A 65,539-nucleotide genomic window follows, 5' to 3' on the forward strand; every position below is an offset into this window, starting at 1 on the left:
ACAGGTCACGTTTTGCAGGTCACCCAGCAGGAGTACAGGTGTAGTCATTACTTACTGACACATTTTAAAAGATCCACAGATGGAACTAATTATTTCACTTGCAATTCTTTATGGAGACCTGGAAAACATGTACTGTTTGGGGTCCTGAGGACTGAGTTTGAGAACCTGTGCTCTAAGTAAATTGTACAGCTGATACACTTTATTACACTAAGAGACCCGGAAATGCTGATATATATATTCTAATACATAATAATTAAAAAAAAAACATTCTAAATCCATATTTTTAAATACTATAATTACATAGGTGTTATATATGCTTCTACTGTAATTAACATATAGCATGAAGCCAAGCATGCATGTGATAACATTATTATTATTATTATTATTATTATTATTATTATTATTATTATTATTATTATTATTATAATTATATGTATGGGAAATAATACCATCCTGACCTAAAGTTCACCCCAAACTATGAATACATAAAAAAATGTTAACAAATAGAACATTCCTTATATACATGCACTATTCTTCTTATCTTCTATGCCAGTTACAACTCATACTGTACTGCGGACTATGTGAGTAAATTCTATATTAGGACAATGATGGTCCATAGAATACAGCAGCCCATTTCTATACCATTTTGCATATACAGGTTGAATGAGCAATGGAAAATTGCATATAATGAACACTGAGGCATGCAGAGGAAACATGTTTTAGAGGGGAAATGCTAATACAGGGGGTCATGCTTTGAAAGTGTTTGGTAATTTGGCTCAAGGGAAATACAAGGAAGTGCTTCTTCAGGGAAAGGGTGTTGTATTCACGGAATACCAGACTAACAGTGGTGGTAAAAGGGAATTCTTACAGAGTTCAAAAGTTCTTGTTTTGTTAGGAATAAGGATTTCTCTAAGGCATATCTATGTAATGCTTTGTCATGGTGGTGGGAGATGGTCAAAGAAGAACTGCAGGTGACTCCATAGCAACATTAGAAGGGCCTCCTGCAACTCCTTATATCCATGGTAATGCTGTAAAGCTCAGATATGATCCTTGCCAAAACAATATATTACATGCATGAATAAATAATACTGACTGGCCGTAGCTCAAGCCTCAGACCAATTTATTGCTCCATCACAGGTGCTTGCAAGGAAAGGGCTAATCTAGCTAGGAAAAACACACAGTATCTCCCAGCACACTACAGAAGACCAGCAAATGAGGTTCTCATCCTACATAACAATATTAATGCAGAGATCTCGGTTACATATATTTGCAAACACATGGTAAGCCTACTTGCCACATGTTCAGTGCGCACTGCTGAGACCTATAGAAGTGAACTGCAAAGGTCTAGACCAGTGGTGGTGAACCCTGGCACTCCAGCTGCTGTGGGACTACATACTCCGGCATGCACTGCCAGAGTTTTGCTATTAGGGAATGCTAAAACTGTGGCAGGGCATGCTGGGATATGTAATCCCACAGAAGCTGGAGTGCCAGGATTTGCCACCACTGGTCTAGACCCTAACCCAGAAATCAGATCTATCCAAGGAGAGGTCCGTTCAGTTACATATAGCCAAAAAATGAACATAAATTATGTTTTATATTCTGTTTTACCATGAATGAACAGTGTGCAAACATAACTGTATTGGTTAGAATAAATATCAATGCTGCATGAGTAATCTATCACATTATCTGCCAATACTCTGGAGCTCCCTCAAAAATGTCAATGTTTCTGCTTTTTCTAAGTGCTATGACGTTGCTATGATGTTGTCTGGTAGAAAACATTGTATATGACAGTATCTTTTGAATATGTGTAGGTGTAGGAGCTGCTAAAATGCTGGTAACTACTTCCATACTGTACATAGTAGTTGGGTACAGTACAATAGTATCCGGATTCTGTAACATTTTGTTCACTTGTTTGATTTAAATAGACCATAATGTGAGGCACATTTTTGGATCTGTTCATTTATGTAGAAATATAAAACTTACCTAATGGAAATAGAGAGTTTATGTCATATCCCCAAACAGCCACAGTTTCTATGGGACAGAACACATTTGTGGCAAACATAGGCGATTGGTTTACCCATGAGTAAGTAAAATGGGGTTCAGCTCTGTGGATTGGGGCAGAGCTGGCCCTAAGCAATTTGATGCCCTAGGCAAGATTTTTGTTGATGCTCCCTATAAGATAATCCCACCACCCAGTTTAGGGCCAAATATAATAGGGTGAGAGTTTAGAAAATGTGAGATTTTAGCAGTAATCTCTCACAATGGTCGAGTTTTATCTTCAAAATAGGAAAACATCTGGATGAGATTTTACATCGTGAGAGTTTTTGTCTGAAAAACATACGTGTTTGCATGTTCTCGAAGTCTATTACATTGGCCAAGTTTAAAAAGTGCATTACTGCTAAACTCTCACCTATTATATTTGTCCATTAGTGTTTATACACGGACCTCAAAAATAACACATTGGTTTATGGCTTATTTTATATTGCTAAAGAAAAACATGCTAAAAATATACAACTATCCAGGCGTCCTCCCTTGTTACACCCTACGGCGCAGAGGTGAATGGTGTAAAATTAGTCAGTTAGGCTCATTATATTGCTGCCTGCTGTGGGCTCCTTCATTGCGGTGGGCCTAGGTCAGTGCAATGTATCGGCTGCACCGCTGCTAGTTCTGCCTCTGACCCAACACTCCTCTGCCTGTCTTACAGCACAGCACCCAGCACTCCTCTGCCTGTCTTACAGCACAGCACCCATCACCCAGCACTCCTCTGTCTGTGTTACAGCACAGCACCCATCACCCAGCAGCACAGATCAGAGGCAGCCAACAACGCATGATCGCTCTCACACACAGCAATCCGCATCCAGCACCCCTCACTTAGCAGTACAAATCACAGCCACACCCAACAACCATCACCCCTCACCCAGCCAGCACATAGCACCATCACTCCTCACTATGGACCTCATTCAGAGCCGGTCGCACAGAGCGTGCAGTCGGTCTGAATGAGGGGAGGACGTCTTGAATTTTCAAGATGTCCTCCTTTGCGGTGGTAAGGCTGTGGGTTAACACCCACAGCCTTACGACCGCCTAAGGTGATGGTCGCGATGGTCTTGACCATCGCGACCATCACCTTAGGCGGTAGTAAGGGTAGGGTCTCCCTTGTCGTAAGCCCCGGAGAGCTTTCGGCTCTGTCTGAGCCGGAAGCTCTCCACTGACATCACTAGTGATGTCAGTGGGGCCGCCCCAAACGGTAGGCATTCCCATGGGAACGCCCCCGTTTGGGCTGCCACCCCCCCGTCCCGCCTTCCAAACGGGGCGAGCTGTCAATCAACATCGACAGCTCGCCCCCTTTGGATCGAGACCCGCTACGACCGGTGCTGTCGGTCATAGCGGGTCTCACGCATGCGCACGACGGCACCGGCGCCGTCGTACGCATGCTCTGTGGGGGTTCATCGACCCGGTATGAGCGCATCGGCGCTAACGACCGGGTCTGAATGACCCCCTATGTGCTGAGCTGACTATAATCAAAATATTTTTATAACAGTTACTTACTTTGCTGAATCCTCCTCACTGCACTTTGTGGGGTGGCCTTGTTGGGTTGGCGCTGATAGGCTGCAGGGTCAGCCTGCTGGACTCCACAAAGGCCCATGGGAGATAGAGCTACTGTGGCTGGGTATGAACAGCAGCCTTCCTCCAGAGACCACTGTGCAGAGTCTGCTACTCTGCTCCAGCCTCCCAGAACCTGCTTACTCCCACAGTGGCAGACTGCTGTTGCTGGCTGTGAGCTGCTGCCTGATCGAAGCTGAGAGCCCAACCACTAACAGAGCCGTCCAGGTGCCCCGCCCCCGCAACTGCTGCCATCTGTTCCGCTGCTGCCTGCACACTGTTTTCTGCTGCCGGGCCCAATTGGAGCTCACCTGACAGCTACAATCAAGCGCGTCTGCAACAAACAGTGGATGCTGCGCAGCGGAACTAGCAGCTGCCCCAGCCAGTAGCAGGTGCCACGTGCCTCAGTGTCTGCCCCAAACGTCTGCCAGCTCTAGGCACGCTTGGATGCCCCTACGCATTCTAAATGCCTTAGGCATTTGCTTCGTTTGCCTATGCCTAGGGCTGGCTCTGGATTGGGGAATGGATGGGCAGTTTAAATCTGTTTCCAATGTTTGTAACAATATTTTTCATTGAAAGTTGGAATGTATAAAATGGAGCAAAATAATTTATTTGTAACATCCAACAGCCACAAATCATCTTCAATTACACTTCTCTGCATTCAAATGATCAAAGTAAATGTCTTATTGGTTAATATTTTTTTGACAGATCACAGTAATATTTGCACCATGTTTTTCACAACCACTTTCAGTGACTCCCTACTTATAAACAACATACTCCATTCACAATTGCAAGTAATTTTCATTTAAACCATTTAATGAGCAGGAGTGGGAGCTGTCCGTGTAAGCAGGTAATCAGCCAGCACAGTAGGGACATAAGAGAGTGGAATAAAGAAGAATGTTGCATCCCAGCCACCCGAGTAGCGTGTTTTGGGGTGTACAGCAGTTAGTGCATGTTCCATGCAGTTTGTAACTTGTGTAATATCTTTATTGCAAAACAACTGAAAGTTTTTCTCCAAGTCAGACATATCTGCAAGAAAATAAAACAAAACATAAATTTACTTTCTGGATTTATTTTCTGGATTTAGGTTAGCAATTTTTATTTTTAGTTATTATTAATACTACGGACAATTGTTCCATTAAGGACATTTATTTTTATAGAAGATGTTGGGGTGCTAATACATTTTTTTTCTTTACTGACATTTTTCTGGTTACTGTTTCCCAATACATTTATGTTAAATTTTTAATATTCTCTGACTTTGTTCATTTGTTCATATACATTTTTAAAACGTTCAATTTTTTATTGGCAAATCTGATTTTGCTGGTAGCTGCTATAACGATTTCTCTCCAAGTGATCTGTAATGAGCCGTTTATTCTAACAGCCAATTGTTTATGCCATTTGGCCCAGTTATAGCATGATGAATTTGTTAACAAGTTGCAGATATAAGTACAGTAGAGGGCAAATTGGTTGTCCTATTCAACAACCCTATAGAAAAAAGTATACCTTTTCTTTGTGATTTAGCAACCACCATTGTAGGCATGAATGTCATAAGTTACAATTGGCTGACTATATTGTCTGTTCTGTTTTATTAAATCCAATCTGATAGGATTTTGATTTTATAGGCTGATCATTTAGGCAGCTAATCGTATTTCAAGTTTCAGCCTATTGGGCCAACAATAATCAAATTGCCTACTTGTATCCAAATAAAATCTATAAAACTTTGTAACACAAGACTCAATTTTGTGGGGATCCATCTATTCTATAATGAACTTTGGATTTAACCAAATGGCTGTTACTCTTTAAATTAGTCTCCATTTTATTGTTAATACAGTTTAACTGCCCATATATTTCTTGGCAATCTACTAATAGATTGTGGCCAGTAGTTTTGTTGATCTCAATTGTGGAGCATTGAAAATAAGCTTCCCCTGAGAGCTCACATAGTGACACATCTGACACAACTTCCTGGGCCACCTAAAAGTTGATGTGTATTTCTATGTGTAACCGTGGTTAAGGGTCCAAATATGTATTGTACTCATAAATGTACAGTAGGTACTGTTTAAAAAATTTACAATTTGTGAGGTAAAATATCTGTATATATGTGGGGTTGGGTATGAAATACCGACGGCTTAAAATCCACTGGTTAAAATCCCAACCCTGGAAGCCCGACAGCAGAAAATCCCGATGCCAGCTGATAAGTATAGTTAACCCCACCCTCTCCCACCCCAACCATAACCCTCCCATGGAGGTGCCTAACCCTAAGACTCCGGGGCTGGTGCCTAACCCTAAGTCCCCCCCGTGGTGCCTAACCATAACTTCCCCTCCATGCTCCCTAAACTTAATCCTCCCAGGGGGGTTCCTAACCCTAAACTCACCCCGGTGGTGCCTAACCCTTAACCCCCCTTCCTCTAACCTAACTCCAACCCTCCCGAGGGGGTGCCTAACCCTCCCCCACCGCAGCTAACAGCTCCCGACGCCCGGCTTACCTAAGTTCGGTATGCCGGGCGTCAGGATTTTGGCATGGGGCTAACGATAGGTGGCGGTATATAGAGAGTCCCAGCATTACATGGAGGCGATAGTGAAAGCAGCTTGTGGCGAGTGGGTAAGAGCAGTAGTGCTGTACCCGCCATGAGTAGTATTATACAACAATACATTCAAACTGATGCCCCGTTTCCAGCCCTAAGCCATTCAACCAGCAGTATTTTATATGAGATGCCTTACAAAAAGGTTAGCGGTGGCATGGGGCAGCTAATTTAGAGATATAAATTTTGCTTAGTTCCCATTATAACTGTCTGGTCATAGAAAGTTGGGGGAGTTAGTATGGACAAAATAATCTAAACAAACAAAAAGGCTAATACCACAGGATTTCTTCTCCTGAGAAAGACATGTAATTAATAAAAGGAGAGCTGATTACTTCTAGAACTAATTTAGAGTATAGCTCTAGCCAATATAGTCTCAAAACAGGAATATACACACATTTTATCTCAAAGACTGTTATTCAGGATTCTCATAATAGCCATAAACAAAAGCTGTAGTATATATTCTAAATGTATACTGTTTCTTATACAGCAGGAGCAAAGAATAAGTAACTTTTTTTGTAGCCACTGTAACAACTTCAGAAACCATTTATAAGAGTACAATAACTCATAGCCTGGGCTTTTACCTAGGCCAGTGGTTCCCAAACTGTGCGCCGTGTCACCCTGGGGTGCCTCTAGACACTTGCAAGGGTGCCTCAGGTTGGTCGTCCAGCACCAAATCAAATTATTTATGGTCAATGTAATGTAAATAAGTGGACAAACAGAAGAGCAAACCTGTCCACCACTATATAACTGAACCTAACGGCAGGTATCCACTTTCCGACAATGAAGGACTGAACGATAACGATATTGTTATCGTTCAGTCGTTCATTACACTGTGCAGTGCCCACACTGCCGGCACCCTCCCTCATCCCCGAACATGCTCAACCTGACGATATCGTGTGGTTGACCGTCATGTTCGGGCGATGAGCGATGCCGACAACGACCAGCAGGAACGCGCATTGCTGGTCGTTGCTGACAGTTTTCTGCATGATTATTGCACGATTAATGAGCGATTGAACAATAACAATGTCATCATCATTCAATTGCTAATTTTTCTCGTCTAATGGATACACGCCTTAAGAATGACAGGTAAGCACAATTTGCTAAATTTTTTCCCAATTTCTGAATAACAAAATTTTGGCTTAGGGGTGCCGAGAAAACAATGCTGATGCACTAGGGCGCCCTGATTCAAAAACATTTGGGAACCACTGATTTAGGCTGAACTATCTTCATATGTACATTATTACTGTTACGTAAGCAGTTTAGTGTGACTAAACCCAAGTTGTTGGTACTTTTTGTAGATTTAAACAATAGTATACTCAGGAGAGTAGAGTTACATTTCAGTTATCTGTTGGAAGTGATTTAAAAGTTTACTGTATACTTCCCAAACTAATACTCTCTGAGTATTAAGTTCAATATTGTGGTCATTTCTGTATGTAGTTAGTCATTGTTCATATGAAACTGTATATGTGTGCTCATGATCTGAAATGATTATATTCATGTAAAGAAGAGTATTCATGTACTGTATGTTACTATTATTCTGAATGTATACCAAGATAAAGTTGTTATTTCTAACTTCAGCCTACAGGTACCTCCCTCTTTGTATCACAGTCCTGCCATCTCAATCTAACATATTTATATCCCCATACTGTTGGACTCTGACACTATGACAGAATCTACTGCACATGTTCAGGTCTCCAGGAGCACCCGCAATGTTCCCAATAAAGTTTCTACTGTGCATGCGCAAATCACCGGAAGAATGATTTGTGCAGCCACTGCCAATAAGGGACTCTGGAGAGGTAAGTAGTGAATGTGGGAGCAGGCTCTGCACTGGGGCCCCTGTGTACAACACACCTTGCACCCATTTAAATATGCCACTTTATCATACGTGATTTTCAGAGCCAAACCACAACATTTATTATCAGTCGATTTATAGCAAACCTACTAAACCTACGTATACTCTATACAATCAGCTTGTTCAACAGAGACTTTATTTGTTCTTTCAAAGGAGTTGTTTAGCTAGAATTAATTCTAAAATGAAATTGCTTTGCTATTAGAGGAAGTTATTTTTGTATAAACTATTGCCACTTACAGTCATTCAAATATTTTTCTCCATAGCTATATTGAATTTCCGGATGGACATTTCTCCAGATGTTCTTCAAAGTGTCCTTCATCCACTGCATATTATTCAGTCCAGTCTTAAAGTAACCAGGTGCTATAATAGAGACACTTACCCCAAAGGATCTTAATTCACGTCTACAAAAAATCATGAAACGTTATGTAATCTCACATTCATTAACATGCTGTATTTAAAGATGCATCATCATGAAAACGTCAACACTGGGAAACTTCTGTTATCCCAATAAAAGGTCATAGTAGCAGAAATATATCTGTTGTTATTCGCTCAGCAGTATGGGTTTTCTTTAAATAAACCCTTTAATAGCCTTTGTGTGCTTGCGTACAGAGTGACCTTTTGTTTACTGACGTGGTCAGCTATCAGATAAGCCTATTGCAATCTCATTTGATACTGGGTCCTGTGACAACTCTTATATTGAACTTTTGGAGGTACCAGAAGGGACATCCTTACAAGATTATCCATATTCCCTATTACATGCCTATGTACTAGGACAACATGGTACGCAGATTTTTATATGTGTGTTGCATCCTACCGTTATTGTAAACGATTGACACTATTGTACGCTTGTTACCATTCTTTTATTTTTATATTTATCGTGACAGGGACAGCATGACTTCACTGATTTAAATATGGAACAGCAGTTGAACAATGATCCAGTACAGGTTTTCTTTAAGGTCAGAGATGAACTGCAGCTAGGCTGAGCACCTGTAAGGGGGCCTATCCATTAGCAGATGTATTTCTGAGTGATGAAAGACAAAAGATATCCCTTGAAAATTCTGGTGGCTGTGCTGAACGATATATGTCATGTACATGACAGATTTTGGCAAGCGACGAACGATGAACGATATCACATGACATCATTCAGGGAGTGGATTTTTTTCTCTCCAGTGCTCTGTAGCTGCTGCAAATATCTTTCGTCGTTTACCGCATATAAACTGTACGATATTGCTAATATGGTACAGCTATATGCGATAATTGACCAACATGTTGGAGAGATGATAGATGCGATTTATCAGCCGCGGGAGTGCGCATCTGTCATCATTCGGGGCCTATCCATTTGCAGATATAATGAACGATCAAACGATATATTGTTCAATCGTTCATTTTATCTGCTAATGGATAGGCCCCTTTAGCTAGCTTTAAAAATGGTGTTTGAGCACAGGGATGATGATCCTGACGGTGAAGTAGTCACCCAGGTTATAGGCCCGGGGTGACTAGTGTTAGGGATCCTGGACCTGTGAGTCCACTAAAACAAATGTATTGCTGTTTGGAAGATTCTGTGTACCAGCCTGTAACATCTTGCCCGTGAACACTGCACTGTCCTGTATACCTGCCTGTGGTGAGAAAATAAACATCTGTTGGATTTTGCCCAGTCTATGTGAATCTTGTCACAATATATATATATATATATATATATATACTGTATATGGTATATATGCTTTTATAACTGTAATGCTTTTATAACTGTCACAAGATTATAAGGTTGGCGCTTGGCGGCGCTTCCCAGAGTCAATAACAAGTAATCAAAAAGGTTGATTTCTCCCAGATGCAGAAAGAAGATGATTCTCCTTTTTGGGGCACTCTTATGTATAATTAAATTTTACTTTTATTCATTTATATTTAAAAAGTTTTTTAGCAGCAAATAACAATGAAAATGATAATATTTATACGTGTTTATATTAGGGGTGAGCGGGTTCGGATTTCTGAAATCCGAACCCCCCCGAGCCCCCCCGATCCGAGTCCGATCCGAATCAGGCTCGACTTTTCCCGCCTGACTTGGATCTGAAATCGAGGCAAAACGTCATCATCCCGCCTTCCGAGTCTCGCGGGTTTTGGATCCTATATAAGGTACCCGCGTCGGCGCCATTTTCTCACTCGGCTGTGGACAGTGAAGAGGGAGGGTGGGAGTTAGGGCTGTGTAGTGTAGTGTAGTGCTGCTGTTGTCCACTACTTCAAAGTCCATAGGGGCTGGCTGTGTTAATAGGGGCTGTGTCCACTACTTCAAAGTCCATAGGGGCTGGCTGGACTGTGTTGTGCAGTCAGTTCTCCATAGGGGCTGTGTCCACTCCAAAGTCCTGTGCAGTGTCCCAGTCCTAAAGGGGTGCTGTAGTGTTGTCCAGGGGGTGCTCTGTCCATCAGGGGTGTTCCCCCAAGTGCTAAAAAAATAATATATTTTCTGTGTTTGTGAATTGTGTGCGCAGTAGCCGCACGTGCATCAACAAAGTAGTGCCAAGCGTGCGCCTGTGTCATAAGTAAAGGGCCGGCTGGCTTGACCGTTAAAGGGTGCTGTAACCCCCAAAGTACACTCCAGTCCAAACCAAAAAAAAATTATTTTCTGTGTTTGTGACTTGTGTGCGCAGTAGCCGCACGTGCATCAACAAAGTAGTGCCAAGCGTGCGCCTGTGTCATAAGTAAAGGGCCGGCTAGCTTGACCGTTAAGGGTGCTGTAACCCCCGAAAGTACACTCCAGTCCAAACCAAAAAAAAAATTATTTTCTGTGTTTGTGAATTGTGTGCGCAGTAGCCGCACGTGCATCAACAAAGTAGTGCCAAGCGTGCGCCTGTGTCATAAGTAAAGGGCCGGCTGGCTTGACCGTTAAGGGTGCTGTAACCCCCGAAAGTGCACTCCAGTCCAAACCAAAAAAAAAATTATTTTCTGTGTTTGTGAATTGTGTGCGCAGTAGCCGCACGTGCATCAACAAAGTAGTGCCAAGCGTGCGCCTGTGTCATAAGTAAAGGGCCGGCTGGCTTGACCGTTAAGGGTGCTGTAACCCCCGAAAGTACACTCCAGTCCAAACCAAAAAAAAAATTATTTTCTGTGTTTGTGAATTGTGTGCGCAGTAGCCGCACGTGCATCAACAAAGTAGTGCCAAGCGTGCGCCTGTGTCATAAGTAAAGGGCCGGCTGGCTTGACCGTTAAAGGGTGCTGTAACCCCCAAAGTACACTCCAGTCCAAACCAAAAAAAAAATTATTTTCTGTGTTTGTGAATTGTGTGCGCAGTAGCCGCACGTGCATCAACAAAGTAGTGCCAAGCGTGTGCCTGTGTCATAAGTAAAGGGCCGGCTGGCTTGACCGTTAAAGGGTGCTGTAACCCCCAAAGTACACTCCAGTCCAAACCAAAAAAAAAATTATTTTCTGTGTTTGTGAATTGTGTGCACAGTAGCCGCATGTGCATCTACAAAGTAGTGCCAAGCGTGCGCCTGTGTCATAAGTAAAGGGCCGGCTGGCTTGACCGTTAAAGGGTGCTGTAACCCCCAAAGTACACTCCAGTCCAAACCAAAAAAAAAATTATTTTCTGTGTTTGTGAATTGTGTGCGCAGTAGCCGCACGTGCATCAACAAAGTAGTGCCAAGCGTGCGCCTGTGTCATAAGTAAAGGGCCGGCTGGCTTGACCGTTAAGGGTGCTGTAACCCCCGAAAGTACACTCCAGTCCAAACCAAAAAAAAAATTATTTTCTGTGTTTGTGAATTGTGTGCGCAGTAGCCGCACGTGCATCAACAAAGTAGCGCCAAGCGTGCGCCTGTGTCATAAGTAAAGGGCCGGCTGGCTTGACCATTAAGGGTGCTGTAACCGCCGAAAGTACACTCCAGTCCAAACCAAAAAAAAAAATATTTTCTGTGTTTGTGAATTGTGTGCGCAGTAGCCGCACGTGCATCAACAAAGTAGTGCCAAGCGTGCGCCTGTGTCATAAGTAAAGGGCCGGCTGGCTTGACCGTTAATGGGTGCTGTAACCCCCAAAGTACACTCCAGTCCAAACCAAAAAAAAATTATTTTCTGTGTTTGTGAATTGTGTGCGCAGTAGCCGCACGTGCATCAACAAAGTAGTGCCAAGCGTGCGCCTGTGTCATAAGTAAAGGGCCGGCTGGCTTGACCGTTAAAGGGTGCTGTAACCCCCGAAAGTACACTCCAGTCCAAACCAAAAAAAAAATTATTTTCTGTGTTTGTGAATTGTGTGCGCAGTAGCCGCACGTGCATCAATAAAGTAGTGCCAAGCGTGCGCCTGTGTCATAAGTAAAGGGCCGGCTGGCTTGACCGTTAAAGGGTGCTGTAACCCCCGAAAGTACACTCCAGTCCAAACCAAAAAAAAAAATATTTTCTGTGTTTGTGAATTGTGTGCGCAGTAGCCGCACGTGCATCAACAAAGTAGTGCCAAGCGTGCGCCTGTGTCATAAGTGAAGGGCCGGCTGGCTAGACCATTAAAGGGTGCTGTAACCCCCGAAAGTACACTCCAGTCCAAACCCAAAAAAAAATTATTTTCTGTGTTTGTGAATTGTGTGCGCAGTAGCCGCACGTGCATCAACAAAGTAGTGCCAAGTGTACGCCTGTGTCATAAGTAAAGGGCCGGCTGGCTTGACCGTTAAAGGGTTCTGTAACCCCCAAAGTACACTCCAAACCAAAAAAATATATATTTTCTGTGTTTGTGACTTGTGTGCACTGTGGCTGCACGTGCATCAACAAAGGAGCAGCGCCAAGCGTGCGCCTGTGTCCCATAAGTAAAGAGCTGGCTGGCTCATTTCTTAAAGGGTGGTGTAACCCACAAAGTGCACTACTCTCCAGCAAAAATAAAAAAATATTTTCTGTGTTTGTGTGCGCTTTAGCCGCACGTATATATATCAATATAACATAAATGGAGGACCAAACTTTCTCCGATAAAAATAAAATAGGGAAAGATCAAGAACCACTTCCTCCTAGTGCTGTTGCTGCTGCTGGGAGTTGTTCATCATCCCAGAGAGGAAGTAGGAACATCACAACTTTTACTAAACAATTGACCCTCCAACAGTCCCTAGCGATGAGGATGAAGTACGACAGCAGTCATCCTGAAGCAAAACGTATAACTGAGGCCTTGACTGCTATGTTGGTGTTAGACGTGCGTCCGGTATCCGACATTAGTGCAGTGGGATTTAGACAATTGATGGAGGTAGTGTGTCCTCGGTTCCAAATCCCATCTAGATTCCACCTGCATCCTCAAAGCAGCAGCGACAAGCGTGCGTCTGTCTGTTAAAGGGTGGTGACACCCTCAAAGTGTGCTACACAAACAATTAAAATATTGTTCTTTTTTTTTCTGTCTTTGTGAATTGTGTGGGCTGTAGCCGCACTTGCATCCTCAAAGCAGCAGCGACAAGCGTGTGTCTGTCTGTTAAAGGGTGTTGTAACTCTCAAAGTGCTCCAAAAAATCAAAAAAAATTTTTTAATGTGTTTGTGACTTGTGTGCGATGTAGCCACACTTGCATCCTCAAAGCAGCAGCGACAAGCGTGCGTCTGTCTGTTAAAGGGTGGTGACACCCTCAAAGTGTGCTACACAAACAATAAAAATATTCTTCTTCTTTTTTCTGTCTTTGTGAATTGTGTGGGCTGTAGCCGCACCTGCATCCTTAAAGCAGCAGCGACAAGCGTGCGTCTGTCTGTTAAAGGGTGGTGACACCCTCACATTGTGCTACACAAACAATTAAAATATTGTTCTTTTTTTTTCGGTCTTTGTGAAATGTGTGGGCTGTAGCCGCACCTGCATCCTTAAAGCAGCAGCGACAAGCGTGCATCTGTCTGTTAAAGGGTGGTGACACCCTCAAAGTGTGCTACACAAACAATTAAAATATTGTTCTTTTTTCTGTCTTTGTGAATTGTGTGGGCTGTAGCCGCACCTGCATCCTCAAAGCAGCAGCGACAAGCGTGCGTCTGTCTGTTAAAGGGTGGTGACACCCTCAAAGTGTGCTACACAAACAATTAAAATATTGTTCTTTTTTTTTCGGTCTTTGTGAAATGTGTGGGCTGTAGCCGCACCTGCATCCTTAAAGCAGCAGCGACAAGCGTGCGTCTGTCTGTTAAAGGGTGGTGACACCCTCAAAGTGTGCTACACAAACAATAAAAATATTCTTCTTCTTTTTTCTGTCTTTGTGAATTGTGTGGGCTGTAGCCGCACTTGCATCCTCAAAGCAGCAGCTACAATAGTGCGTCTGTCTGTTAAAGGGTGGTGTAACTCTCAAAGTGCTCCAAAAAATAAAAAACTATTTTTTTAATGTGTTTGTGACTTGTGTGCGATGTAGCCGCACTTGCATCCTCAAAGCAGCAGCGACAAGCGTGCGTCTGTCTGTTAAAGGGTGGTGACACCCTCAAAGTGTGCTACACAAACAATAAAAATATTCTTCTTTTTTCTGTCTTTGTGAATTGTGTGGGCTGTAGCCGCACCTGCATCCTTAAAGCAGCAGCGACAAGCGTGCATCTGTCTGTTAAAGGGTGGTGACACCCTCAAAGTGTGCTACACAAACAATTAAAATATTGTTCTTTTTTTTTCGGTCTTTGTGAAATGTGTGGGCTGTAGCCGCACCTGCATCCTTAAAGCAGCAGCGACAAGCGTGCGTCTGTCTGTTAAAGGGTGGTGACACCCTCAAAGTGTGCTACACAAACAATAAAAATATTCTTCTTCTTTTTTCTGTCTTTGTGAATTGTGTGGGCTGTAGCCGCACTTGCATCCTCAAAGCAGCAGCGACAAGCGTGCGTCTGTCTGTTAAAGGGTGGTGTAACCCTCAAAGTGTGCTCCACAAACAATAAAAATATTCTTTTTTTTTTTCTGTCTTTGTGAATTGTGTGGGCTGTAGCCGCACTTGAATCCTCAAAGCAGCAGCGACAAGCGTGCGTCTGTCTGTTAAAGGATTACATCGGTGACAGCATCCAAGTAGGCATGTCAGACAGTCCGTACCTGTACTGGCAGGAAAAAGAAGCAATTTGGAGGTCCCTGTACAAACTGGCTCTATTTTACCTGAGTTGCCCCCCCTCCAGTGTGTACTCCGAAAGAGTGTTTAGTGCAGCCGGGAACCTTGTCAGCGAAAGGCGTAGGAGGTTGCTTCCACAAAATGTGGAGAAGATGATGTTCATAAAATGAATTATCAACTCTTCCAGGGAGACCAGCCTCCAGAACGTACAGAGGGACCTGTGGTTCCAGCAGGGACGAATTAATACTCTGTGAGGATGAGGATGTACACACTGAAGAGGGTGAGGAATCGGTGGATGAGGAGGATGAGGATGACATCTTGCCTCCGTAGAGCCAGTTTGTGCAGGGACAGATTAATTGCCAGCTTGTTTTGTGGGGGCCCAAACGAACCAATCATTTCAGCCACAGTTGTGTGGCAGACCCTGGCGCTGAAATGATTGGTTTGTTAAAGTGTGCATGTCCTGTTTATACAACATAAGGGTGGGTGGGAGGGCCCAAGGACAATTCCATCTTGCACCTCTTTTTTTTCTTTGCATTATGTGCAGTTTGGGGCCTAGTTTTTCAAACTGCCAACCTGTCTGCCACTGCAGTGCCACTCCTAGATGGGCCACGTGTTTGTGCCGCCCACTCGTGTCGCTTAGCATAGTCATCCAGCTACCTCGGTGCAACCTTTTGGCCATAAAAACAATATTGTGAGGTGTGAGGTGTTCAGAATAGACTGGAAATGAGTGGAAATTAAGGTTATTGAGGTTAATAATAGCATAGGAGCAGAAAAAATGACAAATTCTGTGATTTTAGCTGTTTTTATGCTTTTTTTCAAAAAAATACAGATCCAAAACACAAAACCCAGAACCCAAAACACGGAAGGGTGGTTTTGGCAAAACCAATCCAGATCCAAAACACGAAGAACGATCCAGATCCAAAACCAAAACACAAAACACGAAAAGTGGCCGGTGCACACCCCTAGTTTATATGTAAACATATAGGCCGGGATGTACTAAAGGGAAAAATGCAGCTGCCTGGCTCTAGAAAATTATCATGTTTGCCACTTTTATAGGGAGAATAATTTATCTGCAGCTACCCCAAACTGCATGCTTCCTGGCATTTTAATGTGAAGTTTGTAAACCATTCAATTTACTAAAGGCCCAACCACACATCAATCACATTATTTCAAGATCTGAAGCCTCATCTCAATTTCACACATGTAAAGAATATAAATGTGTTAAGATGCGGTATGCAATCAAACTTGTAGTGCCAGAAAAGCTTGGATTTTCTCTTATGCATCCATGACTGGTTTGAGGTACCAGTAGAATTGTGCAAATGGCAGCAAAATGTCACCGGTACAGGTGATGGTTGGGTAGGACTGCGCTCTGCTGTGTGGGCAGATATGATATGTTAGTGGGCTGAAAGGTGTGCTATATGAGTGAGTGGGGTGCTGCACTTCCTGATCACAGACGTACTGGGTCCTGCGTAAAATTGGATAGAGATGGTGGGGTACGGAAGGTGCGCTCACCCTGTGGGTGCAATGATGATTGGGGAGAGTTGGACTGTGTATGTGGTTGTTAGTGTGTGGTGTGAATGAGTGGGGAGGGGTTAACCAATGGAATGACAGATGTGGACACAAGGTTCGATCCAACGCATTTCGGCAGGGGTTCTGCCTTCTTCAAGGAGAACCCCTGCCGAAATGCGTTGGAGACCCCATACACCCACATTCCACACCCATGGCCTACTCCCACCGAAGCTCCTCATCACCATGGGGACCTCCGGTTGGCCTCAGCCATCCCATTTGCATCGCCCCCGCACTTGCGGCTGCAAGCGCCTCCACCCTAACCATACAGACCACAGATCATCACACATCAAGCCCATCCCGGGCAGTCCATCTACCTGCCAGAAGGGTGACCCACACCACACCCCCGGCTCTCACTGGGGGACCCACCCCCACCCCAGTAACCCAGCCCCAGTGGCAGCTCCCATCAGCAACTCAGCCCCACTGCTGCATTCACAACCACCAGCACCACCCGGTCGCTGACCACTGCAAAATAGAAGATCCTCTTGAACAGCAGCTACTCATCTTTACCACCGCAGCAGCTTCGATCAGTCAACAAGGAACTGCAGCAACGCAACACCCCTACTGCCTACCGACCTCAGTCCTTACCTACCGGTAGGTACAAGACTTTGAGACTTTTCATTCATACACGGGACACCGCCAGGTGTACTACAGCCACCCACCACACCATACCCCTCTCGCTTTGCCCCCTCACCCACCGAGACTCCAAAGACTGTCGACCATAGTGTCCAGCAGGGGTAATGTGCCGGTCTATTGAACCACATGAAAAGGAGCCCCCTGAAAGGGTCGACCCACCTCCCCAGTCTCTCCCCCCCACCTCTCTCACCCACCACCACACCCACCTTGTTGACCGGGACTATATAGGAGAAGCATTGTGACTACTCTAATAAAACCATTTACTCCCACCTTGTGTCCGCCTCTGTCATTCCATTGGTCCACCCCTCCCCACTCATTCACACCACACACACTAACAACTGCATACACAATCCAACACTCCCCCATCATCATTGCACCCACAGGGTGAGCGCACCTTCCGTACCCCACCGTCTCTGTCACCTGTACAGAAAAGTGTCAGGAAATGGAATGTATTTAGAAAAATATAGATTTTAACAGTTTCTTATAACATATTTAGTTTTTTGTTTTTTTGTCTTAAATATATTTATTAAGGCTTTGCATAATACAATATGTATATATAAATGTAATAGACAGTATTGTATAAACAAGAAAAAATTGTGACAGGGATAAATGAAGGGAAATAATCCCTATAGTAAAGCCAAAAATGTTTTCCTATTTTTGTAAAAAATAATATAGATCAATATATTTGTGAACCGAGAAATTATATGACAATCTTAAATGGGATATACACAGTGTTGGTTCAATATATTAAAGGAAGAAATTGAACATCGAATCTACAACATATCAACCAAAAAAAAATAGCAAAAATGGCAAATTGTCTTAATTGATAGAATATAATAATAAAAAAAGGTGGACATAAAACAAAAAACAAATAACTGGGACAACAGGTGCTTACCCGAGACCCACGAGTCATCGATCCATCCATGGGACAAATCAAAATAAAAGAAGAAAAAGGTAGTGAAGAGGATAGTCAAATGATATGTATAAAAAAAAGAGAAAAGACAAAACTACAATAAAGAAAAGTTGTATAAAGAAGGACTAAAGAGTAATGGGGTTTTGATCAGCCAATAGCTGATAAAAGAACCAGGAGGTATGCTGGAAGCAACTCCGGATAGCTAGTTTAGTAGACAATGGGAGTGTCTGGATAGAAGAGTTGTCTTTCAAGAATTGTTGAATATATTGGCAGTCCCAAAAGAAATGTTTAAGATCTGCCTCAAGAGTTAAGCATTTGGGGCAATTGGCATATTCAGATAAACCAATCAGATGTCATCTTTTAGGTGATATATATGCTCTATGTAATATTTTATATGTCATTTCCTGATAGGAACTGACTGTAATGAGCTTTAAGTTCAAATAAAAAGTATTGAGAATATCAGTGGGAGAGAGAGATGGTAATTGAGTAGCCCATTTGCTAATCCCTGGCAGCTCACTTTCTGGATCAAGTTCGATTCTCATTCGAGCATATATAATGGAGATAGAGTATGAGCCAAATTGGACAAGAGCATCAAAACAATTTATAAGTCTTGTGGATTTAACCGTGGAAGAATGGATTTCAAGTATTATATAGCTTGAATGTAAGGAAACCTATGTTGAGGCCTAAGATTGTACTTTTCCATAGCTTCAGGAAAGCGTTGTGTTGTCGAGGAACCCAGTAATTGTCTAAAAGTGGAAATACCCAAAGAGGGCCAAGTTGTAAAAGGTAAGGATGTAGTGCCATCTTGAAATTCCATATTTCCTACCAAAGGAAGAAACAAGGAATGTGTGTACTTAAGATTGTGTTTTCCTAACCAATTTCCAGGCCTGGAGAGTGGAAGTTAATAATATATTACCTAAATGGAGTGACTTGAGTGTGGAGAGGCGTGCATGTAAGATGTACTTAAGCGAAAGAGGAGAGCATAGTTGTGATTCTAGTGCAACATTTGTATAAATATTACAGCCTCGAATACAGTCAATGGCAAAGTGGAGGAGACAGGCCAGATTGTATTGTTTAATGTCAGGTAACTTAAACCCTCCTCTCTGTGGCTGCTGAGTTAATTTACAGAAACTAATTCTGGGTTTTTTATTGTTCCACAAAAATCTGGAAATAAGTCCATTTAGGTGTAATAAATCCTGTCATGTGAGAAGAAGAGGGGTCATCTGTAATACATATAAAAGTTTTACGAAATTGCAACGTCCCAAAAAATTAAGATGAAGGTCTGCCAAAGACTGAGCTCCGATTGAATTTTATGAATAACGGGACATATAGTATATGTATAAAGATGAGAAGGTAATGCAATTCCCAAAAATTTAATATGTGCCCATTGAAAGGGAAAACTATTATTCCAACCCGATCTCACCCCACCGAACATAGCTAGGGCTTCATATTTGTCATAGTTAATAGAAAATCCAGCAAACGAAGAGAACCGCTGGATGGTTATGATTAGCAAGGGGACTGAACTCCTAGGGTTTGATGTGAGAAGAAGCATTTCATCAGCAAAGGCTATTACACGAAGTTCCCTATTCCCTATCTTTATACCCTGGTATCCATGGAGATTCATCAGGTATGGTAAAAAGAGGTTCGAGTGCTAAATTAAAAAGGAGGAGGGAGGGGGGCATCCCTGCCTGGTGCCTCATTCTAAGTAAAAGGTAGAAGAGTTAATACTATTAACCATAACCTGTGCCATAGGTGTAGTATAAAGAGTGTGTACAAGGGAGTGGAAAACGGGGCCAAAGTGTTAGGAATGAAGCACCCTAGAAAGATGGGGCCATGCGATCTTGTCAAATGCTTTTTCTGCATCTAGGTTAATAAGGATATTATCTCTCCCTTTATGTTGATGAGTATGTGAAATGGCTGCAATAGCCGCACGGAGTCCCTGTACAGACCTTCTATTCCGAACAAAATCAAGTTGAGCAGGCGAGATCAAGCGGGGCAGAAAAGTTTGCAATCTATATGCTATCAATTTAGTGAGAATTTTGAAATCCTGGTTAAGGAGTGAGATAGAGCGGTATGACCCGACCAGAGATGGATCTTGCCTTGTTTCACTAACACAATTATTTTAGCCTCATTAAATCGAAGTGGGATCTCTCCAGAAGTAAGAATGTGATTATAGAGTTTTGTTAAAGTCGGTGTTAATTCGGCTCCAAGTATTTTGTAAAACTCGGCACCTAAACCATCTGGGCTTTTACCATTAGGTAAGGATTTAATAACTTTAAGAACCTCTTCATCAGATATAGGTTCATCAAGAAATTCTCTTTCCTCCAGAGAGAGTGTTGGAAGACGAGCTTCTTCTAAAAATTTGTAACCTTCATCTGGGTTATCAGGGCGTGCAGTATATAAAGATTTATAGAAATGTATAAATTCTTCACAAATAGCGGTAGGGTCGGAGATAATTATGTATGAACCGTCCATCTGGATCTAAGAATTTACTACATATAGTGTATATCAGATTCCGGTGAAAAAGAATGGCAGACCCCATAGTTTTATTGGAGTATGTGGCAGAGATACATTCTCCGATCCAAGGTGCACGAAGAGTATTTCTAATATTGTCAGTTCAGTGAGTTTCTTGGAGAAATACAATATGCGGACAGAGGCGATGAAAATGTGAGATAACTTTTTATCGCTTTATTGGATGGTTAAGTCCCTCAACATTGAAGAATACAATCGTAAAAGAGGTCAATTGGGTTCTTCCCGAGGTGGATGAAGAAGAGGGAGGTGAAGGTGGTCGACTATCCAATTCCAGTAGAAGAAATTAGCAGTGTAGAGAGGTGAATGACAATGTAGGGCCTCTTCTCGTCCTAGTGAGCGAGGGTAGGGAAGCCTTTTCAGACCAAGTCTAGGTGTCTGGGTATTTAACAGAAACAGAAACAAATAAAAAAACAGTCAATGGTAGGCAAAAACAAATAATGCTAAAGAGCCATCCTGTAAACATGTGGAGCGTCTTTAGCAATTTATCGTGGCTTGTACCTCATTCCAAAAAAAAGATTTTTAGAATATGAAAGGCAAAGAATTACTATTATGGTAAAAGTCAAGTATCTTGGCGTGAGAAATAATTCCTGGCAGCTGTAGGATCATAAAAAAAAACGGTTTTCCATCTTTAATGATTCTCAATCAAGCTGGAAATAATAGTGAAAATGTGATCTTGTTTTCAAAGAGCTGCTTGCAAACAGGAGCAAATTCTCTGCGCTTGTTGGCAACATGGCTGGAAAAATCTTGAAAGATGAGGAAACGGTCACCTTTATAAGTTAGATTAGCGGTTCTCCTGTAGTGGTCGAGAAGTTTAATTTTATCAGCATAATTCAAGATTTTCATGATGACCGGGCGAGGGTGGTCAGAATCTTTTCATTGATCCGGTCCTACTCTATGTGCCCTCTCAATAACCAAAGGTGTACCTTTCAGATCCATAGCTAGCTGTTCTGGTATCCAGGTAGAAAGAAGATCCAGCAACTCATGACCCTTTACTGTCTCAGGAATGCCCACCAGACGAAGGTTACGATTTTCTAAGTCATCAAGTTTGTCAGCAAAAACAGATAGTTCTTTAAGTTGATCCTCAATGAACTGATTAGCTGAACGCAAGTCATCTTCCAGGGAGGAGACCCGTTGTTCCACATCATCAACATGTTTGTAATGTTGGTTCAACTGGGTTAGGGTGGAATCAATGGCTTCCTTTAGACCCGCCAATTTTTCATCTAAGAGAGGGCTAAGCACTGCAGCAATATCAGCTGGTTTCATTTTTTTTGCTTTGGGGGTTGGGTTGTTTTACCTCTACGTTGAGAGGCAGAACGTGATGCGGAACAATCAGATTCCGAGGAATTATAATGTAAAGTGTCTTCTTCTTGTGCTGAATTAGAGCCGGTAGGGGTCATGGAGTAATTCACTAGAAACTTTTTCATAGAGAATGTAGGAGCTAGAGGTGAAAGGAGATGATGTTGCCGTGAGACAGATGAATGAGGAAAAGCCACATGTATAGGTTAATAAACCATGGTTTACATTATGCTCTCAAACCTATGAAAGGAACGAGATAAGTCGGTGATAGCTCCCATAGCAGCTGAGAAATAAAGGGAGAGTTCATGTAACAGTAGTGGGAATATGAGAAAAAAAAAAGGACAAAGTTATTCGTCTAGCCAAGAGGAATATAATATAGAGTCAGTTGCCTATCCGCACAGCATCTGCCAATAATGTAAAAGTAGAGCAAGATATATTAATTTGCTGGATGCAAATTATCTAAGCTGTAGTGAGGAGTCTGGTACATATAACAAGCTGTGCATGCATGGGGGGTGTTAAAGGGTGGTGTAACTCTCAAAGTGCTCCAAAAAATAAAAAACTATTTTTTTAATGTGTTTGTGACTTGTGTGCGATGTAGCCGCACTTGCATCCTCAAAGCAGCAGTGACAAGCGTGCGTCTGTCTGTTAAAGGGTGGTGACACCCTCAAAGTGTGCTACACAAACAATAAAAATATTCTTCTTTTTTCTGTCTTTGTGAATTGTGTGGGCTGTAGCCGCACCTGCATCCTTAAAGCAGCAGCGACAAGCGTGCATCTGTCTGTTAAAGGGTGGTGACACCCTCAAAGTGTGCTACACAAACAATTAAAATATTGTTCTTTTTTTTTCGGTCTTTGTGAAATGTGTGGGCTGTAGCCGCACCTGCATCCTTAAAGCAGCAGCGACAAGCGTGCGTCTGTCTGTTAAAGGGTGGTGACACCCTCAAAGTGTGCTACACAAACAATAAAAATATTCTTCTTCTTTTTTCTGTCTTTGTGAATTGTGTGGGCTGTAGCCGCACTTGCATCCTCAAAGCAGCAGCGACAAGCGTGCGTCTGTCTGTTAAAGGGTGGTGTAACCCTCAAAGTGTGCTCCACAAACAATAAAAATATTCTTTTTTTTTTTCTGTCTTTGTGAATTGTGTGGGCTGTAGCCGCACTTGAATCCTCAAAGCAGCAGCGACAAGCGTGCGTCTGTCTGTTAAAGGATTACATCGGTGACAGCATCCAAGTAGGCATGTCAGACAGTCCGTACCTGTACTGGCAGGAAAAAGAAGCAATTTGGAGGTCCCTGTACAAACTGGCTCTATTTTACCTGAGTTGCCCCCCCTCCAGTGTGTACTCCGAAAGAGTGTTTAGTGCAGCCGGGAACCTTGTCAGCGAAAGGCGTAGGAGGTTGCTTCCACAAAATGTGGAGAAGATGATGTTCATAAAATGAATTATCAACTCTTCCAGGGAGACCAGCCTCCAGAACGTACAGAGGGACCTGTGGTTCCAGCAGGGACGAATTAATACTCTGTGAGGATGAGGATGTACACACTGAAGAGGGTGAGGAATCGGTGGATGAGGAGGATGAGGATGACATCTTGCCTCCGTAGAGCCAGTTTGTGCAGGGACAGATTAATTGCCAGCTTGTTTTGTGGGGGCCCAAACGAACCAATCATTTCAGCCACAGTTGTGTGGCAGACCCTGGCGCTGAAATGATTGGTTTGTTAAAGTGTGCATGTCCTGTTTATACAACATAAGGGTGGGTGGGAGGGCCCAAGGACAATTCCATCTTGCACCTCTTTTTTTTCTTTGCATTATGTGCAGTTTGGGGCCTAGTTTTTCAAACTGCCAACCTGTCTGCCACTGCAGTGCCACTCCTAGATGGGCCACGTGTTTGTGCCGCCCACTCGTGTCGCTTAGCATAGTCATCCAGCTACCTCGGTGCAACCTTTTGGCCATAAAAACAATATTGTGAGGTGTGAGGTGTTCAGAATAGACTGGAAATGAGTGGAAATTAAGGTTATTGAGGTTAATAATAGCATAGGAGCAGAAAAAATGACAAATTCTGTGATTTTAGCTGTTTTTATGCTTTTTTTCAAAAAAATACAGATCCAAAACACAAAACCCAGAACCCAAAACACGGAAGGGTGGTTTTGGCAAAACCAATCCAGATCCAAAACACGAAGAACGATCCAGATCCAAAACCAAAACACAAAACACGAAAAGTGGCCGGTGCACACCCCTAGTTTATATGTAAACATATAGGCCGGGATGTACTAAAGGGAAAAATGCAGCTGCCTGGCTCTAGAAAATTATCATGTTTGCCACTTTTATAGGGAGAATAATTTATCTGCAGCTACCCCAAACTGCATGCTTCCTGGCATTTTAATGTGAGGTTTGTAAACCATTCAATTTACTAAAGGCCCAACCACACATCAATCACATTATTTCAAGATCTGAAGCCTCATCTCAATTTCACACATGTAAAGAATATAAATGTGTTAAGATGCGGTATGCAATCAAACTTGTAGTGCCAGAAAAGCTTGGATTTTCTCTTATGCATCCATGACTGGTTTGAGGTACCAGTAGAATTGTGCAAATGGCAGCAAAATGTCACCGGTACAGGTGATGGTTGGGTAGGACTGCGCTCTGCTGTGTGGGCAGATATGATATGTTAGTGGGCTGAAAGGTGTGCTATATGAGTGAGTGGGGTGCTGCACTTCCTGATCACAGACGTACTGGGTCCTGCGTAAAATTGGATAGAGATGGTGGGGTACGGAAGGTGCGCTCACCCTGTGGGTGCAATGATGATTGGGGAGAGTTGGACTGTGTATGTGGTTGTTAGTGTGTGGTGTGAATGAGTGGGGAGGGGTTAACCAATGGAATGACAGATGTGGACACAAGGTTCGATCCAACGCATTTCGGCAGGGGTTCTCCTTGAAGAAGGCAGAACCCCTGCCGAAATGCGTTGGAGACCCCATACACCCACATTCCACACCCATGGCCTACTCCCACCGAAGCTCCTCATCACCATGGGGACCTCCGGTTGGCCTCAGCCATCCCATTTGCATCGCCCCCGCACTTGCGGCTGCAAGCGCCTCCACCCTAACCATACAGACCACAGATCATCACACATCAAGCCCATCCCGGGCAGTCCATCTACCTGCCAGAAGGGTGACCCACACCACACCCCCGGCTCTCACTGGGGGACCCACCCCCACCCCAGTAACCCAGCCCCAGTGGCAGCTCCCATCAGCAACTCAGCCCCACTGCTGCATTCACAACCACCAGCACCACCCGGTCGCTGACCACTGCAAAATAGAAGATCCTCTTGAACAGCAGCTACTCATCTTTACCACCGCAGCAGCTTCGATCAGTCAACAAGGAACTGCAGCAACGCAACACCCCTACTGCCTACCGACCTCAGTCCTTACCTACCGGTAGGTACAAGACTTTGAGACTTTTCATTCATACACGGGACACCGCCAGGTGTACTACAGCCACCCACCACACCATACCCCTCTCGCTTTGCCCCCTCACCCACCGAGACTCCAAAGACTGTCGACCATAGTGTCCAGCAGGGGTAATGTGCCGGTCTATTGAACCACATGAAAAGGAGCCCCCTGAAAGGGTCGACCCACCTCCCCAGTCTCTCCCCCCCACCTCTCTCACCCACCACCACACCCACCTTGTTGACCGGGACTATATAGGAGAAGCATTGTGACTACTCTAATAAAACCATTTACTCCCACCTTGTGTCCGCCTCTGTCATTCCATTGGTCCACCCCTCCCCACTCATTCACACCACACACACTAACAACTGCATACACAATCCAACACTCCCCCATCATCATTGCACCCACAGGGTGAGCGCACCTTCCGTACCCCACCGTCTCTGTCACCTGTACAGAAAAGTGTCAGGAAATGGAATGTATTTAGAAAAATATAGATTTTAACAGTTTCTTATAACATATTTAGTTTTTTGTTTTTTTGTCTTAAATATATTTATTAAGGCTTTGCATAATACAATATGTATATATAAATGTAATAGACAGTATTGTATAAACAAGAAAAAATTGTGACAGGGATAAATGAAGGGAAATAATCCCTATAGTAAAGCCAAAAATGTTTTCCTATTTTTGTAAAAAATAATATAGATCAATATATTTGTGAACCGAGAAATTATATGACAATCTTAAATGGGATATACACAGTGTTGGTTCAATATATTAAAGGAAGAAATTGAACATCGAATCTACAACATATCAACCAAAAAAAAATAGCAAAAATGGCAAATTGTCTTAATTGATAGAATATAATAATAAAAAAAGGTGGACATAAAACAAAAAACAAATAACTGGGACAACAGGTGCTTACCCGAGACCCACGAGTCATCGATCCATCCATGGGACAAATCAAAATAAAAGAAGAAAAAGGTAGTGAAGAGGATAGTCAAATGATATGTATAAAAAAAAGAGAAAAGACAAAACTACAATAAAGAAAAGTTGTATAAAGAAGGACTAAAGAGTAATGGGGTTTTGATCAGCCAATAGCTGATAAAAGAACCAGGAGGTATGCTGGAAGCAACTCCGGATAGCTAGTTTAGTAGACAATGGGAGTGTCTGGATAGAAGAGTTGTCTTTCAAGAATTGTTGAATATATTGGCAGTCCCAAAAGAAATGTTTAAGATCTGCCTCAAGAGTTAAGCATTTGGGGCAATTGGCATATTCAGATAAACCAATCAGATGTCATCTTTTAGGTGATATATATGCTCTATGTAATATTTTATATGTCATTTCCTGATAGGAACTGACTGTAATGAGCTTTAAGTTCAAATAAAAAGTATTGAGAATATCAGTGGGAGAGAGAGATGGTAATTGAGTAGCCCATTTGCTAATCCCTGGCAGCTCACTTTCTGGATCAAGTTCGATTCTCATTCGAGCATATATAATGGAGATAGAGTATGAGCCAAATTGGACAAGAGCATCAAAACAATTTATAAGTCTTGTGGATTTAACCGTGGAAGAATGGATTTCAAGTATTATATAGCTTGAATGTAAGGAAACCTATGTTGAGGCCTAAGATTGTACTTTTCCATAGCTTCAGGAAAGCGTTGTGTTGTCGAGGAACCCAGTAATTGTCTAAAAGTGGAAATACCCAAAGAGGGCCAAGTTGTAAAAGGTAAGGATGTAGTGCCATCTTGAAATTCCATATTTCCTACCAAAGGAAGAAACAAGGAATGTGTGTACTTAAGATTGTGTTTTCCTAACCAATTTCCAGGCCTGGAGAGTGGAAGTTAATAATATATTACCTAAATGGAGTGACTTGAGTGTGGAGAGGCGTGCATGTAAGATGTACTTAAGCGAAAGAGGAGAGCATAGTTGTGATTCTAGTGCAACATTTGTATAAATATTACAGCCTCGAATACAGTCAATGGCAAAGTGGAGGAGACAGGCCAGATTGTATTGTTTAATGTCAGGTAACTTAAACCCTCCTCTCTGTGGCTGCTGAGTTAATTTACAGAAACTAATTCTGGGTTTTTTATTGTTCCACAAAAATCTGGAAATAAGTCCATTTAGGTGTAATAAATCCTGTCATGTGAGAAGAAGAGGGGTCATCTGTAATACATATAAAAGTTTTACGAAATTGCAACGTCCCAAAAAATTAAGATGAAGGTCTGCCAAAGACTGAGCTCCGATTGAATTTTATGAATAACGGGACATATAGTATATGTATAAAGATGAGAAGGTAATGCAATTCCCAAAAATTTAATATGTGCCCATTGAAAGGGAAAACTATTATTCCAACCCGATCTCACCCCACCGAACATAGCTAGGGCTTCATATTTGTCATAGTTAATAGAAAATCCAGCAAACGAAGAGAACCGCTGGATGGTTATGATTAGCAAGGGGACTGAACTCCTAGGGTTTGATGTGAGAAGAAGCATTTCATCAGCAAAGGCTATTACACGAAGTTCCCTATTCCCTATCTTTATACCCTGGTATCCATGGAGATTCATCAGGTATGGTAAAAAGAGGTTCGAGTGCTAAATTAAAAAGGAGGAGGGAGGGGGGCATCCCTGCCTGGTGCCTCATTCTAAGTAAAAGGTAGAAGAGTTAATACTATTAACCATAACCTGTGCCATAGGTGTAGTATAAAGAGTGTGTACAAGGGAGTGGAAAACGGGGCCAAAGTGTTAGGAATGAAGCACCCTAGAAAGATGGGGCCATGCGATCTTGTCAAATGCTTTTTCTGCATCTAGGTTAATAAGGATATTATCTCTCCCTTTATGTTGATGAGTATGTGAAATGGCTGCAATAGCCGCACGGAGTCCCTGTACAGACCTTCTATTCCGAACAAAATCAAGTTGAGCAGGCGAGATCAAGCGGGGCAGAAAAGTTTGCAATCTATATGCTATCAATTTAGTGAGAATTTTGAAATCCTGGTTAAGGAGTGAGATAGAGCGGTATGACCCGACCAGAGATGGATCTTGCCTTGTTTCACTAACACAATTATTTTAGCCTCATTAAATCGAAGTGGGATCTCTCCAGAAGTAAGAATGTGATTATAGAGTTTTGTTAAAGTCGGTGTTAATTCGGCTCCAAGTATTTTGTAAAACTCGGCACCTAACCATCTGGGCTTTTACCATTAGGTAAGGATTTAATAACTTTAAGAACCTCTTCATCAGATATAGGTTCATCAAGAAATTCTCTTTCCTCCAGAGAGAGTGTTGGAAGACGAGCTTCTTCTAAAAATTTGTAACCTTCATCTGGGTTATCAGGGCGTGCAGTATATAAAGATTTATAGAAATGTATAAATTCTTCACAAATAGCGGTAGGGTCGGAGATAATTATGTATGAACCGTCCATCTGGATCTAAGAATTTACTACATATAGTGTATATCAGATTCCGGTGAAAAAGAATGGCAGACCCCATAGTTTTATTGGAGTATGGGGCAGAGATACATTCTCCGATCCAAGGTGCACGAAGAGTATTTCTAATATTGTCAGTTCAGTGAGTTTCTTGGAGAAATACAATATGCGGACAGAGGCGATGAAAATGTGAGATAACTTTTTATCGCTTTATTGGATGGTTAAGTCCCTCAACATTGAAGAATACAATCGTAAAAGAGGTCAATTGGGTTCTTCCCGAGGTGGATGAAGAAGAGGGAGGTGAAGGTGGTCGACTATCCAATTCCAGTAGAAGAAATTAGCAGTGTAGAGAGGTGAATGACAATGTAGGGCCTCTTCTCGTCCTAGTGAGCGAGGGTAGGGAAGCCTTTTCAGACCAAGTCTAGGTGTCTGGGTATTTAACAGAAACAGAAACAAATAAAAAAACAGTCAATGGTAGGCAAAAACAAATAATGCTAAAGAGCCATCCTGTAAACATGTGGAGCGTCTTTAGCAATTTATCGTGGCTTGTACCTCATTCCAAAAAAAAGATTTTTAGAATATGAAAGGCAAAGAATTACTATTATGGTAAAAGTCAAGTATCTTGGCGTGAGAAATAATTCCTGGCAGCTGTAGGATCATAAAAAAAAACGGTTTTCCATCTTTAATGATTCTCAATCAAGCTGGAAATAATAGTGAAAATGTGATCTTGTTTTCAAAGAGCTGCTTGCAAACAGGAGCAAATTCTCTGCGCTTGTTGGCAACATGGCTGGAAAAATCTTGAAAGATGAGGAAACGGTCACCTTTATAAGTTAGATTAGCGGTTCTCCTGTAGTGGTCGAGAAGTTTAATTTTATCAGCATAATTCAAGATTTTCATGATGACCGGGCGAGGGTGGTCAGAATCTTTTCATTGATCCGGTCCTACTCTATGTGCCCTCTCAATAACCAAAGGTGTACCTTTCAGATCCATAGCTAGCTGTTCTGGTATCCAGGTAGAAAGAAGATCCAGCAACTCATGACCCTTTACTGTCTCAGGAATGCCCACCAGACGAAGGTTACGATTTTCTAAGTCATCAAGTTTGTCAGCAAAAACAGATAGTTCTTTAAGTTGATCCTCAATGAACTGATTAGCTGAACGCAAGTCATCTTCCAGGGAGGAGACCCGTTGTTCCACATCATCAACATGTTTGTAATGTTGGTTCAACTGGGTTAGGGTGGAATCAATGGCTTCCTTTAGACCCGCCAATTTTTCATCTAAGAGAGGGCTAAGCACTGCAGCAATATCAGCCGGTTTCATTTTTTTTGCTGTGGGGGTTGGGTTGTTTTACCTCTACGTTGAGAGGCAGAACGTGATGCGGAACAATCAGATTCCAAGGAATTATAATGTAAAGTGTCTTCTTCTTGTGCTGAATTAGAGCCGGTAGGGGTCATGGAGTAATTCACTAGAAACTTTTTCATAGAGAATGTAGGAGCTAGAGGTGAAAGGAGATGATGTTGCCGTGAGACAGATGAATGAGGAAAAGCCACATGTATAGGTTAATAAACCATGGTTTACATTATGCTCTCAAACCTATGAAAGGAACGAGATAAGTCGGTGATAGCTCCCATAGCAGCTGAGAAATAAAGGGAGAGTTCATGTAACAGTAGTGGGAATATGAGAAAAAAAAAAGGACAAAGTTATTCGTCTAGCCAAGAGGAATATAATATAGAGTCAGTTGCCTATCCGCACAGCATCTGCCAATAATGTAAAAGTAGAGCAAGATATATTAATTTGCTGGATGCAAATTATCTAAGCTGTAGTGAGGAGTCTGGTACATATAACAAGCTGTGCATGCATGGGGGGTAGGCAGCAGGCAATATGGAGCAGCAGGAGGATGGTGAAGCAGCAAGTGTGCAACGTCCTTTAAAGAATATAGCTGGATGTCTGGATCCTGATTTCCAAGATGGCGGCCAGATATGTGTGCAGTGTGTGCACTTACTGTATTTATTCCTTCACTCAGGCCCCGGGAGGTGTCAGCCATGGGTGGACATCAGCAGAGGGTCCAATGACACATGGGGAGACCACCTGAGGGGAGCGGCAGTGGTATCTAACGGCCGCGGTGCCGCCGGCAGAGTCGCGCTGGGGACAGGGCCGAAATCGAGGCCGCGGCTTCACCGTCGGAGTAGGCCGCAGCGGTGGTCGGGCGTCTGAGGATTCGCGAGCGGCTTAGCAGGGTCTCCGGGAGCTGGTAAGGTGTAGGAGCCCTCTGGGGAGCGTCAGCAGTGGGCAGGGGTTCCGGAATATGGCGCTTTTATTGCCGGCCAGACGGAGCCAGAGAAAGGCACGTCTGCTCCGGTGCTCAGTTAGGCCACGCCCCCACATATTTAGGTTTTAACAATAATTTTCTATTCTTACCTCAAACTATCTGAAAAAGCTTCAATTCCAAACTTAGAAATGCAGTATCCTCCCCCACAGATAGTCACTCTCCCCGCAATACTGGACACGTTGACAATGCGTCCTTTGGATTTTCTGATTAATGGCAAAAGATTGAGGGTCACGTCGATAGTCCCGAGCAGATTCACGTTCACCACTCTTGCAAAATCACCTTTTGACAGCCATTCGTTGGGTGTTCCAGGCATCCCAGTTCCAGCATTATTCACCAAGCCCCAAAGGCCTAAGAAAAAGAGTAATAAATATTTTTGTAATTCAAATCTGATTTCACAGTAGAGTAAATGTATAGATAAGTTATAATGTTTCACAATGGTGACTGTACTTTTTAGTACAATAATAAGTATGGGGGAGATGTACTAAGTCTTGAGGAGAGATAAAGTACCAATCAATCAGCTCCTAACAGTCATTTTACAGGCTATGGAGTCTATGTACCAAGCCTTGGAGAGAGATTAAGTGGATGGAGATAATGTACCAACAAATCAGCTCCTGTCATTTTCAAACACAGCCTGGAATCTGACAGTTAGGAGTTGATTGGTTGGTACTTTATATCTCTCCAAGGCTTAGTACATCTCCCCCTTTGTGTGTTATATACCGAATATTAACAGAACAATAAGAAATACTTCATGATAACTTACTAACAAAATGCAATATTGTACAGCAATAACAACAGTATTGGCTTTCATTGCCCACTATAAACATTTCAGGGAAAGGTAATTGGTGACTGCTTTGTGTACTTGCACATTTACACTTTGGTAAATATCCCCCCTTTGATGGATTCAATGGGCCTCGTATAAAGTTAAATGCATTTACTCTCACGAACGTGCACAGGAAAAATGCCTTTATGTGCATATGTTCAGCACATAAGAGGAGCCCAGCTGTATATATCTAGCCAGGGGTGCCGAGAGGGGGGGGAGTGGGTACAGATTACCCATACCCGGGCTTCCTGAGGGGCCCGGCGGGGGCCCGGGTCCGGCGCCGCTCCCCCCCAGACAGCAGCCCAGCACACAGCATGTGCTGAGCTGCAGTTGGAGACTGCTCGTGGCTGCTGAGCAGCCACAGCAGTCTCCTATGCCTGTGCGGGGGGGCGATCACACTGATCGTGCCCCCCCTGGCTTTGCGCTGGGCTGAGGGGGCTCAGAGCGCCCCCCCCTCCCCAGCGCACAGTGCCGCGGCAAATCTTTTTTTTGTCTCGGCAAGGGGGCGTGGCCACGCCTCCCACGATTAGGCCATGCCCCCTATTACCGGGGCCCGCCACGGCTCTTGGCGGGCCTGTCTCTAGCATAAGCTCCAGGTTTACATCAACGAGAGGCTATAGTTACATCCAGGGGTGTAACTATAGTTGGTGTCAGGCGTACTGTTGCTTTGGAGCCCAGAGGCTTAAGCTGGCCACACATCTAAAATTATCTGTCCAACCAGCCAACTAATCGATTGGTTGGAATGAAAATCTGGTAAGGTATGGGAGTAACTGATGATCAGCAATTTGCTCCTAAAAGCCAGAAAACAGATGAAAATGGTCATTGGACAAGTTTGGTAAATATTTGATCTAAAAAATTTGTTCAAACAACAGTTTTTGTCTATTTTCCGGCGTTTGGGAGCAAATTGCTGATTGTCATTTGCTTTCATACCTTACCAGATTTTTATTCCAACCAATCAACTAGTTGGCTGGTTGGACAGATAATCTTTAGATGTGTAGCCAGCTTTAGGAGGTCCTCCTCTCCTGCCCAGGCTCACATCGGCATCAGTGCTCCAGGACAGCAGGTGCTGTGATCAGTGCCAGAAAAGGGTAATATAATGAAGTGTCATAAACACAAGAGAGAATAGTGTTTGGACAGTTATTCATAAATACGCAAGTTGTATTTTCCATATAAAATATAATTAATTTCAAACCATAATTAATAAATTAATTTCAAATAAATACAGATAAATACAAACATCAATTCCATTCAAACCGGAATCTTCTTTCCACATGGAAATATCAAAATGGAATAAAAAAATCTTTAAGATCTAAGATTTTATGGTAGTTCTTTATATCTGGTTATAGCCTGACCTTTGTCACTGACAATATTAGAGACCCATTTAGCAACGGAGATGACACTCTGGTTGTTTGCAATATCAAGGATTACTGTCTGCAGTCTGCTGGAGGTCTCCTTCTTCAGATTCTCAGCCCCCTTCTCAGTGAAGCAAGTGGCCAGGACCCTCAGTCCACGTCTGTCCAGTTGCTTTGCCAGCTGATTCCCAAATCCTGAATCACATCCTGTTATCAACACATATTTATTTGATAGATTCTCCAGTGTCAGGCTGTACCTATACCATCTGTACAGGACTATGGGAATGAGGAGTACCAGCAGATGGAGCCACATGATGGTTACTGTAATATGAGCAGAATGAGAATTACACTTGTGGACAGCAGAATATATCTCTGCTATGTGTTTTTAGGCATGCTCAAATATAGTAATACATGTTATTAATAAAGTATCAAAGTATGGCTTACTTAAGGGAGATTACTAGGTGCATGACAACTATAAATAAACATACAGAGGTAATATATTGAGAGCGCATTCCAGACCTTTGTTTAAAAAATATATATTACTTTTAGAGGTGTGCAGTTCGGTTCTCCAGAAATCCCAATCCACCTGAATTTCATGAATCTGGACTGATCCTTGTCACCAGGGTCATAACTAGGTATTTGAAGGCCCAATAAGGGTCCCTATGTACCACCCAATGGTGAAAAATAAATAGAACACATACAACTTTGACAAAGTAGCACCTCTTGCGCCTACGGTAGTTACACCCATGTATGCTGCGGTTCTAATCTCCTGAGGGGATCCGGATAATCTGAGTCACGGTTTTGATCTTCCAGCAGTTTGGAATTCAGATTTTAAATTACTACACAGGTATGAGAAGGGAATGTGTTACTACACAGGTGAGGGAGGGGAATGTGTTACTATACAGGTGAGGGAGGGGAATGTGTTACTACATGGATGAGTGAGGGGAATGTGTACTATACAGGTGAGGGAGGGGAATGTATTACTACACAGGTGAGGAAGGGGAATGTCAAAATGTTTTACTACGAGGTGAAGGAAGGGAATGTGTTACAACACAGGCAAGGGAGGGAAATGTGTTGCTACAGGAGTGAGCAGGGGTAATGTGTTACTACAGAGGTGAGAGAGGGGAATGTGTTACTACAGGGGTGAGTGGGGGTAATGTCTTACTACAGAGGTAAGGGAGGGGAATGTGTTACTCCAGAGGTGAGGGAGGGGAATAAGGTATTACAGGTGTGAGTAAGGGTAATGTGTTACTACAGGTGTGAGGGAGGGATTGTATTTCTACAATGGTGAGGAATATCCTATATTTCCTGGGTTTCCCATTGAGAACAGTGCTGCCCAAGAACAGTGCTGACTTCCATGGGAGGTGCCTCCTGTTCACCGAGGGAGTGTGGCTGAGTGGGAACATCATGCTGGAGAGGATGCACTTCATGGCAAAGGAGTCCATCTGCAGGTTCAACTTAGGTATGGACATCGGAATATGATGGTTACTAACCATCAATGTTTTTGTTCTGATGGTAGTGTTATTATCATTTGATGGTGGCGGTCCATTGTTAGCCGCCATCAACTACAAAACACTTGATGGTGTTCCGATGGTTGTTTTTTCTAAAATTTGTAATAGCTATGCCTCCCTTGGCTCCTTCCTGGCTACTGTGTCTGCATTAGGGCATCTTCATGGGATTGTTGGAGGCTGTCTCTCGCTCTCTGTCTGCCTCAAATGTGACCGTGCTTAGTCTCTGACTCCCTCCCTTCTCTAGGCTGTTGCTAAGCAACAGGGCAAATTGCTATCTATGATTGGCTCTCACTGTCTCTTGCTGTTTCAGCACCCTGGCCAGCTCTTATACAGCAGCTTTGTGCAAGATTTTTTTTCTGTGACTTTGCTGGACTAAATCATCACTGCCCGGCTCCCTTTTTTTGCTACAGATGAATGGTTCATACACCTAAACTTTCCTTGACCTGCTGTATAGAATAGTGAAAACCTCAACAAAATCCGTCCAGTGGTTCAAGAGATTAGCCCGAATGACCAGGCAGACCTCTAAATTTTATATAGATATAGATATAGATATATAGATAGATTATACATATTTGCTCAGTGAAAAGCTTATGAAAACTAGTCAGTAAATTTCTAAAAACTCCCTGTCTCATCACTCGGACACTGCTATTTTGGAGCTAAACCATTCTTACCTTTTCTCCGGGTATGTCTATGAGACTCCTGAAATACGGGTGGCTCTCTGGTACTCCAGGGAAAGTAGGCCAACCTTCCGGATGCCGCCCACTTCTTTTGGTGCTTGATTATGCAAATTGTGGCTCTGTACAGTGGGTCAGAGCCAGGGACGGACTGGGGCTGTATATCAGCCCCGGCAGTCCGCCCTGCACTTCCGTGTAGAGGGGGGGCATGGTAAATGCAAGGGGGTATGCCACGATTTGGCCTCACAGCACGCCCCTGTCTCTTTTTGGCCAAGCACAGCCGTCGCCGGCCCATACATGCATCCACCACTTCCGTCTCCATGAAATCTTGATGATTTCAGAGCCGTTGGGTGGAGGGTGGGGGTCTTTTCCTTCACCCCTCCTCGAGCCGGTCCTTAGGCCATCGGCCCTTCTGGCATATGCCAGAAGTGCCCGATGGCCAGTCGGGCCCTGGTCAGAGCCATGATGATGCAATCGCGGAACCACACAGTTTCCCATACATATTTCCCATAGGATTGGATACTGAATCTCGACGGTCAGAATACGGACAGTGACATCCCGACAGTCAAAAACCTGATTAATTTTGATCAGTATTTTAACACAAATTTGCATTCATACAGGCAGCACATATACAGCTCTAACCAGTAACACCAGGGATACCCTCACCTGACATCACTGAGGATAGACAATAATGGCTGACAGGCTATGCACTCATACAGGCAGCACAGATACAGCTCTAACCAGTAACTACAGGGATACACTCACCTGACATCACTAAGGACAGACAGTAATGGCTGACAAGCTATGCATTCATACAGGCAGCACATATACAGCTCTAACTAGTAACACCAGGGATACACTCACCTGACATCACTGAGGATAGACAATAATGGCTGACAGGCTATGCACTCATACAGGCAGCACATATACAGCTCTAACTAGTAACTACAGGGATACACTCACCTGACATCACTAAGGACAGACAGTAATGGCTGACAGGCTATGCACTCATACAGGCAGCACAGATACAGCTCTAACCAGTAACTACAGGTATACGCTCACCTGACATCACTAAGGACAGACAGTAATGGCTGACAAGCTATGCATTCATACAGGCAGCACATATACAGCTCTAACCAGTAACTACAGGGATACACTCACCTGACATCACTAAGGACAGACAGTAATGGCTGACAAGCTATGCACTCATACAGGCAGCACATATACAGCTCTAACTAGTAACACCAGGGATACACTCACCTGACATCACTGAGGATAGACAATAATGGCTGACAGGCTATGCACTCATACAGGCAGCACATATACAGCTCTAACTAGTAACTACAGGGATACACTCACCTGACATCACTAAGGACAGACAGTAATGGCTGACAGGCTATGCACTCATACAGGAAGCACAGATACAGCTCTAACCAGTAACTACAGGGATTCCCTCACCTGACATCACTAAGGACAGACAGTAATGGCTGACAAGCTATGCACTCATACAGGCAGCACATAAACAGCTCTAACTAGTAACACCAGGGATACACTCACCTGACATCACTGAGGATAGACAATAATGGCTGACAGGCTATGCACTCATACAGGCAGCACATATACAGCTCTAACTAGTAACTACAGGGATACACTCACCTGACATCACTAAGGACAGACAGTAATGGCTGACAAGCTATGCATTCATACAGGCAGCACATATACAGCTCTAACTAGTAACTCCAGGGATTCCCTCACCTGACAACTAGTCACCTAATACTGAATTACTACCTACTGTAATAAGCTTACTGGATGCTACTATTCAATCACCTCCATAGTAATGAATAAGTGCACCATCGTAGCATGGCCATGCGCATAGAGACTCATAATGGGCAATTAGAATGTGTGGGAAAGTAAATGAACTCGTTGCTTCATGTAAATTGCAATGTCCTATACCCCTATTTAGGGCTGTGTAGTGTGAGCCATTAGGTGAAGCTTTTGGTGATAGTAATAATAATGAGAATACATATATTTACTGCTTAACTTTGTGATATTAAATTGTATTTACTGTTGTTTCTTGTGCATATTTTGATATCATCTAGAATGTGTGTTTTAATGTTTAACAAACCCATTACATTGGATGCTGGCCTAACTGTATTTAAAGCAAACAGGTTTTATTACTTGGGAAGTGATCCGGTCAAATAAAACAGAATTGTCCTTTATTAACCTGTGTGATTCTGGGGTTTGGGGTCAGGTTACCTTCACCTCTCTGCCAAGGAAGAAAGAACCTGTTACATTTGAAGGAACCTACCCGAAATACTGGATAACAAAGGTAGGTGTCACATCTGTATTTACATAGAAGGCCAGTGCAATTTATGGTTAATCCACTGCTCTTTTTTTATTACTATTACCAGTTATTTATATAGCGCACACATATTCTGCAGCGCTTTACAGAGAATATTTGGCCTTACAACCTATATTCCCTATCACATGCTCACACACATACACACTAAGATTAATTTTGTAGGGAGCCAATTAACCTACCTGTATATTTTTGGAATGTGGGAGGAAACCGGAGCACCCGGAGGAAACCCACGCAGCACAGGGAGAATATACTAACTCCACACAGTTAGAGCCGTGGCGGGAATCAAACCCACGACCTCAGTGCTGTGAGGCAGTAATGCTAACCATTACACCGTCTGTGCTGCCTTTTGGATTTAAAATAGCGACTTTTCATTATGCACTCAGTTTACACAGATATGTAGTTTTATATACTGTAGATACTGTATGTCATTTTACCCATATTTGTAGTTTTACTCATGAATTACATGACATTGTGTTATATAAAATTAAAAATACTTAGGATTCCATTTACAAACAAGTCAGTAGAACAGTGATATATATATCTATTTCCCTCTCTGCAGTGTTTTTCATTATACATTCATTATTTAACAATCTTTATGTTCTGTGCGAGCGCTAAAGAATAAAGGTCATGTAAGCGCTATTTTTCATATGTATCTAGCGCTGATGATACTTTTTATATTGTTAAAGTTAAGTCTGGCACATGCGCACTGAAGTGAATATATTGCACATGCGCAGTGTCAGTCCTTGGACACGGAGGAGCTTGTCACAGCCAGCCTCTACACATCAGGCTGATCACATGGTACACAGCAGCCGCTAGGAATTCTGGGTAAACCTCCAGAAGACGGAGCTTACTGCAGGGACCTCAGCGCCTGTGAGCGCTATTTAACAGATGCCAGCGCCTGGGGAAATCATTTTAAATAAACGAACGGTAAGATATCATTACCGTTTGTTATTAAATACAGGTTGCCATCTGTTTTCATGATAACACGCTAACAAATAGTACTATTATACACAAACCCTAAATGTGCATTAATATATAGGCTGAAGTGTTGTTTATCATATGTAACAAGTTTTAACAGCTGAAACTTGTTTGTAAATGGAGCCTTTAGATACATAATTCATAATGTTAGTAATGTTTGAAAGATCTTATTTTCCCCATATTGTCTCTCACACAGTACAGATACTTTATAAGCAACGTTCATGCTGACAATTACACACTGGTATGCTAGCGGACAGTCCCCTGAATAAATATACACAAACTGATTCATCCCTACCTCTTTGCTTTATATTGGTGTCAGTCTTATGACAAAAAGAAGAGTTCAGAACAAACCTTAATTCGTCTTCTTCATTTCCTATATTCAACCTGCAAATCATTAACTACAGTATCATAGGCCACATAATCTCACATTGGCATATCCCCAAAATTAGAATTATGTTAACCCTTTTGCATATAGCAGGTTTCTTATAACCTCTGTAAAAGGAGAAAAGTGTATTGAGAGTGGCTTGAAATTCTGAAACCTAATGTGCCGAATCCAGTTATTTCTCAAATGAACCAGCTAATGCTAAAATCTAATTTAACAAAACTTCCCTTAATGTTAGGGAAGTTTATCTGGGCATATGTCAAAGTATCTGCACACTGGCTTTTGGCAGTGGAGGTGACAGCCCACAAAATCATGGTGTGGTTAGTACCTATGAGTGCAAAGCTCTCACATTGCTTTTTGGGTCATTCATGACAAATGAGATCTTACGTAATCTCCTCACTTTATCTCTCTCCAAACTTTGATAAATCTCCCCCAAACTGTGCTACAGTCAGTAACCACTGAGGAGTAGAAGCAGCAGGTCTTTACAAATCATCTGAGGTAGTATTGCACTTACATTCACCAAAGTGCAGCCTGATGGTTTAGCCCACCTCTGAGTGCTATTAGAGACTGCAGTAATTCTATAGTACTTAGCAGAGCAGTCGCAAATGCAAATAATGTAACAAGTTCATAGTATATTCTGTATGCCCACTTAGGGGTAGATTTACTAAAGTGCGGGTTTTTACAAGTGGAGATGTTGACCATAGCAACCAATCAGATTCTACTTAACACTTATCTAGCACCTTCTAGAATATAATAGCTAAAATCTGATTTGTTGCAATGGGCAACATCTCCATTTCTAAAAACTTACACTTCAGTAAATATATCCCTTAGAGTTTACAAAAAAACCTGGAAAGAAATGTAAACTAGTCCATTAGGAAAGGATAGAGGACCTCATTCAGACCCACTCACAAGCACTGAGCGCTTGCAAGCGGGTCAATGTTAAGGCCCGGCACAAGCGCAGCGGCCACACTGCGCGTGCGCAAGCCCCGGAGTGAGAGAGAAATACTCTTGCTCCGGAGCTCACTACAAAAGGGACGGCTGTCGATGTTGATTGACAACTCGCCCCATTTTGTAGGCGTGGTGGGTTTTTTTTTTCACAAACGGAGGCGTTCCTTAAGGAACGCCTGCCATTTTGTGGGCGGCCGCACTGACATCAGCAGTGATGTCAGTGGGGAGCTTCCTGCTCGATCAGAGCAGGAAGCTCCCTGGGGCTTGCGGTTGCCGAGACCCAACCTTAGGGTCTCGTCGCAAGCCCCGATGATTGCGATGGTCTTGACCATCGCGACCATCGACCAGGTCAGTCGCTAAAGCTGTGGGTGGTGACCAGGAGGCCGCACTTGAAAACACAAGCGGCCGCCCACATTCAGAGAGACCGCTCGCATTTTGCGAGCGCCTCTGAATGAGGGCCAGAGAGTAATATGAGAGGTATAACCTGGATTGGAGGATATATTCTGCGCAATGTGGGTATTTCTATGCTGTATTTAGTTTGCAATATAGGTTGAGTCTCCCATATCCAAAATGCTTGGGACCAGAGGTACAGATATGCCCAGCTGCATCCTTGTCCGTAGCGCAGCGTCTCGCGCCATGAATGGCATGAGATGGACTCCCACGATCAGAGACGCGCATTTGTGTCTCCAAAGAAAGTAATGGGAGAGGCGCATTCGTGTCTCCATAGGACTGAATGGAGACACACTCCTGCGATCAGGGTCACAACATAGCATACCGTGGCGCGTAGTGCGATGCGTGCACATGTTTGTGGCGCGATCAGCCACAATGAACTTGAGCGCATCTGTATTTTAGATATCAGATTTTTCCGTATTTTGGAATCTTTGCATACCATGATGAAATATACAGCGATGTGAATAGGACACAAAAGCAGCTTCTGCTGATTAAAATGATATCCGCAGTGTCCGCACCCAGAATATAAGCATGCCGCATGATTTGGCCAAATCTATTTATGAGGATGTGAGAATCAATTGAATACAAAAATAGGTTATATTGTAATATTCCATGTAAAGTAAATATACTGTAATTTAAAATGGAACTGTCTCGAAAGAAACTGCTAGAAACCAGATTTACATTGATAAATTACACTGATGGCAAAGGGATGATTTGCTTCATTTTTATATACAGTATTTATTTCCATTTTAATGTAACTTGCTTTGATTTCAGCACCTTTTACTTGCATCATGCACTTACACTTGTTTAGGGGCAACAGCAATTCTGTGCAGTAAGTGCATGGAGATGAAAGTTATCCATATTCTTAAAATTTTTACTTACACATTTCTTTAAGGTACAGCGGTTAGTAGGCATATCTTTGCACATCCCATAGTCCTGGTGCATGTTTCCCAGTTTATATTTATCTCTACATCAGTCTCATACTGTTACTACTAGTATTAACCGTTACCAAATTCCTGCTGTTGTTTTGTGCTATCCTGGCTGTCTTTTGTCCAAAATGTTATTGAGTTATTCTTAGTAAAATGTTATCGAGGAAATAAATACAAAGCAAGCATACAGTAAAACTGGGTACACACTAGAAGACCCAGCATTCTTGCCAATGGTCAGGAAGATTTACCTTTGCCCCGGATCATGCACATTAGAAGATTTAATGAACGAAGGAATGATGTGTTGTTCCGCTCTTCATTAATATGCACTGCATGCAATATCTTCAGAACTGTGTGCACTGCAGGCAGATCTGAAAATGTGATGAACGACACACAGGAGTGTGCAATAATGCATACACACTTAACGATGTGGGCGATTTACAGTTCCGGTTCACCTCAAAATGACAAATCGCCCAATATATTGTCTAGTGTGTACCCAGCTTAATGGAAACATAACAAAAGTTTTACTTGGCTCTCAGAGCTCGATTCAGACCAACTCGCTAGATGCGTATGCAAATTTTGGCAAGGCAAGCGATCGCATGGCAAGGCATTAGCACGCCAAATATGTCTTAGTGTGCAATCGCATTGTGTATGCAGATGCCCACCAGCCTGTCTTAAGACGCCCACTTGCGCACGTCATCTCCAGGACGTGTATGCAACCATCGGGACATCAAGTACCATCGGAGGTGAACATAGCGCTTGTGGCTTACCATACTCTACCGCAAGAACTGCGAGTGCTTCAGTGTGAAATACAACCAAGAGACGAGCCCTCAGTTTAAAAATAACTTACAATTGAAGCAAAGTTACAGTCCATTTTCTGTTACACCAAGGGGTCTATTCATGTAGAACATGAAATGGCTACTAAAAGATATCACTATATATCACATCACATCAAGGCGATATATAGTAAATTTTAGTAGCCATTCATGTACACTTACCTGTCTAGCGTCTTCGGGCGCTATCCGGCCCCTCCGCCAGGCGCGTATCTATAATGGGTGCAGGGTGTGTGGGGAACACGGGCCCCTAGGTCCAGGGGGGGCCCGCACCGCACACCCTGCACCCATAGAATTACTTACCTCTACGGAGTCCCACATCGGTGCGGGGGTCCAGCGCTGTAAAAATGACTGGAAAATGGCCACCGCAGCCATTTACACATCGTTTGCGCATGCGCAGTACAGGGAAAATGGCCGCCGCAGCCATTTTCCCAGTGACCAGTGCATCCTCTATAGACTCTGAGCGCACTCTAGTGCCCAGAGTCTATAACTTCGGCGCTGGCTGTGCACAGCTCAGTGCACTGCCGGCCGCCTCCTCTCTAGAAACACCCCAGCCCTCCGCGATCCCTGGACACAGTGAGGCTACAGACATATCGGGAGCTTGCTTGCTCTTCACTGCATATGCCCCGGCATCCTATCAGACCTGCTGCAAATATACTCTGGGAAAAGGGGGCGGAGCCAGCACTGGGTGCAGGGCAGACAGCAGGGAAGTAGGCTACTGCCCTGCTCAGTTTGGCTTGCGGTACACGCCGGTAAACATCACCAAGATCATTGTGAATGGGTCTATTATATCCTTACCTGGGTATGTTTATGTCATGTTCACTGGCGGTCATCGTATCACATGACATGTATGTCATGTGATCAGGAGAACGTAGGTGAATAATAATAAAATCACCGTTGAATTTGGTATGTTATGTTTTAAAACTTTTTAAAAAATTTTTTGCACATATGCATTCTCTGTTAGTTGGGATTTGGCAAGATTGCCTCAAACATTAGTATGTTTGTTAAATATTCTCCGATGGACGGTTTTTATTTATTTCTATTTGATACATGTGTGTACGATTTTTCAGTTACTGCATGGGTATATCAAGGGGGTTCTTTTGACTCTGAACCATATACTCCTGAGGAAGCTGAGCGTCCATAGCTCAGCAAAACGCATTGAGTCCTTTTTGACACACTATCCGGACTCCTAGAATTCTTTGGACTTTATCTTCGGACTCTCTGGGCCTGATTCAGACCCGCTCGCTCTGTCAGAGCGCTCGCTCTGAATCAGGGCCGGGCTTTTTTTTTTTGGATCGGCCTCTTGGCCGCTCGCATAGCTGTGGGTGACCACCCACAGCTATTGCGAGCGGCCATGATGATGGTCGCGATGGTCAAGACCATCGCGACCATCGGGCTTGCGACGAGACCCTTGTGGTAGGGGCTCGTGGCCGCAAGCCCCAGAGAGATTTCGGCTCTAATAGAGCCGGAATCTCTCCACTGACATCACTCGTGATATCAGTGGGGCTGCCCCCAAATGGCAGGCGTTCTCATGGGAACGCCTCCATTTGGGCAGCCACCCCCCCGGCCCGCCCACCAAAAGGGGCAAGCTGTCACTCAACATCGACAGCTCGCCCCCTTTGGTGCAAGACGCGGAGCGACGGATTGCCCGTCGCTAGCCTGGTCTCGCGCACGGCGGAGCCGGCTCCGTCGTGCGCATGCGCTGTGGGCCACCATCGACCTGGTTGCAAGCGCTCAGCGCTTGCGACCAGGTCTGAATCAGGCCCTCTGTTCCCTCTTGTGGCCATCTTTTGCAGCATTGGATTACTCCTTGTGGATTGTGCTTCAGCTCTCCTTGTGGATTCACTGGATGCCAGAGATACCTCAGCCATCAATTTGGTAAAGTCTTTATTGCTGCTAAAAACTACCATTTGGGGACATAAAAGGAGAGAATTTCCATTTTCAATACATCAATTATTGCAGGAGCAGTTTTACATTGTGTCTTTTACTCATTTTTATTCATTTATTTGTATTTTTGATGTTTCTTATGATATGTGTTGTTTATGTCAGAATTTTCTATATATGACATGACAGATTCTAGATGATTTAATAAATATCTGTTTATTGATTTAACTGTCCATCATCTCTCAATTAAATTTTAGCGCTGGTTTTCTATTTTTCTTTATTCACCATCAATTTGTTGGGTGCAGCTGCCGTAACCCTCCAACAAATTGCAGCACAACAAGACCAAGATTTCTGGAAAGATCTTAAAGGCCAGGACTAGTTTAAAAGGAAATATTGAAAAAAAAGATCAAACTTTACAATGACTCATGGGAATGAATGTGAATTATTTCCTTATATTTATATTATGCAGATATAATGCAGTAGGGTTTGAGGGCTATGGAAGGCACATGTGAAGTGGAGATTGATTGTGCACAGTCAAAATTACCTGGGTAGGAATCAAAATTAAGGCCCTGATTCAGAGCCGGACGCTCTGACCAGAGCGCTCGCTCTGAATCAGGGCCCACCTCCATTAAAATGGAGCGTCCTCCTGGACGCTCGTATAGCTGTGGGTCACCACCCACAGCATATACGAGCGTCCAACAAGATGGTCGCGATGGTCTTGACCATCGCGACCATCGGACTTGCGAGTGAAACCCTGTGGTCGGGTTTCTCAACCGCAAGGCCAGGAGTGATTTTGGCTCTATCAGAGCCAAAATCACTCCCACTGACATCACTAGTGATGTCAGTGGGGCCGGCATCAGACGGTAGGCGTTCCCATAGTAACGCCTCCGTCTGGCAGGCACGCCCCCGGAATGCCCACCAAAGGGGGCGTGCTGTCAATCAACATCGACAGCACGCCCCCTTTGGTGCGAGACCCGGAGCGATGGAAAGTCCTTCGCTCACCGGGTCTCGCGCATGCGCACTACGGAGCTCCCTCCGTCGTGCGGAGCTCCGTAGTGCGCATGCGCAGTGGGGAACATCGACCCACTTGTGAGCGTACTGCCACTCGCGAGTGGGTCTGAATGACCCCCTAAATCCAAGCCTGGGCTCAGCAGCAGAACTGTCAGGGTGTAAAGTGATGTCACATCCACTGCTCCTAGATATTCTGAATGTTCTCATACATCACCTATTATTACTAACCTAAGGCAAGTATGGTTTAAAAACAGTTGAATAGATGACCCAGTATAGGGACTCTGACTATTAAGGGTTAAGACCAACTAATGAGCACAAACACTATGAAGTGAGTACATGATTTGAATTGCATTTCAGCGTTAAGGCCCCCATACATCAGCAATTGATTGCAGCAATCGTGCAATCGATTGTGTATAAAAATATTTCCCTTTTTCAATCGATTGTGGCAATTCTGCATTCTGCAATCGATTGAAAAAGGGAAAGATTTTTATACACAATCGATTGCAAATTGCACCATTGCTGCAATCAATTGCTGCTGTATGGGGGCCTTTAGTGTAGGAACTTGCAAATAGTGAGGAACAATACAGAGAAAATGTGATATCCCGCACAGGATCAAAAATCAATTAGTAAAATGAGGAACAGTCGTGAGGTTTGCAAGCTCAAATGTTTTAGTCAAAATAAGAATCAATGCCTCATTCTTTTGTTTTTTCTAGATTTATACAGATAGTGAGGATAAGAACTGACTTCAACTGTATCTTTTTGTTAATATGAGGAAGCTTTACTACAATATATATACATACACTATATAAATTACATAATAATGTATGCATGCATTAAATTGTGCCTCAGGAATGGGTTAAATATGTGGCATGGAGATTAAAAACTTGGAAATCCCCACCTCTCCTGTCCTGCCAAGAAACACTAGCAAAAAAAAGAAAAGAGAATTTCTGTCCAAAGTTCAAAAACAAGAGACAGTCTGTTTAGTTAGAGCAGAGGCTATGGTATTATTTTCTTTCCTGATCAACACGCGTACACAGTGTTTTACAATAGAATACAATGCAATGACAGTTTGGTACAGGAAAGCAAACCGTTAATATATTTCAATAAAATGTTAATGGAGGAGACATTCCTTAAGTTAAAAGGAAAAGGTGTAATTGATGAATGTCTTAAAGGTGATGTCCTAATGTACTTGTATAAATATTTTTCTTTCAGTTATTGCTTATCTTATTTTGTCTGATCATGGCTTTTTGTTTCCTGTAGTATTAATCAAAACATTGTCTCTATTTAGGGTTTATAAAGATAAAAAAAATGACAAACCAATGCTATGGTGTGTAATGCAAATGTATAATTAGGTAAATGCTTCCATTAACATGTCTCTTTCCACAATTCTGCGTTAAAAAATTACAATAGCAAAGTTACTTACCTTCATGCTGAGGCTGTGCGAATAGACAGTCATGAAGCTTGGCTCTCTCCCTCTTACACTTTTCAGCTGGACCACTAAGAGGAGGATTCAGAGTGTGTGGTCCTGTTTTTTCCGCTCCTAATCCTCGGGGGCCCTCTGACTCTCGTGCCCGGTACCTGTCGCAGTACCTGACTCTCGTGCCCAATACTTGTCGCCGTACCTGCTTGTAGTAAATAGGAGCATGTGAATGCTATCTTGGCATGCATTCTAAATAAAATCTTAATACAGTCTTCACTGCTCTCAGTATCCATGGAAGGTCCCTGGTTGTTCTTAAGGTGGCGATGCACCGTGTAGTGCGACTGCCGATCCATCAGCAGACTGATCGTGCTGTCACCGCCGGCAATCGCTCCCCCCTCCTCCATCTGAATGGGATCGTATATATCGCATCCCAGATCAGATGAACATGCGGGAAGATCTGGGGATGCGATATACGATCCCTTGGGAGCGCGCAGCACAATATCAAGTACAATATCAGGTACGATATCGTGCCCATACACGATATAGCACCTATATCGTGCTGATCCGTTGGATCGGCACGTATATATCATGACGTGTGTGGCCTCCTTAAGTGCCCTCAGGTGCTGTGACCCTAACTACTGATTCACAAGTATGAAGTGCATAAGTTAATTTACATAACTACTAGCCACCAACCACAACATTATCAGTTAGGGTTGGCCATCAGTGGGTTAAGCGTCAACAGTCATTTTCAATGGTACCATCAGTGGTTAACCTCGATGGTGTGAGACCATCTGCAGACAACCATAGATAGTTTTACCCACTGATGGTCAGTCCTGCTCAAGTAGACTCTCTGGGCATCAGGTCAATCAGATTTGGGGACAAGGCTATGCTCCGTGTCCCAGCATCGTGGCGGAGAACCATTGCATCTCTGCCATTGATGAAAAAAAACATTGCCCATCGGTGATTAACCATCAATGGCTTTAAATCAGCAGTTGTCGATGGCCATCCCTATTATCAATGTTACACTGTTCAGATAGGTCTCTGAGGATTGGGTAACTGTAATGAAGTTGGAGAAAAGAACACACAGGAATGGAGCCCATTCTTACAGTATCTCTGGTTTATTTTTAAATATTAAAACACATAGTAACATTGACAATGCAATCATTGACATCATGTGGCTAGATATTCATGAAATGTTTACAACATTTACAAACATATTTCCATTATTCACTAATAACAACATTGAAGGTTTACCATCTTTCAGATTTTCTGTATAGGTTTTTAACTTTTTGTCTGATACTGAGAACAGGCAGCAGTCAACAGGAGAATCCAGTAAACAGAGCAAAGTCATGGACAGACAGCAATCAGAAAAAGCAATCCATATCACAACAAGGAAGTATTCACAGAAACACAGCTTCAGCACACTGGGTCAGGATAAACTATCACCAGCACAGGTGTACAGAACAGAAACACAGCTTAAACAGATAAACTATCACCAGCACAGGTGTACAGAACAGAAACACAGCTTCAGCACACTGGGTCAGGATAAACTATCACCAGCACAGGTGTACAGAACAGAAACACACCTTAAACAGATAAACTATCACCAGCACAGGTGTACATAACAGAAACACAGCTTAAACAGATAAACTATCACCAGCACAGGTGTACAGAACAGAAACACAGCTTAAACAGATAAACTATCACCAGCACAGGTGTACAGAACAGAAAGCCTAATAAAGCCTAAGGAGCCAATAGGATGAGGTCTGAAGGTTTCCCAGTAACCATCCATGATGCTAGTAAAATAATTAACAAAAAATTACCAATATCATAATCAAAAAAAGGAATAGCTTTGATGAAATCAGAACTGCCGCAGAAATGTGTCAGTAAAAGGCCTGTTTGATTTGTTCAGATCCCGAGATTAGGATGATACATTGAGTCCAGGAATTTAGAACTCTACCAGTTATACTGTGGGATGCCCGTTATTGAGGAATGTGGTGAGAATGATGAGATTCCATCTGATAAATTGTATTGACTGTTTCCAACCATTTCCGTCTGAGATCTCTCTTGCATCTCTGTGTCAAGTCCTAGTGGTGTTTGTCTCTCTGGGTTAGAGAGTAAATTGGACTGTGCCACCTGCACTTCAGTTTCAACTTGCTCATATCTGTGGATTCTGTGTCACAAGTAATGCAAAGGCAACTCTGATCACCTGCTGCAAACAGAATGTGAACAGAGTGCTACTGCGACCATACTATCAATGTGATCGCACCTCCCCACTCTTCAGTCCGCGAGAGTATACATTACCATTGGCAATTACACCTACCCAATAATGTCTGAATACTGAGTCCTCTTTGCATATGCACGAGCAAGTAACTGGCTGCATGCCCATCACACACCCACAAAACTATTCTTTCACGTGTGTTTGCATTGTTGCTGTACAGTTGCCACCCAGGAACACACATTTATTAGCCACGAAAAAGAGACAGATATACCTACAACTCTGAATGAATTGTAAGTTTGCAAAGACGTGATTGCAGCCTGCAACGCATACACACAGTTTAATAAAAATCACTAGATGTGGCTGCATTTCCATCTACTACAGGTTTACCTATGGAGTCATTCTTGTATTGGCAGACTTCTGTGAAATGCCTATGAATATTGGCCTGATATCCGATGCCACTTAGCTAATTTGGATGTTCAAATTTATATAATATTTAGTTTATTACTAATATTCTGGTTGGGTGGATTAAATTAGGTGCAGGATTTCCCACACGGTGAAAAGCTCTGTGTTTCACGTACAGAGCTATTCAATTATTAATTATTTTCCCCGCATAGTAAACCCTGGCTTAATGCAAAGTGTCAGAATCTATGGGTTTCCCTGTGCGTTAGATACAGAAGTCTGCATTAACGCACATTTTTCTAAAGATTATCTGTCCAACCAGCCAACTAGATGATTGGTTGGAATGAAAATCTGGTAATGTATGAAAGTAAATGACAATCAGCAATTTGCTCCCAAATGCCAGAAAATGGACAAAAACTGTTGTTTGAACAAATTGTTTAGATCAAACATTTAACAAACTTGTCTGACGACCATTTTCATCTGTTTTCTGGCATTTAGGAGCAAATTGCTGATCATCAGTTACTCCCATACGTTACCAGATTTTCATTCCAACCAGCCAAATAGTTGGATGGTTGTATGAAAGTTGGTCTAGTGTGTGGCCAGCTTAAGCATGCAGGATTCCTGCATCTAATTTAATTAGTCAGAGCATTTAATTAGCTGCCGGGTAAACCTGTACCTGATTGAATTTTCCCCTACATGTCTGATTTTATGCTTTTAGGAGTTAGTAAAATCATTCAAAGATCCATTGGTTCATATAGCAGATCATTTTTATGGCACCTAATAAGAACTATTACTTCTTTTTATTTTGTAAACATACAGAATTTCAAGCACAATTTATTTTTTCCAAACCTATAAACGAAGGTGCAATCACCATAGTTTTTTTTAATTCCACTCACACCCAAATCCCAATATGCTCCCACCCTAGGGATAGTTGCAATATAGGCTACTCTGAAATTAGAAAAAACAAAAAGAAAACTGCTAAAAAAAAATAGACACTGGTAAAACAGAGATGTAAATTTTTGTCTCTGGTCCATATAACTGTGTCAGACCTAATACTGCGCAAAGTAATACTTGTCTACTTGTGAAAAAACATTTCAGGGAGATTGTGACAGCAACACCTATGAGCACGGCGGTAAAGTGGGCGTGTACTGCTACATCTGAGAGGCGTGTCATAGAATTGACCCCAAAGCTGTTAGTAAGATCTACTTGTTGATGAAATACACTGATACTCTTCAGAAAATGCATGTAGCCATAGGGATCATTGTGCCTTATACCCAATGCAGGGAAATTATACCAATAATCCCATTTGAATGTACATATCTCTTTTTTTTTTTTTCTTATGTAGCAGCTTCATGATGGGGATAAGGTGTAATCAGGGAGACTACTAGACTCTTCAGGGGGTCAGGGATATTGCTACTATTTCAGGGAGTCTCCCTGACAATCAGGGAGAGTTGTCAGGTATGGGTACAGTAATCATATTGACCACATGATACATGTATCCAGGGTAAGGACTGTTGCTGTCCATATTACTGGCAGAATTGTGAATAATATTGTAATGTCTGACCCCCCCCCCCCCCCCATCTTGCCAAAGGCATTCACATAATGAACTGTAGTATATTTCAACAGTTGTCATTGTTTTCATAAATTGCATAGTTTCAGTGTTAGGAATATGAGGCCTATTGAATAACATGTTGCAATTAGCATAGATATAAATATAAACCACAATAACCATATATTAATTGCTCTCAGTCTAGCACACAATTGCTGCAATGGTTTAAATAGGCCTCAAAGAATGAGGAGTGACTGGTCCCTGTATGTTCTTGATATTTAGTAATATGAACTTAAAACATATTTAATCTGCCTTACTCAGCAGATTTCAGCTTTAGGGTCAATGCTGAATGGTATCCTTTCTGGAAGTGCTGTATCTTTGCTGGCTGCTTCCTTGTCTCAATGATATTTCTTCTTCCTGTCTCCCTCCTTCCTAGCAATTTCTTAAATGTAAAGCTTCCAGGAATTGTTTGCTGATCTCTTAGCTTTACTCTCGCTCCCTGACCTCTTCTGATTGCAGTTTGTTGAAAAAAATCCCATGCGTACCCCAGACATACCATATAATGTTATATTGTATTATGTAGCATAATACCCCACCTTCCTGTGTTATAGTTCATCATGTGGCAGAATTCCACAACCATCCTTTGTTATATTTTATTATATAGCATAATAACATACACCAACTTATATTTCATTATGTACAGTAACATATCACACCACCCCAGCCTATGCTATAATTCATTATATAGCATAATACCAAACACCCTCCTGTGGACTTCAGTATATTAAGTTGTAATCATGACTACATTCATAATGTCAACATGTTCATCAGTCATGTTCTGTAGTATTGATAACCCTAAATTTAACGATATTGTCAAAATTTTCGCTATCCCCAAATGCCAACATTTTGTCCATGTCAACATTTTTCAGATGTTGACATAGATGATGTTGATTTTTTAACAATGACAATGTAACTGTCAACATTCTGCTGTCAGCATTATGATTGTCAACAATGTGACTGCATACCATCCTGTGTTATTTATTTATTTTATTTATTACAAGTTATTTATATAACGCACACATATTCTGCAGCGCTATACAGAGAATATCTTACTATTCACATCTGTCCCTGCCCCAGTGGAGCTTACAATCTATGTTCCCTATCACATGCTCACACACATACATACTATGGTTCATTTTGTGGGGAGCCAAATAACCTACCAGTATATTTTTGGATATCTCATATGTAGCATAGTACCATACACGACCCTGTGTTATATTTCATTATGTAGCATAGTACCACACACCATCCTATATTATACTATATTATGTAGCATAGTACCACACACCATCCTATATTATATTGTATTATGTAGCATAGTACCATGCACCATCCTATATTATACTGTATTATGTAGTATAGTACCACACACTATTCTGTGTTATATTATATTATGTAGTATAGTACCACACACCATCCTATATTATACTGTATTATGTAGCATAATACCACGCACCATCCTGTGTTATATTTCTTTATGTAGCATAGTACCACACACCATCCTATATTATATTGTATTATGTAGCATAGTACCACACACCATCCTGTGTTATATTTCATTCTGTAGCATAGTACCACACACCATCTTATATTATACTGTATTATGCAGCATAGTACCACACACCATCCTGTGTTATACTGTATTATGTAGTAGAGTACCACACACCATCCTATATTATACTGTATTATGAAGCATAGTACCACACACCATCCTATATTATACTGTATTATGAAACATAGTACCACACACCATCCTATATTATACTGTATTATGTAGCAGAGTACCATGCACCATCCTGTGTTATATTTCATTATGTAGCATAGTACCACACACCATCCTATATTATACTGTATTATGCAGCATAGTACCACACACCATCCTGTGTTATACTGTATTATGTAGTAGAGTACCACACACCATCCTATATTATACTGTATTATGAAGCATAGTACCACACACCATCCTATATTATACTGTATTATGAAGCATAGTACCACACACCATCCTATATTATTCTGTATTATGTAGCCAGAGTACCATGCACCATCCTGTGTTATATTTCATTATGTAGCATAGTACCACACACCATCCTATATTATACTGTATTATGCAGCATAGTACCACACACCATCCTGTGTTATACTGTATTATGTAGCAGAGTACCATGCACCATCCTGTGTTATATTTCATTATGTAGCATAGTACCACACACCATCCTATATTATACTGTATTATGCAGCATAGTACCACACACCATCCTGTGTTATACTGTATTATGTAGCAGAGTACCACACACTATCCTATATTATACTGTATTATGCAGCATAGTACCACACACCATCCTGTGTTATACTGTATTATGTAGCAGAGTACCACACACCATCCTATACTATACTGTATTAAGAAGCATAGTACCACACACCATCCTATATTATACTGTATTATGTAGCAGAGTACCATGCACCACCCTGTGTTATATTTCATTATGTAGCATAGTATCACACACCATCCTATATTATACTGTATTATGTAGCATAGTACCACACACAATCCTGTTTTATCATTCATTACGTAGCATAGTACCACACACCATCATACATTATATTGTATTATGTAGCATAGTACCACACACTATTCTGTGTTATATTATATTATGTAGTATAGTACCACACACCATCCTATATTATACTGTATTATGTAGCATAATACCACGCACCATCCTGTGTTATATTTCTTTATGTAGCATAGTACCACACACCATCCTATATTATATTGTATTATGTAGCATAGTACCACACACCATCCTGTGTTATATTTCATTCTGTAGCATAGTACCACACACCATCCTATATTATACTGTATTATGCAGCATAGTACCACACACCATCCTGTGTTATACTGTATTATGTAGCAGAGTACCACACACCATCCTATATTATACTGTATTATGAAGCATAGTACCACACACCATCCTATATTATACTGTATTATGTAGCAGAGTACCATGCACCATCCTGTGTTATATTTCATTATGTAGCATCGTACCACACACCATCCTGTGTTATATTTCAATAAGTAGCATAGTACCACACACCATCCTATATTATACTGTATTATGTAGCATAGTACCACACACCATCCTATATTATACTATATTATGTAGCATAGTACCACGCACCATCCTGTGTTATATTTCATTCTGTAGCATAGTACCACACACCATCCTATATTATACTGTATTATGAAGCATAGTACCACACACCATCCTGTGTTATACTGTATTATGTAGCAGAGTACCACACACCATCCTATATTATACTGTATTATGAAGCATAGTACCACACACCATCCTATATTATACTGTATTATGTAGCAGAGTACCATGGACCATCCTGTGTTATATTTCATTATGTAGCATAGTACCACACACCATCCTATATTATACTGTATTATGTAGCATTGTACCACACACCATCCTATATTATACTGTATTATGCAGCATAGTACCACACACCATCCTGTGTTATACTGTATTATGTAGCAGAGTACCACACACCATCCTATATTATACTGTATTATGAAGCATAGTACCACACACCATCCTGTGTTATACTGTATTATGTAGCAGAGTACCACACACCATCCTATATTATACTATATTATGAAGCATAGTACCACACACCATCCTATATTATACTGTATTATGTAGCAGAGTACCATGCACCATCCTGTGTTATATTTCATTATGTAGCATAGTACCACACACCATCCTATATTATACTGTATTATGCAGCATAGTACCACACACCATCCTGTGTTATACTGTATTATGTAGCAGAGTACCATGCACCATCCTGTGTTATATTTCATTATGTAGCATAGTACCACACACCATCCTATATTATACTGTATTATGCAGCATAGTACCACACACCATCCTGTGTTAAACTGTATTATGTAGCATACTACCACACACCATCCTATATTATACTGTATTATGTAGCATAGTACCACACACAATCCTGTTTTATCATTCATTACGTAGCATAGTACCACACACCATCATACATTATATTGTATTATGTAGCATAGTACCACACACCATCCTGTGTTATATTTCATTATGTAGCATAGTACCACACACCATCCTGTGTTATATTTCATTCTGTAGCATAGTACCACACACCATCCTATATTATACTGTATTATGCAGCATAGTACCACACACCTTCCTGTGTTATACTGTATTATGTAGCAGAGTACCATGCACCATCCTGTGTTATATTTCATTATGTAGCATAGTACCACACACCATCCTATATTATACTGTATTATGCAGCATAGTACCACACACCATCCTGTGTTATACTGTATTATGTAGCTGAGTACCACACACCATCCTATATTATACTGTATTATGAAGCATAGTACCACACACCATCCTATATTATACTGTATTATGTAGCAGAGTACCATGCACTATCCTGTGTTATATTTCATTATGTAGCATAGTACCACACACCATCCTATATTATACTGTATTATGCAGCATAGTACCACACACCATCCTGTGTTATACTGTATTATGTAGCAGAGTACCATGCACCATCCTGTGTTATATTTCATTATGTAGCATAGTACCACACACCATCCTATATTATACTGTATTATGCAGCATAGTACCACACACCATCCTGTGTTATACTGTATTATGTAGCAGAGTACCACACACCATCCTATATTATACTGTATTATGAAGCATAGTACCACACACCATCCTATATTATACTGTATTATGTAGCAGAGTACCATGCACCACCCTGTGTTATATTTCATTATGTAGCATAGTACCACACACCATCCTATATTATACTGTATTATGCAGCATAGTACCACACACCATCCTGTGTTATACTGTATTATGTAGCAGAGTACCATGCACCATCCTGTGTTATATTTCATTATGTAGCATAGTACCACACACCATCCTATATTATACTGTATTATGCAGCATAGTACCACACACCATCCTGTGTTATACTGTATTATGTAGCAGAGTACCACACACCATCCTATATTATACTGTATTATGAAGCATAGTACCACACACCATCCTATATTATACTGTATTATGTAGCAGAGTACCATGCACCATCCTGTGTTATATTTCATTATGTAGCATAGTACCACACACCATCCTATATTATACTGTATTATGCAGCATAGTACCACACACCATCCTGTGTTATACTGTATTATGTAGTAGAGTACCATGCACCATCCTGTGTTATATTTCATTATGTAGCATAGTACCACACACCATCCTATATTATACTGTATTATGCAGCATAGTACCACACACCATCCTGTGTTATACTGTATTATGTAGCAGAGTACCACACACCATCCTATATTATACTGTATTATGAAGCATAGTACCACACACCATCCTATATTATACTGTATTATGTAGCAGAGTACCATGCACCATCCTGTGTTATATTTCATTATGTAGCATAGTACCACACACCATCCTATATTATACTGTATTATGCAGCATAGTACCACACACCATCCTGTGTTATACTGTATTATGTAGCAGAGTACCATGCACCATCCTGTGTTATATTTCATTATGTAGCATAGTACCACACACCATCCTATATTATACTGTATTATGCAGCATAGTACCACACACCATCCTGTGTTATACTGTATTATGTAGCAGAGTACCACACACCATCCTATATTATACTGTATTATGCAGCATAGTACCACACACCATCCTGTGTTATACTGTATTATGTAGCAGAGTACCACACACCATCCTATACTATACTGTATTATGAAGCATAGTACCACACACAATCCTATATTATACTGTATTATGTAGCAGAGTACCATGCACCACCCTGTGTTATATTTCATTATGTAGCATAGTATCACACACCATCCTATATTATACTGTATTATGTAGCATAGTACCACACACAATCCTGTTTTATCATTCATTACGTAGCATAGTACCACACACCATCATACATTATATAGTATTATGTAGCATAGTACCACACACTATTCTGTGTTATATTATATTATGTAGTATAGTACCACACACCATCCTATATTATACTGTATTATGTAGCATAATACCACGCACCATCCTGTGTTATATTTCTTTATGTAGCATAGTACCACACACCATCCTATATTATACTGTATTATGCAGCATAGTACCACACACCATCCTGTGTTATACTGTATTATGTAGCAGAGTACCACACACCATCCTATATTATACTGTATTATGAAGCATAGTACCACACAGCATCCTATATTATACTGTATTATGTAGCAGAGTACCATGCACCATCCTGTGTTATATTTCATTATGTAGCATAGTACCACACACCATCCTGTGTTATATTTCAATAAGTAGCATAGTACCACACACCATCCTATATTATACTGTATTATGTAGCATAGTACCACACACCATCCTATATTATACTATATTATGTAGCATAGTACCACGCACCATCCTGTGTTATATTTCATTCTGTAGCATAGTACCACACACCATCCTATATTGTACTGTATTATGCAGCATAGTACCACACACCATCCTGTGTTATACTGTATTATGTAGCAGAGTACCACACACCATCCTATATTATACTGTATTATGAAGCATAGTACCACACACCATCCTGTGTTATACTGTATTATGTAGCAGAGTACCACACACCATCCTATATTATACTGTATTATGAAGCATAGTACCACACACCATCCTATATTATACTGTATTATGTAGCAGAGTACCATGCACCATCCTGTGTTATATTTCATTATGTAGCATAGTACCACACACCATCCTATATTATACTGTATTATGCAGCATAGTACCACACACCATCCTGTGTTATACTGTATTATGTAGCAGAGTACCATGCACCATCCTGTGTTATATTTCATTATGTAGCATAGTACCACACACCATCTTATATTATACTGTATTATGCAGCATAGTACCACACACCATCCTGTGTTATACTGTATTATGTAGCAGAGTACCACACACCATCTTATATTATACTGTATTATGAAGCATAGTACCACACAACATCCTATATTATACTGTATTATGTAGCAGAGTACCATGCACCACCCTGTGTTATATTTCATTATGTAGCATAGTATCACACACCATCCTATATTATACTGTATTATGTAGCATAGTACCACACACAATCCTGTTTTATCATTCATTACGTAGCATAGTACCACACACCATCATACATTATATTGTATTATGTAGCATAGTACCACACACCATCCTGTGTTATATTTCATTATGTAGCATAGTAACACACACCATCCTGTGTTATATTTCATTCTGTAGCATAGTACCACACACCATCCTATATTATACTGTATTATGCAGCATAGTACCACACACCATCTTGTGTTATATTTCTTTATGTAGCATAGTACCACACACCATCCTATATTATATTGTATTATGTAGCATAGTACCACACACCATCCTGTGTTATATTTCATTCTGTAGCATAGTACCACACACCATCTTATATTATACTGTATTATGCAGCATAGTACCACACACCATCCTGTGTTATACTGTATTATGTAGTAGAGTACCACACACCATCCTATATTATACTGTATTATGAAGCATAGTACCACACACCATCCTATATTATACTGTATTATGAAGCATAGTACCACACACCATCCTATATTATACTGTATTATGTAGCAGAGTACCATGCACCATCCTGTGTTATATTTCATTATGTAGCATAGTTCCACACACCATCCTATATTATACTGTATTATGCAGCATAGTACCACACACCATCCTGTGTTATACTGTATTATGTAGCAGAGTACCACACACCATCCTATATTATACTGTATTATGCAGCATAGTACCACACACCATCCTGTGTTATACTGTATTATGTAGCAGAGTACCACACACCATCCTATATTATACTGTATTATGAAGCATAGTACCACACACCATCCTATATTATACTGTATTATGTAGCAGAGTACCATGCACCATCCTGTGTTATATTTCATTATGTAGCATAGTACCACACACCATCCTATATTATACTGTATTATGCAGCATAGTACCACACACCATCCTGTGTTATACTGTATTATGTAGCAGAGTACCATGCACCATCCTGTGTTATATTTCATTATGTAGCATAGTACCACACACCATCCTATATTATACTGTATTATGCAGCATAGTACCACACACCATCCTGTGTTATACTGTATTATGTAGCAGAGTACCACACACCATCCTATATTATACTGTATTATGCAGCATAGTACCACACACCATCCTGTGTTATACTGTATTATGTAGCAGAGTACCACACACCATCCTATACTATACTGTATTATGAAGCATAGTACCACACACCATCCTATATTATACTGTATTATGTAGCAGAGTACCATGCACCACCCTGTGTTATATTTCATTATGTAGCATAGTATCACACACCATCCTATATTATACTGTATTATGTAGCATAGTACCACACACAATCCTGTTTTATCATTCATTACGTAGCATAGTACCACACACCATCATACATTATATTGTATTATGTAGCATAGTACCACACACTATTCTGTGTTATATTATATTATGTAGTATAGTACCACACACCATCCTATATTATACTGTATTATGTAGCATAATACCACGCACCATCCTGTGTTATATTTCTTTATGTAGCATAGTACCACACACCATCCTATATTATACTGTATTATGCAGCATAGTACCACACACCATCCTGTGTTATACTGTATTATGTAGCAGAGTACCACACACCATCCTATATTATACTGTATTATGAAGCATAGTACCACACAGCATCCTATATTATACTGTATTATGTAGCAGAGTACCATACACCATCCTGTGTTATATTTCATTATGTAGCATAGTACCACACACCATCCTGTGTTATATTTCAATAAGTAGCATAGTACCACACACCATCCTATATTATACTGTATTATGTAGCATAGTACCACACACCATCCTATATTATACTATATTATGTAGCATAGTACCACGCACATCCTGTGTTATATTTCATTCTGTAGCATAGTACCACACACCATCCTATATTGTACTGTATTATGCAGCATAGTACCACACACCATCCTGTGTTATACTGTATTATGTAGCAGAGTACCACACACCATCCTATATTATACTGTATTATGAAGCATAGTACCACACACCATCCTGTGTTATACTGTATTATGTAGCAGAGTACCACACACCATCCTATGTTATACTGTATTATGAAGCATAGTACCACACACCATCCTATATTATACTGTATTATGTAGCAGAGTACCATGCACCATCCTGTGTTATATTTCATTATGTAGCATAGTACCACACACCATCCTATATTATACTGTATTATGCAGCATAGTACCACACACCATCCTGTGTTATACTGTATTATGTAGCAGAGTACCATGCACCATCCTGTGTTATATTTCATTATGTAGCATAGTACCACACACCATCCTATATTATACTGTATTATGCAGCATAGTACCACACACCATCCTGTGTTATACTGTATTATGTAGCAGAGTACCACACACCATCCTATATTATACTGTATTATGAAGCATAGTACCACACAACATCCTATATTATACTGTATTATGTAGCAGAGTACCATGCACCACCCTGTGTTATATTTCATTATGTAGCATAGTATCACACACCATCCTATATTATACTGTATTATGTAGCATAGTACCACACACAATCCTGTTTTATCATTCATTACGTAGCATAGTACCACACACCATCATACATTATATTGTATTATGTAGCATAGTACCACACACCATCCTGTGTTATATTTCATTATGTAGCATAGTAACACACACCATCCTGTGTTATATTTCATTCTGTAGCATAGTACCACACACCATCCTATATTATACTGTATTATGCAGCATAGTACCACACACCATCTTGTGTTATACTGTATTATGTAGCAGAGTACCACACACCATCCTATATTATACTGTATTATGAAGCATAGTACCACACACCATCCTATATTATACTGTATTATGTAGCAGAGTACCATGCACCATCCTGTGTTATATTTCATTATGTAGCATAGTACCACACACCATCCTATATTATACTGTATTATGCAGCACAGTACCACACACCTTCCTGTGTTATACTATATTATGTAGCAGAGTACCATGCACCATCCTGTGTTATATTTCATTATGTAGCATAGTACCACACACCATCCTATATTATACTGTATTATGCAGCATAGTACCACACACCATCCTGTGTTATACTGTATTATGTAGCAGAGTACCACACACCATCCTATATTATACTGTATTATGCAGCATAGTACCACACACCATCCTGTGTTATACTGTATTATGTAGCAGAGTACCACACACCATCCTATATTATACTGTATTATGCAGCATAGTACCACACACCATCCTGTGTTATACTGTATTATGTAGCAGAGTACCACACACCATCCTATATTATACTGTATTATGAAGCATAGTACCACACACCATCCTATTTTATACTGTATTATGTAGCAGAGTACCATGCACCATCCTGTGTTATATTTCATTATGTAGCATAGTACCACACACCATCCTATATTATACTGTATTATGCAGCATAGTACCACACACCATCCTGTGTTATACTGTATTATGTAGCAGAGTACCATGCACCATCCTGTGTTATATTTCATTATGTAGCATAGTACCACACACCATCCTATATTATACTGTATTATGCAGCATAGTACCACACACCATCCTGTGTTATACTGTATTATGTAGCAGAGTACCACACATCATCCTATATTATACTGTATTATGAAGCATAGTACCACACACCATCCTATATTATACTGTATTATGTAGCAGAGTACCATGCACCATCCTGTGTTATATTTCATTATGTAGCATAGTACCACACACCATCCTATATTATACTGTATTATGCAGCATAGTACCACACACCATCCTGTGTTATACTGTATTATGTAGCAGAGTACCATGCACCATCCTGTGTTATATTTCATTATGTAGCATAGTACCACACACCATCCTATATTATACTGTATTATGCAGCATAGTACCACACACCATCCTGTGTTATACTGTATTATGTAGCAGAGTACCACACACCATCCTATATTATACTGTATTATGCAGCATAGTACCACACACCATCCTGTGTTATACTGTATTATGTAGCAGAGTACCACACACCATCCTATATTATACTGTATTATGAAGCATAGTACCACACACCATCCTATATTATACTGTATTATGTAGCAGAGTACCATGCACCATCCTGTGTTATATTTCATTATGTAGCATAGTATCACACACCATCCTATATTATACTGTATTATGTAGCATAGTACCACACACAATCCTGTTTTATCATTCATTATGTAGCATAGTACCACACACCATCATACATTATATTGTATTATGTCGCATAGTACCATAAACCATTATACAGTATGTTACATTTTATTTTGTAGCAGAATACCACACACCAACCTGTTATATTTCATTATGCAGCATACAAACACTCCATCGTGTATTATATTTTATTATACAGCATATTAACATCATCGTGAATTATACTTTTTTATGTAGCACAGTATCACACACCATCATATGTTACATTATGTAGCGTATCACAAAGTTTATAATGTAACATAATACTGTACACACCATCCAATATTATTCTTATGTAGCATAATACCCCACACCATCCTGTTATAATTTATTATGTATCATAATACTATATATCATCCTTTATTATAATTTATTATGTAGTAACACACACCATCCCATGTTATGTTTTATTATGTAGCATAATAGCACAAGTCATCCTATGTTATATTTTATTATATCAGTAACATAATATCATACGCCATCCTATGTTATATATTATTATGTAGCATAATCTCACACGCCATCCTATGTTATATATAATTATATAGCATAATATCACATGTCATTATATTTATATATTATTATGTAGCATAATACAAAACGCCATCCTATGTTATATTTTATTATGTAGCATAATATCATGTTGAATGTCTGACTCTTCGGGGTAAATTTACTAAAGTGAGAGTTTTTAGAAGTGAGTTTTAGAAGAGATGTTGCCCATAGCAACCAATCAGATTCTAGCTATTATCTGCTAGAAGGTGCTAGTTAAATGTTAAGTAGAATCTGATTTGATGCTATGGGCAACATCTCTTCTAAAACTCACTTCTAAAAACTCTCACTTACCCCTTCCTCTATACTATCCTTGCTTATGTTTTCTGTTATGATTCATCTTTATTACATTCATTTTTCCACCCACATTGGAACCCATGTGTCGTGTACACAATCGTTCAATATAAAAAATTAAACAAGCAAACTTATTTCAAGAGAACCTAACATGTAAATATTGTAAATAAATATTGAGAGTTATTCAACATTATTACTCAATGGGCCAAATCTACACCATAGCAACTAATCAGACCTTGCTTTGTCACTATGGGGCTAATTTACTAATATTGCATTTAAATATCACATTTTAAGTTTGTCATATTTTAGGTCAACAAGGGAAATAAATTCCAGGGCTGCCTCTGGTGTGAAGTCATAGCAATGGTTAGACATGGGGGAGTGCTCCAATATGCAGTGCACATGGGAAACTAAGCGTTTGTAGCTATGCTACATTAATAATGTTTTTAAAGTTCTGTTAGATAATTAAAATCATAATCATACATATATATAGTTTTCCAATTTTACTAAAATAGGGCCTGATTCAGATATAGATACTGAAGCAGATTGAACAATTGTTAGTCATTGCGCATACATCTATGCCGCACTGCCCACGTGCAGCGATTGATTTGCGATCACGCTCACAGAGAGGATTCATTGGCAAAGTGAGTGACAAATAGTCAGTATTTGTAGGAGGTAACTGGGGTGGCTAGAAAAACGCAGGCATGTCAGACCATTTAAACACTTTATTCTGGGCGGCCATAAATTAGCCACTGTGTTCTTGCTCACAGCAGCAGAGCCCTCTGCGTGATTGGAGACCCGCTATGTCTGCAACAGCTTAGACTTACACAGGAGGCTGATGTTTCGGGTTTTGCACGTGAGCGGCGGATGTGAGATGCTTTCAGTGGACATCTCTAAGCACTGGATGGCGAGTGTCATTAGCATATATTCGCAATTGCGATCCATGAGAGATCACAGCTGCAACATTATATGCGTCCACCTCTGAATCAGGCCCATATTCATTAATATCAGTTAAAATAAGTAATTCAAGTATCTTTAGTCAGTTGCCATGTTTTACAATTAATGGATGACCCTTCCATAACATACGTATATACGAATATAACTGCCAAGATTGTAAAATCTATTCAAGGGACACATTGTGCTGGGCCAGTATATCCACTCAGTTTGTATGCGATATTGCCTCTGTAGACCTTGCAGTACGCTACAATCCCTAATATACAGTACCATGTTTATTAAATGTGATAACTTTTTTTGTATCTTAAAAACATATTTTTAATTCTAATTGAATCATAAAGCCAAGGTAGTAATAATACATGGTAAGAATTACATTAAATATTCAGAATAGAGGGAATTGTATTGTGCAGATGACAGTCAATACTGAAAAATAGGGACAGTTTTCGAGACAAAATCTGCAAAATTTTGGACTGGAACTTAGGAACAGCAACTATGTTCTCCTCATACATATATAAAGAGAGATTGTCTGCAACTGTCATAATTTTGCCTGGATATTTCCTCTGCAGTGTGATATGGCACTGCAGAGTCCATAAGAGCTGCCTAGAGTTCCAATTTCTAAAAAAATATGGGGAATATTTATCACATTCTGCAGTTTTAATGCAGTTGAATATCATCCATAAACGCAATGCGATAATGTAAATTACGGCTTGCAATTATCATACATTGGGTGCCAGTGCAGAGCTTGCTACAGCTATCACTTTGCTTCCAGGTTTGGATGCGGCAAGTCTAATCGGGTTGCGTGCACCTCAATGAGGGCTGAGGGGGGAGAGATCCCACTCTGAGAAAATATGCACCATACAATAGCCCTTTGGCTACTATGGGCTAACTCCATCTTCAAGCTCCTCTATCTTTTCCAGACCCTTCCGATATTTGTTCCCCCCTGTGTCTTTAAATTATCCTCTGTCTTTTCCAGACCCTTCTGATCTTTGTTCCTCCCTATGTTTTTAAATTTTATTCAGTTTTCTACTTCACAATTTGTCTGGGCTAATAAACATTCTTGTGTTTGAAGCTACTACAACGTCCTAAACACAGTGGTGGGTTGGCTATGCCTGACTTTAAATAGTATTATCTAGCTGCTCAACTTTCACACTGTGTACAGTGGTGCAACCATGGTGCTCTAAAGGTCTGGTCTACTATTAAGGCTGATGAACTGGGTTTATCTATGGTTTTCCTCCCTCCTTTGGCTTG

General features: G+C 41.3%; 1 protein-coding gene across 1 annotated transcript; it reads right to left on the bottom strand.

Moving 5' to 3' along the window:
• Nucleotides 1–4,414: 4,414 nt before the first annotated feature.
• Nucleotides 4,415–46,746, bottom strand: LOC148523562 (retinol dehydrogenase 16-like). The gene is made up of 5 exons (XM_088473184.1): nucleotides 46,700–46,746; nucleotides 33,318–33,638; nucleotides 31,235–31,493; nucleotides 8,269–8,432; nucleotides 4,415–4,629 (listed from the first exon to the last, which is right to left on the bottom strand). The coding sequence occupies exons 2-5, from the start codon at nucleotides 33,628–33,630 to the stop codon at nucleotides 4,415–4,417; spliced, it is 951 nt and encodes a 316-aa protein (XP_088329310.1). The 5' UTR covers nucleotides 33,631–33,638; nucleotides 46,700–46,746.
• Nucleotides 46,747–65,539: the final 18,793 nt, after the last annotated feature.

Source organism: Taudactylus pleione, unplaced genomic scaffold (genome assembly GCF_031769625.1).
Source record: "Taudactylus pleione unplaced genomic scaffold, aTauple2 ptg000130l, whole genome shotgun sequence".
NCBI lineage: Eukaryota > Metazoa > Chordata > Amphibia > Anura > Myobatrachidae > Taudactylus > Taudactylus pleione.

What these genes read in the sequence shown, in the direction of transcription:
- LOC148523562 (XM_088473184.1), bottom strand. Translation starts at nt 33,630, where the DNA reads ATGTGGCTCCATCTGCTGGTACTCCTCATTCCCATAGTCCTGTACAGA. An exon ending in TAATATTGTCAGTGACAAAG is followed by an intron (nt 31,494 to 33,317) that starts GTCAGGCTATAA and finishes TCTTTTTCTTAG; the next exon opens with GCCTTTGGGGCTTGGTGAAT. An exon ending in AGAAAAATATTTGAATGACT is followed by an intron (nt 4,630 to 8,268) that starts GTAAGTGGCAAT and finishes ATTTTCTTGCAG; the next exon opens with ATATGTCTGACTTGGAGAAA.